This window comes from Ostrea edulis, chromosome 8 (assembly GCF_947568905.1).
Source record: "Ostrea edulis chromosome 8, xbOstEdul1.1, whole genome shotgun sequence".
In the NCBI taxonomy this organism is placed as follows: domain Eukaryota; kingdom Metazoa; phylum Mollusca; class Bivalvia; order Ostreida; family Ostreidae; genus Ostrea; species Ostrea edulis.
The window spans coordinates 27,721,371-27,793,459 of NC_079171.1; the positions used below are offsets into that span (position 1 = coordinate 27,721,371).

Here is a 72,089-nt window from a genome sequence, read left to right on the forward strand (position 1 = left end):
TCATTGCCATAGCATACATCATTTGCTGCAGCCGGTTTTTTGGTGTGTTTTTTTTTTGTTGGCCAGCATGCAATGGGTATGCTAATGTTTGAAAAATTCGAAACACAAATGGAAAAGTTTTGAAATTCAAGTAGACATTTGTGCAAAATATCCTCTGATTTTAAAGAGGATGGATGCTGCAATGTTCTGAGCACAGAAGGACCAGGTGGAATTGCTATTTGGTTTCTACTCTTTCGCTTTAATACAACCTCTGCAGTATAAATTCACATATGTCAATTAAAATTTCTTATTCCTGAGGCTTTTAAAAAATATATATTACAAATAAATGTTTCATGGCAGCCAAAAATGAAAACGTTAATGATGAGCAATAAGAAATCTTTAAACCATTAGTCTTAGCCAGAGTAGCCTATTCTCTTGAGAAGTCATGAATTGATGTTAAATTCTTCATGCTCTTCTCGAACATATACATGTAAAACTTGTACGGTACCAATATTGATGCACCAGATGTTCATTTCGACAAATTATGTCTCTTCAGTGATGCTCAACCGAAATGTTTGAAATCCGAAATAACAATGGCGTTTTAGAGCTATTATAGGCAAAACAGTGTGCCTAAAAAGTGGAGTCAAATTCGCTCAAGGATAAGAGCTATGCGTGAGGGAGATAATCCTTAATTTTGAAATGAATTTCTAAATTTTATAACAGCAATTAAATATACATCCGTATTTTCAAGCTAGTAATAGATTTTTCCCGCGTTTCGTAGAATAGCGGGAAAATATTGTATGATAGAAACGTATCAATGCGCCAAAAAGTAGGCGGGGCCATAGGAAGGCCAATAGAATTGTAGTGAATTCGAGTAATAGTCTCGTGTTTGGTCATTCTAAGTCAACGCTTCACACGAGGCGCTCGAGCTTTATTTTTGGAGCAGCAAAATGGAGTCCCAACAAATGGATATATTGTTATCTAGAGTCTCAGACGTTATAGATTCCAAATTGGCTTCTTTGGAGGTGAAAATCTCGAAGCAACAAAAACAACAACACGAACAACAAATGTGCAAAAATTCAAGCGGCTTCCGAGAAGACTTTCGTTTTTAAAAGAGAAGGCAACGAGGCACAGTTCAAGTTTAACAACACCGTGAGAGATAAAATGGTACAGGCCAACACCCACATCAACGAAGGTGAAGCCGAGGCCGCTTTCCAAAGCATTACGGAAGGTATAGACGATAGACAAAAGCTAGTAAAACTTGCTGACTCGTCAAAAAATGGTTGGAGAACCGTACAAGAATATACTCAACACGAGCTCGCATCGGAAGAGGAAGACGAGAAAAGAATATTGAAAGCAGAGATGCGCGCGGAAAAGAAATTGAAGGAAGAACGAGCTCAAAAAGCCAGATTTCAACGCAGATTCGCACCTTATACAACTCCTGACAAATCAACATCTGAGAAGTCAAACCAAAGTGACAGCAACAAGAAGCCAGGGACCTGTTTCAAGTGCGGCTTCCCGGGGCATTGGGCACGGGACTGTAACAAGGAAACGCTAGTAAATATAAGTACTAGTATTATAGATGAAAATGCTAAAGTTCATTACAATAGCAATTCTGTTAAAGCTGATACAAGTAGTCAGTTTATAGTTTCTGAAAATGTTCACGATACTGAAAATGTCAGTCCATATTTACGTTTGAAAATGCATTTGTCGAAATGGAAGGGCATTTGTACGGACAATTATGTCTTGAGTATTATAGAGCATGGTTACAAAATTCCATTTAAGCACGTTCCATCAAGTGAGGTTTTTAACAACAACAAATCTGCCAGAGACAATGTGAGTATTGTTTACCAAGAAATTTAAAAGCTTCTTCAGAAAGTTTGCATAACACAGGTAACTCACATTCCCTGTGTGGTCAATCCATTGACCGTGGCTTTCAATAAATCAGGTAAACCACGCTTAGTCTAAGATTGCAGACACATCAATAAGTTCATTCATGATTTTGTATTTCGGATGGAAGATACTAGAACTGCTCGGGAACTTTTTGATACAGGATATTTTTTGTTTAGTTTCGACCTTAAGTCTGCATATCATCATAAATTATAGAAATTTTTGAAGAACACAGAAAATATTTGGGTTTTCATTGGGAGCATGATGGTCAGAAAAAGTATTACGTGTTTAATGTTTTACCTTTTGGCATTTCCTCGGCAGCCTTTATTTTTACAAAAGTTTTGAGAAAAGTTGTTCAGTATTGGAGGAGTTTAGGATTACAAGTGATCATGTATTTGGATGATGGTTTGGCAGGATCTAATAGTTTTTCAGAAGCAGAGTCTATTACTAGACTTGTAAGAAAGGATCTTTCTGAATTGGGTTTTGTGATTGCTGAATCTAAGTGTGAATGGCATCCAAAACAAAAAGTTGTTTGGTTGGGTTTAGAGTGGAATACAGAGACAGGTAATTTAAAAGTTACTTTTGAGCGAATTGAGAACGTAATGAATTGTATAAAAAATGTTTTAAAACTAAAAAGTAGGCGGGGCCATAGGAAGGCCAATAGAATTGTAGTGAATTCGAGTAATAGTCTCGTGTTTGGTCATTCGAAGTCAACGCTTCACACGAGGCGCTCGAGCTTTATTTTTTAAATATCAAATTTTGAAAGATTACCTCATATTACTATCATTTTTCAATGTTTATTACTACAGTACTGCTTAAATGCTCGTCCGGCATTGCCCCAGAGACGTTATTTACACTTGTGCGGACACAGGTTTCCATAGTTAACCATCTATGGTTTTTCCTGGGCGGTTTTTAACGTCAGTGATGGGGGTTTAAAATTTTAAACAAAGCAGTACTTCATGTTTTCGTTTCACAATACCGTACAAGTTAGTGTCGTTTATAAAATATAGCATTGTATGTATATATGTGCATTTGTATGGCGTTACATAATAAACGCCGCCTGCTCCAACAAGCTCGCCTGGCTTACGGCTTTATGGTAGTTATTTTGTGTAGATTAAAAGTGCGGGTTGTAATGAGTAAAGATTATACCATATATTTCATTATCTCTTCGATCTGGGAACCGCCGCGGTGGCCGATGATGAGCGTTTAGCGAAGGAACGGTCACTGCCCGTTTTATCGACTTGGGTCTATCGTGGCCGGGATTCGAACCTCGGCCTTCCGCATGCGGGGGAACGGACTGATTTCGTGTGACATAGACGGGCACAAGCCCACTGTAGTTGTGCATAATCTATAATCAAGATCATTATATTAATCTAACAAACCAATTTTCGTATCATATTCCATTATTTGTTCCTACGGAATAAACTCCATGTAGATCTCAGCCTTCCTGACGCAGTGTTTCTTAAGATTTTATCTATATATTTGTATGTAAAAGTTTGATCCCCTATTGTAGCCCCACACTACCCTACCCCCCCCCCCCCCCCCCCCCAAGAGGTCATGAATTTAACAAACTTGAATACCCACTCTGTCAGGAAGCTTTCATGTAAATTTCAGCGCTTTGACCACACCCTAATACCAAAACCCTTATATACCCCTGGGGTCATCAAATTTTCAATTTTTGGTAATGGACCACTTGCTCTTTCAAAATATTCATTTAGTATCAATCGTACTAAACATGTTATTTAAGTATTTTACACATAAACACTATATAACAAGTGTAACATGTGTAAAGCTTATTAGTTTTGTCAATGAAAATCGTATTTCTGAATTTACCTCGCGTTCGTACCTAGATACAGGTACCAATAAACATGTAACCACATACAGGTACCAATATGCATTTACCAATATACTGGTACCCAAGCAGTAGTACTGCATTCATGTACCCACATACAAGTAACAATATTGAGGTATCAACATTTTAGTACCTACATACATGTACCGACATACAGGTACCCACATAAAAGTACCCACATACAGGTACCTAAATACTAGTACCTACATACTTGTACCCACTTACAGGTACCCACATACTAGTACCTACATACATGTAAGGTTGGCAGTGAAATTGGCAACTTGATTTCAATAAAATATATTTTTCTTCAGAACTATCATGGCCCGCAGAGAAACACCCGACGCAAAGGCCATTCAGGTGGTGAGGAGTGGAGACGATCCTGAGGGGTTCAAGATCAAATGGATCGACGAGTTGAAAGGTATGGTATGAACCACCATTATTTTCTATAGGAAAATAGTCAGAAACATGAATTCTATTCAATTTCTAATATCCCATTCACAATTTTTCCAGGAAGAGGTGTGTTTGCTGTAAGGGAATTCAGAAAAGGGGACTTTCTCCTTGAGTACAAGGGAAAGCTGTGCCGTAGTGCCCCTGGCTACGGCACATATATGTTTGAGTTCCAATTGAATGGGAAAGATTATTGGCACAATAGTGTGTTTGGATCACCTGGGTCTCATGGCTATATTGGATCTGTAATACAGTAATCCAAAGTGTCATTCGGGACTTAATAGTCAAATTGGTCTACCCCCTGGGGTTAGCATTTATAGTAGAGATACTGAAATAGTTTTTCTACTGTAGGTACTTTGGACTATGTAGACCACAATAGTGTGTTTGGAGCACCATATACAGGTACCTACATACTGGTACCCATATACAGATACCCACATGTATGTGGGTAATTGTATGTGAATACCTGTATGTGGGTGTTTTTGCGAGTGTACCTGGATATTGGTACATGTATGTGGGTACCTATATATGGGTACATTTGTTTTTGTTCTATTCTTTGAATTTAGCGGATGTATGATTATTTAGTTTTAAAATCCTTAGCTCAAACTTTTATTTCAATCTTACATGTATGACTCAATTCAGGGGTGTTGCATTAAAAGACTGGATAAAAGTTTTCTTATAATAGTATAAGTTCACCGGGACAGGATATGTAAAACCCAACCAGTTTTATAATTACATTGATGGAAACAAAGGTCAGGCGAGTTGCTAAAACTGGGGAGTCACAGCGATTAAAACACCAAACTGTGGAATGAGCTGTCAAATTTAATTACTCACAGGTGATTGATAAACTCCATATGCAGAGCAAGTGAGAAGATAGTGTAAACTTTTTGATTATTGAACTGTTACATGCAGCTACTTCTTTAAAGAGCTGTAAGTATGAATATATTTATAATTATCTTTAATATATTTAAAATTTACTGTATAAATTGTTCCCATTCTTATCATGTTTATGCTCATTGGCACTTGGAAATTAATGTAATTAAGTAACTCCCCTCCCAATGCTAGGTGCCTTTATTATTTGGTTGTTGCTCTGCTGTTTTCAATTGTTTTGTACATTTATAATAAATACCGCTTTTACATTTAATATTTTGTACATGTATCTAACGGTCTTTTCAGTTAACTAATATAAATATACTTTTGTGATTTTTTGTTAATGATTTCATAGTTTATTACTCATATTAATACAATTAGTACCATCAGTAGTACAATAGCACAGGTACAATGCATTACATTGCAGAAAAGATATAGATACAAATTACAATAGTTTTATGAAAATTTCAATAGCATTTGTTTTCAATGCATAATTACTATACTTTATAACTTTACACCACAAAACTGTACACTTCTTGACATGATTTGATATGCTATATTCAGTTTCTTCAAGATTACTTAATCTACAAAACATTTTATATTTGTATATCTTCAAACCAATGAAGGAAATAAAGTTATTAAACAGGCGTGTGTTTTGATTACATTCAAAATAAAAACCAATACCAATACTTTTCCATTGAATATTGACTGCGCACGCCAAAGACACCATATTCCAAACCAATGAAACATTTTTACACTCATATATAAGATGTCTCATATCTTCTGTTTCTAGACACATAGAACATTTGTCAGAAGATTCTTTTTTCCATTTAAACAGGTATTTTTACAGGAAAGCAAATTATGCATCAGTTTATAATTAAATTAAGCAATATTTCTATCTAAAGTTAACTTGACTTTTTGTTGATAAATGTGTTTCCACATTTCTTTACTGACATTATATTCTTTGTGATATAAATTATGGTGCTAAGGTGATATTATATGGGTACCTGTATAGGGGTACATTTAGGTGGGTACCTGTATATGGGAAGATATATATAGATACCTGTATAGGGGTACATTTATGTTGGTAACTGTTTAAGGGTACATTTACGTGGGTACATGTATAGGGGTACATTTATGTAGGTAAATGTATATTGATACATTCTGAAGGATTTTCTTCTTGTATGTAGATGCCTGTATGTAGGTACGTGTATGTGAGTGCTTGTGCGGGTAAATATTTAGGGGTACCTTAATGTGGGTAAATATTTAGGGGTACCTTAAAGTGGGTACATATATATTGGTACAAGTATGTTGGTACCTGTATGCGGATACCTGTGTGGTTTCCTTGATCTAGGTACCTCTATGTAGATACCTCGGTGTAGGTAACCCTAACCCTGTGAAGCTAAAATTTTAACTACTGAGCTACTGCAACTTGTATAACATTTTCAGTGTAGGATTTCATGTTTAAAAAAAGCGGAATTGTTTTAGAAAATGGACGTGTACGACTTCGTGAGCTCAGACGAAGAAATGCCAGAAGGTTGGCTTCGATTAGAGGTAAATATTCTTCATTATATTGATTAACAGTATAGTATGTATTTGTACGATGTCATATAACATTGAATACTGCGTATGACGGGATGAAATAGAAAATGTGTCTGTTAAAGGTTTCTGATGAGGAGGAGGTAAGAGTGGAAGAGGATAAGGAGGGGGAGAAGGCTGTGGCCCCAACCCAGCTTCAGGAGGCCACTCCAACAACAACATTTAGGGTCAAACCCATCCGGATGAAAGGCAAACCGACCCCAGGAGAGGTATACTTTAGCTTAATGGAGGTACTAGAAGTGGTACATAATTTGTATTATATTGAATGCTGTTCAACAGCATCGCATGTGTGTGCACTATATCATATAACATTGAAGACTGCAATTGACAGTAGCAGATAGAGATTATGTCTGTTAAAGGAGGAGGGACATGGGAAGCAGGGGGCGGCGAAGGAGGAGGTGACGCCCAGGGCCCATGGAAGGAGGGCCTTTTCCCCAGCAGAGGCCTCCACCATCCAGATACTCTGTTGCTAGTTGATTTGTAAGATATACTATTTGAATAGCTTATGAAAAGTTGAAAGCAACAGAAAATAACTAGAAATGTTGAAATATTTGCAAGTTGTAGTAGTCGATTTTTGTAGATTCAGACCATGCCATCTGTGAGGCGGACGTGGTCCTATGTCTGAGCAGGGACCCTGAGGGCCGTAAAGTGATGACTCGCCTGAGAAGAGACAAGCCAGAGGAGTGGAGGGAAAAGTTGGCAGACCGGGTCAGGACGGCCAGAAAGAATGTAGTTTCTTAATAAAAAAAAACAAACAAAAAACCAAAAACTACCTAATAACGTTTTTGAGTTATTCATATAAGTATCACCAGTATACCGCAAATCTGGATATTTTTGCGTTGATTTCTTTTTGCGAATTTGACTAAATAGCCTATATATTTATTTCTGTGTTTCTTATTTTCGCGAATTTATGTGAAAACAAAAACATAAAAAAAATTGTGAAACCATTATTTTTGAGCAAAATATGTTTGCGAATCCAACTAACTCGCAAAAACGCTAAAAATTGGTCGACAGCAAAAATAACCAGATTTACGGTATGGTGTTTATATATCTCAACTGATTCGATATACAAGAGGTTGATCTCCACATGATAAGATTTTAAGTCGAGGCAGGCTACAAATAAACAAGTTGATGTTGCAGGGTTTCTACAGTCTCTCAGTCAGGGTTTGGCGCAAGTTCTACGGTCGTTATAACGATCTAGTTTTCAATTACAAACTTGTATTAGGCAAATCCTGTCTGATGAGTTTCACACCGATTGTTAGACCGTTCTTGGTACACTGGTTTTGAATGCGGATTATTCCGTTCACCTGATCAAGAATAAGGGCTCTGAGCGGTGGATATGGAATACGCAGTCCTCCTAGATACATGATTACACCTCTGGCCTATCTCTCCGATTTCTAATTTCTATAGAAATTCAAAAAAGAAATGATTAGACCAATACTATATATTTATGATATAATATCAAATCAAGTTTTACAGTTTTGGAAACGTCTTTGTTACGTCAAAAATACTTGTTCCCATAGTTGTTGGTCAATGTCGATGGAGATTGTCAAAATTATCCCCATTATAAAAAGTATCCGTACTCTAAATGCTAACCCAGAGGTTAGACCATTCTGACAATAAGTCATTTTATACAGTTTTGACAAATTGACGTTCATTTGGTTACAGTTATTAAGGTATCAACACGCAGGAAAGCTTGCATACATACATTCATACACACTTACTTATATACATACAAACTTACACACACACACACACACACATAAATGTATTACAATGCTATATTTTCTTAGATACCATGTACAGCCAAAGGGTGAAGCCAATGGTTATGGCAATTAAAACCTGCCGGGAAGGGATTGGAAGAGAAATGGATAAGTCATGTGAAAGGTGTGCATTGAATCGCAATTTTTTAAACAAGAAAATAGCCAGAAATATAAATAAATTTATGAGTTCTGACAGTCCAATCATTATTCTTCTAGGCAGAGGTGTGTTCGCTGTGGGTCCCTTTCAGGCAGGAGACTTCCTCCTAGAATATAGGGGGAAGTTGACTGAAAGGGATCCAGGAGATGGGAGATTCGTATTCGAATTTGACCTCAATGGCAAAACATACTGGTACGTCTCAATTACCAACTGATACTTACACTTACGATTTTGAACTATAAGAAGAAGTCCATATGTTTCTTTATGACGTTTTTCCTTTATAAGCATATCAATGTTTCAGGTTAGATGCGACTGCCGAAGACGGTAGCCTTGGCCGCCTCATCAATGATGAGAAGAAGTGTGCCAACGCCACAACAAAAGCTGTGTTGGTGGATGGGCGGCCAAGGCTATTGTTTTTTTGCTATACGTGACATCCCTGCAGGGAGGTAGGTCACTTATAGTTACAATAAGGGGACTCCATGTTCCTATCCCTGGAGGGTTAAGGTAAGTACCAAGGAAATTATTGCAGTATACACACCAACATCTCCAGTAAGAACGGCAAAGAGACACTTTTGGAAATCGAAATAAAGAAACCAAGAAATGCATTAAGACTTGTTTGTTGTATTCATGAAAAGTATCACATCTTAACGTGCCGTACAGATACCCACAAACCGGTACTTAAATAAAGGTATCTACATACAGGTTCCCATGTAAAGGTACCCACATTAAGGTATCCATTTATTTAAATGTTCTTACATACAGGTGCCTAAATACTGGTACCCACTAACAGGTACCAAGAAAACGTACCTAAAGACAGGTAGACACATACAGATATCCAAAGATAGGTATCCACAAGTACCCACTTAAAGGTACCTTCATACAGGTACTAAGATACTGGTGCCCCATATATAATGTTAGGTATGTAATATTGGATGTGTAGATATGTATATAGATATCCATATGTATCAATATATATCAGTATTCAATCATGCTTTTATATTTCAAAGATGTCGGACACACCAGTTTCGAAGACGTTGAGGGGCCTGCAGGGAGGTGGGACGACAGAGCTCTGGCCAGTTTCACCAGAACTGTTTAGGGAAGAGGTAAATATCAAGGATATGGTGTTCTCCTTAACCCTTTCTCTACCGGCACATTTTAGAGGTTTTTAAAGACTAAATGACAGTATTTTTAAATCGATTTAAATCTGCATGGATCACGATTTGGGGTAGGCATATGACATGTAATTTTGTTAGGAATTGGACAGGGAACAATTTCTTATAAAATTTGTCAATGTATCCCATGACCTCAAATAGGTCTACGGGGTCAAAGGTCATATAAGTGCACATTTTTGCAATCTTTTTTCTCTGAAATATATATATTACGACCCCTCTCACTAGATTAGAGTCAAAAATAAGAAATTCTAAATGTTTGAGCTAATGTGCCTTTTAATATACTACAAAAAGAACAAAATCAAACTAATCAATTTTATTGACAAACAATTATTTTTGGTTGCTAAGTAACAACACTCATAGTACAATTTTGACCATAATTTGCCTTTCTGCATCCATTCGACACAATTTAAACGTAATTACAATCCATGATGACTAGTAAATGTCACATTATTTTAAAAATATAATCTTTAAATAGATCTTAATCATTTTAAAAGGTTTTTAACAAAAAATATGATGAAGAGAATTAAGGTCAAAGGTCATCAAATGGAAACTTCGTACTTTATATACTTGTCCATCATTTTCTAATAATATGACGTTTTGCCATTATGTTCCATTAAATAGAATAAGTATTGCAACATTAAAACAAAGATCTTTCAATTATTGTTAATCTAAAAATAATCTATTTTTTTATTCAATTATATTTGGTTGCTAAGCAACAACACCTTATCAAATGTTATCAAAAAGTACTAACCATTTTTCCTCTCCAAGTTCAACATATACGAATGTTCAAGTACTTACTTTCAATCACTATATTTAAATGTACTTGCATCATATTTAACAAAAATGTTCTTATATTCAACCTCTTGAAACCTATTTCTAGACATAATTCTTGATAATGAGTTGTTCCGACATGGGCATGCGTTGACCAATATCTGTCTATCGACTGGAACTTCACAGCAGGCGTGTATAAGATAATGCACAAAAATCTGGAAAAAAAGTATTTCTTAATACTTAGTCCTAAATACTAATGTATTGTCAAAGCTTTTGAATACTCAATTGGCTCTGTAAATGTTTTTGATAATCAAGGCCCTCTGAAAAGTATGCATTTAATTACTTATGAAATTTTATCAGAGGTAATTGTAGTACACATTTAATAAATGAGTTACATCCACAGCCAGATTAATTTTGGTAAAGGTAATCTTTTTACTATGCATTTTATTATTCTTTTTAAACTGGAAATCACTGCCACAATATCGGTTTTTAAAACTTGTAATACCTGTACAGTTCCTCTTCAGTGAGAGGCTGCAAACTTCCTTGGGAAGTATATGGCAACCCTTCCACCTAGATATGACCATCTCAGCATAATGGTTGGTGGCAACACAGATGGAGAAAACCAAATCTTCTGTCAAAGACAGCTTCATAAAATCTGCAGTTCTCCGAATAATAGGGTCCCATATCTGAAAGAAAATTGCAAATAAAATCAGTATTGGCCACCATACCTTAAAACGTGTCATACCTTATAATTAGAAACTAATTAGAAATTGTTTTGTCTCATTTTGTATGTATACGATCCCTAGTTATGCAACAACAACAAAAAAAAAAAAACACAAACAAAAAAACAGTAAAATGGTACACACATATCAGTGTACCATAATGCCATGATTCCAATTGTGAATGTATGATCTGGATTTATTTGAATGTTAATCAAATTTATACTGATTTAACCCTATATTCAACCTCAAAGAGTCATACCAACTGAAAGCCAGGTTGTCACCCCGAATGAAATGCCACAGTTCTGGGATCAGGTGTTCCTGTGTCCTCCACATCAGCATCCTTCCAATGCATGTCTGGATTTGCCAGTAGACTGTCGCTAGCGGATGATACCTGGGAACTTCTCACTAAATATTGGGGTGTCAATACCCTTTTTAAAGAAGAACATTACGAATTGTTGGTTTATGTTTAAAAAGCAAAATCTAAGTTTCACGGTAGCATGGAACAGTTTCGCACTTAAATTTATTTACTCAAATTTATTTAAAGATAAGGTAAGGGATTGCATACATGCGTTAGAAATGAATCGAATATTTTATTATACATTGCGAGAGTAGCAGAGTGGGTAATGAAAAGAAAAAAAATATGTATTATGTAGGTATCTGCATTATGCCTAGCATATATTATACACGAGGGCAAATACTGAAGAAATTCAGGTTAAAACCTACAGGGTCCAGCGAAAATACTGAAACTCTGAGGGAAAGTGAATGAACCCAGATATAAAAGTTGAATTGAATTGCTTCTTAATGGCACCCAGTGTCTAAATCCCCTTGCATGGTACTCTGATGGGCTGTGGATTTAGTCGAAATTAGAGAAAATCTAGGCAAGAAGGGGATTGATTGATTGATGTTTACTGCTAAACTCAACAATTTTTCAGTTATCTGGTGGCACCCAGTTTTTTTTATTGGTGGAAGAGAGAACCCAGATACCTAGGGAGAGACCACCGATCTTTCGAAAGTAAATTGGGAAAACTTTCTCACTTACCGGCGCGAACGGGATTCGAACCCGCGCCGACAGAGGTGAGAGGCCGTGTGATTTTGAGCGCAATGCTCTAACCACTCGGCCACGGAGGAGGCCGGCAAGAAGGGGTCACGTGCCCATCAGCTCATAGCATACAAGTACCAGCATGCATGGATCACATGTAATTTATGGTCATAAAGCTATTAAGTGTATATAAAATACATGCATTTGGATAAAAGAGAAATCAATATGATTTTTCATTAGCCTGTCATAATTAGACTTTGATTGATGTTAATCCACCCCCATTTTGGCCCAAACACACATTTTTTTTATATTTCTGTTACAGAATAAAGAAAATAATTCAAATTTTGATAATAAATTCTAACATTACAATAATGCAAAGTGTGTTTTCCTAACAGATAGTGTTTTCTTTTCATAGAAAGATAATTTCTTTTATAAACATGGAAAAACCTTGGAAAATAGCCTTCTCACCAGCGGTCGTGAATGCCCAGACTGATTAAAACCACCCCATCCCATTATACACTAAATACACCCCCTTCTTACACTCGCGCGTCAGGTAAGGAGATAATTCTGTGGAAAAGGGGGGGGGGGGTGGATGTTAATCAAACTGCCGGACCCGGACAGGGTGTTATTCACTTGGTTTAGGTATCATAAAATATAAATATTTTCTTTCATGAAACGACAAATCATGGCATCAAATCGCGGTTAGTTAATCGTGAATTTTTCATAACATGACAAAACCGCAATTTTTTTTCCTTTTTAGTCGGCCTATGTGGCTACATCAACTTACATGTACGTATTTATACTGAATGCATGATCGTTTGAGTCATCCTGCATCAGGAGATCCAGGGCATCTTCTTCTTCTGACATCAGGTCGTTTTAAAGATGTAAAATACAAGCGTTCGCTGTGACAGTCACGGTGAAGCTGTGTTGTTTTCGTTGAAACGGAAACACGTGTGTTCTCCGTGCACATTTTCAGAAAATCCCGCGAGGCCCGCGATCCGGATCACGGAAAAATAAAAGTATACAGGCTATATATAGGCGAACTTCTTTTTTGTTTTCTTTCTTTGGCAGAGAAAAAAATTATTACTATTCCGAACAAATATAACGTTTATATCTGAATTTGAAGTACTTTATATATCTTTTTTTAAATTCAATCTGCCGATGTAACATTCTCAATAGGTGTTTTATGAAGTTGCATATAGGTTGTGCAACTGTTATAAACCAATATTGGTTTTATGCTTTTTAAAAAAAGCAGAGATACCTGGCTGATTATTTCATACATGTATGTATGTTGTTTTAGTGTATCAACAGGTACTGAATTTACTAAAAGAGGGCAATACAAATAGTTTTCACTACTTATTGTGCGACGCACGTCGATTGCTGAACTAGCGACGTCGATTTGTCGCTAATTTTTAAGAAAACCGCGCAGCATGTCCCAATTTCATTTTATCGTAATATAAAAACTACCGAGAATTATAATATGAGTAAGGGTCCATCAAAGAGAACATTTCCTCTACTTTTACAGGATGTATTTACTTTTCCCTATTTCCATATATAAATATAGATAAAACGCCGATCTGTTTAAACATTGAGAAATAAAATCGTAAAACAACGTATATGTGCAAAACATTGCTATTTTCTTATAACTTTGCCAGGCATTAAAAATAATTTTTATATGTACTGAAAGCAGGGAATATATGCTTTTCAAAAATATAAAAAATATTGCATTCATAGGGAAAATAAAAAAATCATAGCGAGGGGGGAAATGGCCTTGCGACAAAGCGTTGCGTCATATTTAGACGAAGTCATCTTTCATTTTAAATGCTTTTTTTAATTTAATGGCTTTATTTATTCAATTGATTTTTGCATAGTTAAAAAATATAGAAAATTTCCAAAAATATGATATATAAAACATATATATTACGTCCGTAGTTTCAAAGATTTATAGACACTCCTTTTGCGTAGCCCTGTTTTTACGCGTTATCGGTCATATTGACCGATACGGTAGAGAGAGGGTTAAATGATATCTGACATACTTTGATGAATATTCATATATGCCCCTACATGCAAGGACATATAAAGGTACCTACAATTTGGTACCCACATCAAGGTACCTACATACAGGTACCCACATACAGCTACTTTCATAGAGGTTCCTAAAACAGGCATACACATACATGTACCCAAATACTAGTACCTGCATACATGTACCCACATACAGATACCTATCTTCAGTAACCATTGAATTTATTTCATATGTTGCAGGATGATGAAAGAGCAGATCAGGGTGGGAAGGAGGAGAAGATGGAGGAGGAGCGGGAGAAGGAGGTCCGGGAGGAGAAGAGCAGGGGGAAGGAGGAGAGGGAAGGGGAGATGGAGAGGGAGGAGGAGGATGAAGAAACAATGGTAAATATCAATGATACAGTGGTCTCTTTAAATCCCCTCCGAGATACTTTAATGAATATTCATATAGAGACCTACTTGCAAGGACATCTAAAGGTACCTACATAGAGGTATCCACATACAGCTACGTTCATACAGGTGTCTACACACAGGTACCCACATACGGATACCTGTTTGCAATAACCCTTAAAATAATTTCAGAATGCACGTCTAAACGAGGAGGAAGAGGCAGTTGTGAGTGAGGCGGTAGAGCGGATCCGTTCACACCTGACGGTTAATCCTTAGTTCGAGGTAACATTATTTCAACAATTTAGCTGTTGAGGAGGCCAACTGTGTTATCTATCTATCTATCTGTTCATCTATTTATTTATCTCTAATATTCAGTTTCCAGTATTGGAGGGATGGGAACTGAATCCTGAAAATCCAAACCTCTACAGGATGAAGCCCAAGGCGTACCAAATCACCAAACGACACCTACCAGATCATATCCGAAGGGTCAGGGTAAGGAAGATAACATTTTATCCTTCACATGCTCAATTATTTAATTTGAATTTCTCATAGAAGTTTTGAGATTGACCTCTGTTTACAAACTTATTTCTTTCAGAGAAGTGGAGTCTCCATTGAGAAACATTTTAGCGGCCTGATGATACATACAAATGGAATATTTAAATAGTATGAAGAAGTTTTCCTGAAATTTAGTTGATGGAACTCTAATTTCTCTACATTCATTATTTGGTTCATGGTTGGCTGCTTTCTTTGGTGAAATTGAATGAGGCATCCAGTCTAGAAATCAACACATCCGACAAATCTACACTAACTGCTTTGACGACTTCTGGTAAAATCTCCAACACATTAAGAGACGTACTACACCAAGAAAGTTTACTAAGGTTATCAACGGTTCAAATGATACATGACTTCGTGAATTGGATATCCAATCCGTGAAACATCTCATCAGAGAAAGAAATGCAGATCCTCAGATGCAAGAGGTTAATTGAAGAAAAATCCTGCATTCAAACATGTCCCAGTACATTTAATGTATATAACTTTTATGTGTTTTACAACAATTTACAGATGCCCTGGACTACCCCTCCAACTTCGCCACACAGAGTACTTGGCCTAAGATTCTGTAATGCATGATTCAAGAAATGAAGGGATAGTAGAAATAGTGTGAGGTTTGTGTTGTTTTGTTCTTGTTGTGTAATCTATAATTGTTATGTTTGGGATATTTGTGAATGCTGCGGATCAAACAACAAAAACAAGAGGTACTGTGAGCAATGCTCACTAAGAATACCCCCCGCTTACCCCAATCTCCCAAAGGGTGTTGGTAATAGGTATAAACTACCTCTTTTTCTGAGTGTAAAAAACAAATGGCATGACAAACCGAACCATATTGCTACTTCGATGTCCAGTGCGCGTGACCTTTGACCTTTTGACCCCAAAATCAATAGGGAACATCTTCATCCCATTGGTAGTCCATATGTATGATATGGTGACTGTAGGTGGAAAGGATAACGCTTTAGAGCCCGGAAACCATATTGCTACTTTGATGTCCAGTGTGCTTGACCTTAAACCTTTTGACCCCAAAATCGATAGGGAACATCTTCATCCCATGGGTAGTCCATATGTATGATATGGTGATTGTAGGTGGAAAGGATAACGCTTTAGAGCCCGACTTCGATGTCCAGTGTGCGTGACCTTTGGACCCCAAAATCGATAGGGAACATCTTCATCCCATGGGTAGTCCATATGTATGATATGGTGATTGTAGGTAGAAAGGATAACGCTTTAGAGCCCGGAAACCATATTGCTACTTCGATGTCCAGTGTGCGTGACCTTTGGACCCCAAAATCGATAGGGAACATCTTCATCCCATGGGTAGTCCATTAGCTGCAATAATGTAGCCCTATCCAATTTTTTTTTTATTCTGACGTTTTCGGGATAGGGCTACAATTCCATAGGATCTCCGTAATGGTGCAAAATAATTTTATGAATAACCGATAATAAACTCTGTGTATTAGTCCCAAATGTTGTTTACACCAAAAGGAGTACCAACTTTGTGCTCAGGCATGTCTAATAAAGGTGTTTTTCATTAAATATAATGTACAGCGCAAAATTCTTCATCTGCTCCGCCATGCTTGTTATCGCGAGATCTCGTAGGTGGATCTAATGAAAAGCCTAAACATTGACAATCAGCGCGAAAATGTAGTTACCCGAGCCACTTCGACAAAGAAAGGAAAATCATATTGTTGCAGAAAGAATTTACACTCTGCTGTTCGGTTTTTAACTTGATATTAAATTCAAACCTTTTCAATACCGACGAAATAGCTTTCGCCTCCATACTTGTCCATTGATGTAAATACTACCTTATATGGCATATGCAAATGACTTGACAACCGGAAGTTGAAACTTCAGTACATCAAACATGGCGCACAAATATGAATCGAGAAATTGGAATTTATCGAAATTGTTGAAAACGGTAGAATAGAGCCTCACAAATCTAAAGTTGCAGGTTGTAAATTTATATATTGACTAAGAAACATAGAATATCATTTTATTTACGTAAAGAAAGTCAGGAAATGTTTAGAATGAGCGCAAATGTTGCGGGAGTGAATCACTCCCGCATTTGCACCATTACGGAGATCCTAAGGAGTTGTAGCCCTCTCCCAAAAAAAAAAAAAAAAAAAAAAAAATCAGAGAGGGCTACATTATTGCAGCTAGTAGTCCATATGTATGATATGGTGATTGTAGGTAGAAAGGATAACGCTTTAGAGCCCGGAAACCATATTGCTACTTCGATGTCCAGTGCGCTTGACCTTTGACCCCAAAATCGATAGGGAACATCTTCATCCCATGGGTAGTCCATATGTATGATATGGTGACTGTAGGTGGAAAGAATAACGCTTTAGAGCCCAGAAACCATATTGCTACTTCGATGTCCAGTGCGCTTGACCTTTGACCTTTTGACCCCAAAATCGATAGGGAACATCTTCATCCCATGGGTAGTCCATGGGTAGTCCATATGTATGATATGGTGACTGTAGGTGGAAAGGGTAACGCTTTAGAGCCCGGAAACCATATTGCTACTTCGATGTCCAGTGCGCTTGACCTTTGACCCCAAAATCGATAGGGAACATCTTCATCCCATGGGTAGTCCATATGTATGATATGGTGACTGTAGGTGGAAAGAATAACGCTTTAGAGCCCAGAAACCATATTGCTACTTCGATGTCCAGTGCGCTTGACCTTTGACCTTTTGACCCCAAAATCGATAGGGAACATCTTCATCCCATGGGTAGTCCATGGGTAGTCCATATGTATGATATGGTGACTGTAGGTGGAAAGGGTAACGCTTTAGAGCCCGGAAACCATATTGCTACTTCGATGTCCAGTGCGCTTGACCTTTGACCCCAAAATCGATAGGGAACATCTTCATCCCATGGGTAGTCCATATGTTTGATATGGTGACGGTAGGTGAAAAGGGTAATGCTTTAGAGCCCGGAAACCATTACGTCTACAGACGGACGGACAGACAGAAGGACAACCCGATTCCAGTATACCCCCCCCCCCCCCCCACAACTTGTTGCGGGGGGGTATAATAATTCCGTTATGAAATGATTGGAGGTCGATGGGAATCATCATCTTGCTCTTTTATCTACAAGGAAGATTTGTAATGGCGAGGAAATATGTTATGACTATGGAGAGGAAAACCTGACATGGAGAAGAAAGCTGAATTTAAAGAAATATTATTACCCCACCGGCCCCACCCAAAATCTCTACCCCAGGAATCTTAAAATTTACAATTTTTGTAGAGGTCTTCTTACAATACACTATGCATTTGGTATTACTTAAAGATGTGCGATTGTGGAGGACATTTTTGAAAAATCGTCAATTTAAGACAGTTGTTGCTCAGGTCCCAGGGGATGCAGGAGTCCGACATTTAAAACTGATGCCCATTTACCCCAAAGATGCTTCATACCAAATTTGAAAGGAATTGAAATAGTCCTTATCAAGACGTTAAAAATGTTCTATTGTTCGCACATTTATTAACTGACCAATTTTGCCCCTCGTTGATACCAAGACCCCTTTCCCTGGGATCAACAAATTTACAGTTTTTGTAAAGGACTATCTGTTCTTTCTAAATATCCATTTAGATTCAATTCAATAGCACAAAAGAACATGTTCTTAAAGTATTTTACACATAAACGCTATACACCAATTTTGTCAGAACCTTTACCCATTGCATCCTAACATTTACAATTTTGGTAAAGAGATTCCTACTCTACATCGCTGCATTTATCTTTTTCTTACACATGCGCTGTTGTAGATATGAAAATCGTTGAAAATTGATGATTTTTGGAAATTTTACCCCGCCTTAAGACCCCAGGGGTACAAAAGAACTGAAATCTACAACTTATCAATTTATGCCCCTTTGTCTCAAATATGCTTCATACCAAAACTGAAAAGAGTTGGGATTGCAGTTAAAAATGTTCATTTGTGAACGGACGACAACCAATTCGAATTTTTCACCGGAGTTTCCTCAGCAAAGTCCGCTTTTAGTCTTAACACACATTATAATAAACTTTTCACAACAGGATTTTAGCCTATATGGATAAAAGAGTTCAGTGTCAGATAACAATGTATAATAAACTTAGAAGTATACTAGCAATATTGGACTGTAATGAAAAGATTGATAGACCGACAACATCAGTAAATACTTTAGCGTGTACACAAACTCCGTGTTACAAAGCTACAGTGCGAGTATTAAAACGTTTGCTTTTGTTGATGAGTTGTGGGTAAAACTTGACAGGAACGTATACAATCCTTGTCAACAAATCCCTCAACATATTGGAAGACGTTGAATACAGTTTAGACAGTGACAATGGTGACAGAAGTAATTGTTTTAGTGTAAATATGGTTTATTTCATAAGTACTGTTAATTATTCATTTTATAAATTTGATTGAAACAATGGTTGGATCTTCACTTTTCCTTGTCAATGATACACAGTGTTGTACAGGGTTGCTGTGCTGGCTTTTCTGTTACTCGCCTGCTCTATACAAACAGCTGAGTTAATACCTGTTGATAGATTCTGATAACAAACCAATTAAATTATGTTTAAAATAAGCAGTGACGGTCATTCAGTAACTGCATGAAATTCCTTCGAATTTGGGGCTTTAAGGAACGAGATCAAAACCTTTGTTTCAAGAACTCAAAGACAATGGCACACAACCACATGTGCCTACATTTCCACCTAAGTCACAATATTACACAAGTACATAAATCATCTTCCGCCTACAGAAGTATTCAGATTACTACTCGCCGACATACATGTTGTTAATCATCTCAAGTAAATCAAGAAAAAAAGGTAATAGAGCAAACCAGACGGTTCTGTGTACGGTGCATGGAAACGAACAGCAGACCTCTATTATACTGTGGAACTTCGTGTCTCCAGATTATTTGCCGATGTACAAGTTGTTTTTCATCTCATAATTAAATTCAGAAGAATAAAGGTTATGTGTACGATGTATGGAAACAATTTTATTCTTATACTGTGTAACTTTGTCTCAATACGTTGATTCAGTATTCGTTGCTTCATATTTATACGTGATCCTCACAATGTGTGATAAGTGATTTACAAAATCAAAATAGCTCACACTAAATATTTGTCGATGTAACAGAGAAGTTGTAATTCGCCGACATGCATTGTACTGTTTCACTCAATCCGCTAACCTGTCCATTATACAATTTGAGGAATTCGGTTACTGCCATGAAATATCGAGAGAGACTGCTACAAGAACCCAGAGTAGTACAAGTGGCGGGAATGTGCACGTCTCTTATATAACCTTCAGCGGTCATTACAAGATTACATTGACATCGCCCTCGTGTAAAATGTACAGAGCTGAATTAAATAGGCATTAAATCCTACTTACTCACACACTAATATAACATCCAAATAATACCGACTCGCAAAATTCCCCACATTCATTTCCTCTTAAAATGTATGCCTTAGTATATCGCTTAAAGAAAAATATCCCCCAATAATGCAGAGAGTTTTTCTCCCTCATCATTAGACCCTCTCGCAGAATAATATTGCTTGTATCAGCATCGGCTGGTATCGTATTTCAGGCTGCCAGACTGGCATTCTGACAGAAGGTTCCCTGAGGGGGATCAATCAGTCAAAATTATGTTTCCGTGTTAAGTTAACATTTGAAAATGTAAGGTTTTACCTAAGCTGGTAAATACAATTTACAATGTGCAATTAAATTTTTATTTCGAGCGCACAAAGTCGAGGAATAGGCGTAAAGCGGAAATTTCAATTCCATTCGGATAAATTTCAATTTACACAAAAGTGAAACGTACTATTCATATGTACATTGTCAAATTCGTATTTTTTGTTACATAGAGTGTCTGCGCACATCTTTGCAGACAAGTAGTGTATAAGTATTACAAACGCATTTTAATTCTTCCTATCGTGATTAGTCAAGCCTCAGGCTGAATAACTGGTAATGATAGTGAACGCCCAGTCCACGAATATGACCTTGTACGACCCTATATCTTTGTTTGTTAGGAATATTAGTTCGTGCGAAGGGTTACAATATGACAAGGGCGGTTAATTCCCTTGGAATTATCATGATTTCTAATAAATTCCGCGGTGAAATATGCACCTCTAGGTACAGTGTTTAAAATTATAAAACTTTGCAGGAATTTAAGATATTCGCATAAAAATGGTTTCATTAGTAAGGAAAGAATAGCTAATTATAATTTTTTTAATGTGTGTTACTGTGAAAGGTGCAGCTTTGGAAATTGTTGTCCAATGCCAACAACAACAGAATGTGTTTGCTGTCAAGAAATTGAAAAAGTGAAATATCTCTTCAGCAATGAATATGATGAAGGAGGTACATGCATTAAATGCATAACTGAGCAGCCGGGATTTAGTCCTGCATGCCTAAATGTCTATGTTCTGCAGATTGCCTATTTCCAATATAAACAGTAGTACAGAGAAGAAATTCCAGATACTTCTCAGTAAGTTTCTACAGCTACACATTAATAAAATAATACTTTTTAGACTTGCATGTTAGTGACACTTTTTGACTTAATGTATGTGTTGTAACTTTCAGGATGTACAGATATGTTGCTTACAGACAACTAGCACGGTGGGATTGGGGCTATTTGGGACAGAAAGTGAGAGTAGTGTTACCTTCCTGTGCTGTGAACTGTATAAGAAACACTTTTCCTAGTGACTCTGGATCTTATACAGGATTCAAACCTAAAAAATTATGTGTGTAAATAGCTTTTACACTAGATTATGTCTTTAACATATGAATAAAATGTCTATGTCAGATATATGTACCTGATCATCTTCATTTTGAGCATGATAATTTAATCCAGTACTATAACTATAAAATGTCTTAAAATTCTCATTCTCATGCATTGGAGCAGGATGGCTCATCAACACTGTCATATAAATCTGATTCAATGACGTTGGCATATCTCGAAATCGTTTCCTGTATTGCCACTTGTTTCTCTGGCTTTTCATATGCACTTGCAAGGGGTGGTGGTACATCTTCAAGGTCCAGGACACTTGAATGCATGGGTTTTTCCTCTGCTAAGGTGACAGCTACATCCATTAATTGACCAATGTATTCTGTAACAAAATATCAGCATTCTTATAGTAATAAAAATATCAAAATTTTAAATGAACAATCAAATTTGAAATTAAAATTTACCATAGGTGCAGTCAACTTTAATTTTTCGGACGGAATATTCTCCTTTCTTGTATTTAGGGAATACAACATCAAAATACAACATCAAATCGCTTTGTTCCGTCCTTAGTGGTGGCCTGCCTGATCACGCATTACATTTTCATTAAAGTGCAATGCCGCGAGTACTATACTGCAATAAAAATATTTACAGATAATAATGATATGAATACTAGATCTGGTCTTTAGAAGAAGAAAAAACCCAACTTAAAATGATTTCACAGATTTTTCATATCGCTAACCGTGAGTACATTCCATGAAATGAGAAGCCAATCATTTTGGGGGCAAAATGATTGATAACAGAATGAAAGCCCTCAAGGGAGGCAGTTTGTGACCCTGGTGACAGTTTTGGAACATCTTTTTTCATTTGTTTGGATGTGACAATATCTGCTAAACGTTCTGCCACTTTACTCCCTGTTAAAAAAAGTAACCATAATTTGTTACAAGTAATATAAACAGATATTTTTTTTCAGTAATGTCATATGTTATGGCATGTAGTCACATTATATATGGTTTGTATATTTACCTGGCTGCAGTCACTTCTTTTTGCGCGCACTCTCTTCCAATGGGCCATGGGCACACTGTATAAATGTCACCATCATGTTCATGGATGTTTTGAACATGGTTGATCACAGATTCCCATTTCTCCAGCATAAGTTGCCCATTCCCACTTGGTGTTGAAGCTTCTGACCAGTACATGTGGTTACATAGACTTTTTATCCACGCCATGAGTCTCTCACATTCCTTCTCCTTGGAAAGGGCAAGAAGTTTCTTCTTCAGGCCTAACATGGATTAAATTACAGGGATCAAAATCCAGATACATTTAATGAAAACAATATTGTCAATACATCTGTGTCAAAATTATGTAGCTTTTACTATGGGTACAACTCAATGATTTACAACATACCTTTTACAACATGCCACACATCAAAGTGGTGTACTGAATTTGGCATTTCTTCTCTCACATACTTCACAATCTGTACGTGACGATCAGTAACAATCTCTTTGATTTTTAATTCTTGGCTTTTGATAAAGTTAACTGATCGAACCAAACCTTCCTTCTCCATATGGTAACTGCTTTTAACTTCGTTACTCTGAATATAAAGTTTTCAAAGAGTAGATACAACCATAAAAATACAAAATCATATTTCTAAATTAAATGTAATATTTAATACTGACCTGTACTAATTCAACATGAACAATGTTGGACTTGGATCTTGTCCAAGTCCAACATGACGTAGCTACCATATTTTCCTGAATGGCCCGGTGTGTCAGCTCTACCATCACCGACCAAGACTAGAGATTTATCCTTTTCCTTCATTCTTTGAAAGTATTTCTCCTGGAAGGTTTTCCACACAGAACAAATGGAAGGATGAAGATAGTATTTCTGGGGTTGAAAGAAAGTGTTGGTGCTTATAGTAATATCATTCATTTGCTCCATGAATCGAATTGTCTTCGATGGAAGTAAACCTTTATTGATAAAAAATATTGATTAAAACCTCAAAGTTAAGGGATGTTTTTTTCATTCAACTGGTTGTAATATCATATTCATGAATTAACCTTACCAGTGAAAAGCAATGCAGCAGAAAAAATAAGATTCTCTGCTGGGATGGAACCTATCATTGGCTGACTGTCCCAGATCCTGTGAAAATTACATACTTCACACGTCTGTTCAATTTTGATCATGGAGCCAAATACTTATTTTATTTCGAACAAGGTCCCTGATGAACAGGATGGGCAGAATTGGAAAAGTGCTAATAAATGTGACTCAAAAACAATACATTTTCTTTCTATCCATGGATGTGTCCTGTGAAAATGATAAAGAGAAAAACATTATTCATATGACTTTATCGATGATTAAGACACATAGCCATTCACTGTCAAAAATTTATCGTGTATAAAACCTGCCTTTCGTTTATAGAGGATATATCTGATATACAGTCATCTTCAGAATTTGGATTGAAGTCGGGATCTGTCTCTGAAGATGGTTCAAAGAAACGAGTTGGTTCAGGATCACACATGGGTACTTGGTGAATATCATCCCCAGTTGTGAAGACTTTCCCTTTACCAACTCATATTTCTTTATTCTTATATGACCCTCTTCAATGTCTCTGTTGCACTGTACTCCGAATGATGTCATTTTCGGCGCTTTCCTTATTTCAACTTGAATCACTGCAATTGAGTGAAAACGATAATTCATTGGTCAACACTAATACAGAAACAAATCGAAAAATGTATATGATTGATGTACAGTGCATAAAATGTTGATTGAAATACCTTTGTCTGCTGTTTTCAGCTTTGTTTGGCATATCTTCGATCTTTTCTGCACACTTTTGCCAGAAAATTGAATACCAACACTTCGTAACTAAAATGAAATACATAGATCAATGTCATATGTTATGACTTGGCATCTGGGCTGTATGTAGGTGTTTTTTTTTAATGATGATGATTCTTCATTTATAAAAAGTAGATTGTGATTATGTTTGAGAAACCAATATTATTTAATAACATTACACAACATATACCACTGCTTCGGTACACGTATCATTCAATGAATTATCACATGTGTCTACATCTGTAGACTTCACCGCAGACGGTGCATTATCGTCGACAGGTTGGTGATGTGATTTCACAACCTACAAGTAAAATAAAGACATGAAAACAATGAACAATGACACAATTATCGCTTTACAATATATTGTGTTTACGTGTATGAACTATTTTGAAATCTTTAATTTCTGACATTAAAGCACTGAGCATGTAAGAAGTTATAAGGTCTTCTAGCAATTTTGAAATTTAGAGCTAGGGTTGATAATATTAATTATGAGATTTTATTTCATATCACATATTGAGAATACGTTTCAATATGTAGTGTTGCATAAGCACTAATGCGTAATTTTGCCAGGATTGATCTCTCAGACTACTATGTAAATCGTTTACTATAAAAGTTTAATTTTTAAAAATCTGATTTGAATTAGCTTTCATTTAATATTGCTCAAAACAACTGTGACTGAAAGACAATTTATATACATACCCTTGTGCATTCCCTTTTACGATATGCTGATCGCATTTTCTTTGGTTGCGAGGGACGCGCTAAACTGTCTGATGACTGGGATGCAGATCTTTTGCACCCTGTGAATTTTTCCACACTCCCAACCAAATGAATTGTCGGTACAGCGTCAGGTAAGAGTGACTTCTTTTTCACAACAATACCCATGATCTTCTTAATAGAGTATTCTACGGGGTAACAGTCCGGGGTGAAATGTTTTTCACACAATACAGAATGCGCCGAGGGATTAGTAAAGTCCTTTCGCTTTGTTTTTACAAAATTTATCCATTGTCGCCGAATATCAGACCCGACCGTCCTTAGGGAATTCGTGCAATGACATAAAATCTTTGTGCGTTGCAGTACAACCCGCGGCAACTCAAAATTTTCCCGTTCTTTTCCTTGACATATTTACTAGAACTTATAACACGTGGAATAAGGTCTCACACAACTGACGTCACATCCGGTATTTTGTTATTTTTATCGAGCGAGCACAGGTGTGTATTTATCTATTTTAGCGGTATCTTCGCACTGCGACCGTGTTATGTAGAAAGTTGCATATTATTTTACTCGGGTTACTAAGGCTTTTAATTTGATTAAAGACAATTTTTCTCCCAAGTCTGTCTTTAAACTCAAGAGTTAGCTACCATCTGTGGCTAATTTATCCGCCGTGTAACATTTAAATCATGAAAGTGCAAATGTTAAAGCTATATGTGCCATATTACTTGAATATTTTTTAACGAAAATATGTATGCATTTTTTATTCAAGCTATAAAAGTTATATGCTTTCTGCAAATTATACAATTTATCTCGATCGGACTAAGAAGTAATCAAGATAATTTCCAATTAATTTATTTATTCTCCGAGTCGGATGATCAACGCCTCCATTTGAAATATTCATGATCACGTGACACCGCGTGGGCTGCATTAGAATGTAGATTTAAACAACTATGGCGACGCGAGAACGTGGACGACCAGTTGGCAGAGGATTAACGCATTCAGCTATTAAAGAAAGAAAGAGACAATCAGACAGGAAAAGGAGTAGAGAGAAGATATTTATTGGCGACCACTTTGAGAGATGGACTCGTGTGAAGGAGGAGCTGAATTTCACATTTAACTATGAGCTTGCCGGCTACTTGCTCGACAGGTTTGTGAAGACTGAAGTTTGAAAGTTGTCTATCTCTCTCTTTCTGTTTCAATACCTTATTTAGAATATATCTATAAGAAATATAATGTTTGGTATTATCGTACCTGTATCCATTGTCTTTTTAGCTCTTCTGAGCCAAAGGCTCAAAGAGCTAATGCTATGGCCATTTGTGCGGTGTGCGTAAACTTTTTAGAAAAAGGGCTATAACTCAAGAACCCCTTGGCCAATTTTTTTCAAATTTGTTATAGGGTATCATTGGCCCAAGGGCTTACATACATACTAAATAGAGGGATGTGACCCTTTAACAAGGGGAGATAATCAGGAAAATACAAACAAAAGTAGTGGTTGCTAAAAAATCTTCTTCTCAAGAACCACAGGGCAGATTATCACCAAACTTACACATAAGGATGAGGATATGTTGTAGATTAAAAATTGTTCAAGGCATTACCCTGGGGGCAAAGGGCGTGGTCTCAAGGTCACTTCAAAGTTGACCTAAATTTAAATTTTTTTTAAATTCCTTAAATCTTAGATATTTTAGTCATTATAAGGACTAGGATCATCAAATTTTGACAGTTGATGCATCTTAGGACCTTGTGTCAAGTTGTCCCAAAAGTAGGTCACGGTGACCTACTTTTTGAATTTTGCAGGTATTTATTTTAAAATTAATTTTGATGCATATCTTGGACACTTTGAAGCCTATGATCATCAAAACTTGTCAATTGGTGGATCATGGGACCTTGAAATGCGTCAACTAAAAAATAGGTCACCGTGACCTACTTTCTGAATTTTATGGCTTATCATTTATAGATATATTTTAAGTTGTTATTTCAAATACCGAGAGGTTTAGAATCATCAAATCTTGTAAGTTGATGCATCTTGAGGCCTTAAAACATTTTTATAAAAAAGTAGGTCACAGTGACCTACTTTTTGAATTTTGCAGATATTCAAATTTCACATTTTCAATTTTAGATGCATATTTTGGGCACTGTAAAACCTAGGATTATCAAACTTTGTCAGTTGATGCGTCTTCAGTCTTCGGTTTGTGTCGACCAAAAAGTAGGTCACCGTGACCTACTTTTGGTATTTGACAGCTAAATTACTATATTTCAGACACTATTTGACCTACAATCATCAAACTTTGTCAGTTGATGCATCTTGAGTCTTCGGAGTGTATTGACCAAAAAGTAGGTCACTGTGACCTACTTTTGGCATTTGACAGTTATATTTATATATTTCAGTCACTAATTGACCTACAATCATTAAACTTTGAGAGTTGATGCATCTCGAGTCAACGGAGTGTGTCGACCAAAAAGTAGGTCACCTTGACCTACTTTTGGAATTTGACGGCTATATTTATATATTTCAAATACTATTTGACCTACAGTCATCAAACTTTGTCAGTTGATGGGTCTTGCATGTTCGAAGGGTTTCGACCAAAAAGTAGGTCTACTTGACCTACTTTTGGAATTGGACACCTATATTTATATATTTCAGATACTATTTGACCTACAGTCATCAAACTTTGTCAGTTGATGGGTCTTGCATGTTCGGAGTTCGCTGACCAAAAAGTAGGTCACCATGACCTACAATTGGAATTTGACAGCTATATTTCAATATTCAGATACTAATTGGCTTAAAATCATCAAACTTTGTCAGTTGATATTTCTTGGGTTCTCAAAATGTGTAAACCAAAAAGTAGGTCACATTGACCTACTTTTTTTGAACTCTTAGGATTTAACTAAAGATTTAGAATACTAAGAGGCTAAGAATAGAAATGGTGGGGTTGTACAATTTATCAGAAGAGCGATTCTAGGCCCTTGGGCCTCTTGTTGATATTTTATATATCCATCACTGCTTTCAATATATATTAAATCCCATAATCGTGGGGCCCCCAAAGGGGAAATATTATGTATGCATTTTCTTAGAACCTAATCGTAGATTCTGACTAAACATTTAAATATGTAGAGTTCTTGTAATGACTGTTATGATTTTCGAAATAGGTTATGAACGTAATTTTGTAGTAATTTAATTACTACTGTACATTTCATACCGGGTTAGAACGCTCTCCATTGTTTTTAGGCATTGACATAGATCTAGTGATAAATATTCATGTTTTCCCTCTTTCACTGTGACACAAATATCATAAAATTCATAGCCGATTTCTGATGTAATATGACTTGTAGCCCCGTATTTTTTCTCTCTATAAAGCTATAGGCCTATAATTAAAGACCCATCTCATGACCATACGGTCAGTGAAAATGTAGGCGGAGCCTAATCTAAACAGATGTTATTTACCTGGAGTGGCCAGGGTCTACCAAGGTGTTAATTGCTATATCCCATGGCACTCAAAGAAATACACAGAGGCAGAACATGGTAGAAATCTACCTGGCCATGCTTTTTTTTTTTATATATATAGTTTTGATATACACAGGACCTGTCTCAGGGACCTCTGCAGAGTTTCTGTGGTCATAGTGTTTGAATAATGGTTGTATTCCTAAGGGTAGCTGACACACATTTTACACCCACCCCTCTTTCTCTCTGTCATTGACTCAATGAATAATATCTGTTATAAATATAGAGGTATCATAAATTGATGACATAAATTATTTCAATAGGTTACAAGTTTTAGAAATAATTGTGCAAATTATTGTTTGATTTCTGATTGTGTAATTTATAATACATATACAGGTATATAGAGGAGGAAAATTACAATTATATTGAAATTGCATTGTTCAGGGGCCTTTTTAAAAACAATTGAATTACAAGAAAATAACAGTTGTGGACAGGTCATTGCTATCAAAACTCAGGTAGACTGGGCTTCCTCAAGATCTAAAGAATGTCTGTAGATATTGGATGTTATTGTTATCAAAACACCTCTCTGGGGTAGCCCCAGACCACAGTGTCTGCAGATGTCACTCCACCTGAGATCTATTGTTAAATGTTTGATTGACAGGCAGCGTACAATTTGGGGGTGTCAACTTAAAATTGGGTCTTTAAATGACATTTTTACCCTCTACAACTATGTAATTTTTAAAATCTGTAATTTATAGATTATGCTTGGTAATATAGACCATGTAGAACTACCCTAAGTTATCTTTTAAAAGAAACACAATTGGATGTCATTGATTGTATCTGAAATGTCATGGAAAATTATATATCATTGAAAAATGTTTTGGATGACTTTATCCATTGTTTTAAAATCAGGTATGAACATGGTGTTCCATTGCAAAAGAAAACCCAGCAAGTATCATCTACCCCATTGCATGGCAAACCTTTTCAGATGCAGATGATGGAGCCAGTATCTGACATTTCGTCCGCAGAATCTGGAAAACATGCTGAATTGTATGTTGATGATTTAAATCCGATTTCTATGTAAAATGTAGTTTGTATTATTCTCTTTAATATTGTTTGTAGATGGTTTACGAATTTTAATTAGTTGTTTACAATACTGATTGGACTCGTGTATATAAAACATATCACACAATTGATCATGTATAAAATTGTTACTAAAAAATCATTTTGCTAACTTTTTTTTAGATCAATGTCAGGTGTGGAAGAATTGGATGCTGGACCATCCAGTAGGTATGTGAAATGTCTTACTTTATTTAAAGGAAAGCCTTACATGTATATGTATAAACATACATATTCTTGTTCTATCAATAAATACATGTATTATTTCTTTCAGTAAAAGGGCTAAAGGAACAAAGCACTCATCATTTCTGGATCCTTTTGAGTCAGTATTTTAGTATATGAGGTTTTAAGTTATTCTGTACGGGGAATATGTGTACTTAAATGTAAGTGGTATAAAGGAATCACCTTGACAGATTTTGTCATTTGTCTGTCTGTGTGATGGTACTCATACCACAATTTCACTGGTGATGGAGGAACTTTAAATGTTCATCTATTTATCAAAACTTGCTTAAGACGAACATTTATCTAAATCCTTTGAGCAACTTAAAAGTCATTCGTAGAAAAAATAAAGATTATTTCAATTTTTGTGATGTGGACACGTTTAGAGTATATGTATCAATATTTTTTTCAATATGCTCTAAAGGGTTTTAGTTATACACTATATCCATTTATGATTCTGTGTAAATTTTATATCTTTTTCAAAGTAATTAATGGAAAACGACCAACCCCCACACACTCATAGTAACACAGTATACATGGTTTAATTTTGGAATGATATGATATTACCAAAAAAGGTATAATTATATATTTCAAAATTTGTTTCAATAATCAATATCAATTTCAAATGTATTTTCAGGTTGAGTATAGAAATATCTACAGAAGATTCAGAGTATTCTGAGGCTAGTGATGATGAAACATATTATCCAAGCTTCAACATATCTATTGGGTAAAAGCAGAATTAGTTAATTAATAATCTTCATTCATATTCACAAAATTCATAAATATTTACAAGAGGGCCATTGGTCATTTGATTATTCATATGTTCTGGTCTGTAGAGTTACTTGTGTTTTCATCTTCTCCATTTGTGGATAGTAAGTTGTATCTATTTGTCAGTCCTTCTATCATTCAGTCTGTCACACATTTGCTTCCATACTGTATCTATAAGAGTCCTTCACACTAGTACAATACAATTTCATACAAAAATTCTCTATGACTTGAAGGAGGCCCCAATTCATTCGGGGATCAAAAATTCAAAGCTGAGGTTCAGAAAATCAAATATTGCATAAAAAATATTTTTCATATTTTAAGACCAGACACCCCATCCCCACCCCCAACCCACCCCACCCCCATTTCTTGCAGTCATTGATGAAGTGTTTATTTTTAGAGCACAAGGGTTTATGTTTACATGTCCCAGAATTTGGAGAGTTGGGGGATGTGTAGTTTTTGTTCTGTTTGTCTGGCTGCAAAAGCTTTATCCTTGACCATAACATTTGAATAGATGTGTATAGGGATTTCATGTTTCAGAAGTGCATATCTTGTGACAATACCTTTCTTTTTGTAAATTTTATGTGCAAACATTTTGCCTTTTTTGATTTACCAAAGTAAATAAGATTTTTTAAGATATAATACATTTTTAATATATGACTAACTTCAGTGAAACCAGGGGCCATAAATGTTATTGATATAGGGCTCATTGCCTTTTACAATCATGCTAATAGTTTACTGCATGATCATCAAGAGTAAAGTAGGAGATTTTTAAGATAAAACTAATTTACATATCTTTGGCTGCACCCCTAATTCTTCATTGAGACAGGGTTCATGAAATTAACTATTTCATTAGAATTGACCCATAAATGTTATATACCAAATTAGGTTGAAATTTTTGTTCATTTGCTCCAGAGAAGAGAAGGAGTTGAAAATGCTCAAAAGTTTGACTGACATACAGGAACTTAGATAGTAATATGTCTTTTGAATAACTCTTTGTCCTTAATCTATATAGACTTTTATGCTAAATGGTTAGAATATTGCACTGCATATTTTCATTGAATAATTGTGTCATGTTTTACGTTTACTTGCAGTCCCAAGAATGTTGCTGGCATAAAAGACTGTCCAGGAGTGGAATCTGTATTTCCCCAAGAAGAAGAAGAGGAAGAAGAGGGGGAGGAGGAAGAAGAAGAAATTGGACCTTCAGTTTTAAAACTCAACTCCCCAGATGACATTCATCATGTTCTGGAGAAAAAAACTGCCTTGGTATACGTAGACCAGTTGCTAGCTTTAGCTCACAAACCTGTGCACACTACATGCAAAGTAAAAGGATGTGGCAAGGCTTTACAATGCACTTCAAGGAACATTGGTTCTGCCTTGTACCTGAAATGGGTAATTTTTTCATTTCATTTGTAAATACCAAGTACAATGAAAAGTCTGTTCACAAGAAATTATTTTTATTTTTCGTTTTTAATAATACTTTATTAAAAAGTATTAAAGCCTTTCAATTGTGTCTTAAGGTATGTCCAAACTCCCACACTGCAGACAAATGGTGCTCCCAACCTGTTTTAAATCTAGGGTTGCATGCTGGGGTTCTTATGATAGCGTCAGCAATTTTGTTTTCCGGGAACAACTTCAGCAAAATTGAGCTGTTCTCACAGTTTTTAAATCTTGGATTTCTGAGTGCATCGTCATTTACCAGACTACAGAGAAACTACTTAGTTCCCTCCGTCGACGACCTATGGTCAGAAAAGAAAAGAAATATGGTGCAGGAATTTAGAAATAACAACCTGGTTCTCCTGGGTAATAGCAGTTATGATATTTATGCATTAGCCAAGTATGTCATTAACATTTTGTAAATTGAAATGCTGTAGTATTTTACATGCACATTGTAGGTGATGGGAGAATGGACAGTCCGGGACACTGTGCACAATATTGCACGTACACCTTTATGGAGAACAGCACTAAAAAGATCCTCTCCATAACAACACTTGATAAGCGAGAGACGGAAAAGAAGAGTACAAATCTGGAGAAGGCAGGATTTCTTAAAGGAATGAGGGAAGTGAAAGACAATGGCCTCATCATTAATGAAGTAGTGACAGATGCTCACCTCCAAATTGGTGCAATGATGAGTAAGTAAATCTTCTGTATTTTATGATTAAAATGTCTGTATAATTGATGATTATCTTCAATGTATATGTGCATTTATCTTACTTTTACAGAAAAGAATCATGCAGAAATAAAGCACAGTCATGATATCTGGCATGCTGCAAAAAATCTGGGCAAGAAATTGATTTCAGTAAGCAATTCTCTACATGTTATTTCTATGCTTCTTGATAGCTACATACTTTCACTTCATTTCCCTGTAACTTTCTTACTGAAACCTCTTAAACTTCCTACTGATATGTCCAGAGTCTCTTCACACAGGCATGTTCTTCATTGTTCACCCCCCCCCCCCCCCCCAAGCAATACCTTATTCAAAGAAAAAAAAAGATATTAAAAAAAAATCACTTTATTTCCATTTCATAGATGTCCTGTTTGCAGTATTTATAATATCTTGAAGGAAATTAAGATATTTTGAATTTATAAACTGTTCTTTGTGTTCAAGGCTGGGCAGGAGAAAAATTGCAAAGATTTACTGAAATGGTCCAAAGATATAGTGAATCATTTCTGGTACACTTCACAAACTGCAAACACAGTGGATGAATTCATGGTATGTAAAATAAAAACTTCCCTAGGAAATGCAATGGTTTAGGGGCAAATATACCATTTTTAAAAGTTTTTTCAAATACCATGTTCATAAGCTCCCTGAAAAATTTCAGGGGAGCATAAATCAACCATATATCCTGAAGTTTTCATCAGAATTTGAATCCCGTAGGGATTCGGATTAGAATAGGTCCTAGGTATCCCCTTGCTTGTCGTAAGAGGCGACTAAATGGGGCGGTCCTTCGGATGAGATCGCAAAAACCAAGGTCCTGTGTCACAGCAGGTGTGGTACGATAAAGATCCCTACCTGTTCAATGGCCATAAGCGCCAAGCATAGGCCTGAATTTTGCAGCCCTTCGCCGGTAGTGGTGACGTGACGTCTCCATATGAGTGAAATATTCTCGAGAGGGATGTTAAACAATAACCAATCAATCAGAATATGATCACTAATATTCCTTGGGTCAGAGGACTTTTTTCACCAAGGTCATGTTTCAATACTTATTAATCTTTTAGACCAAGGTCTTCAAAGGTCATTTATAAAAGGTCATGGTCACTTGGATCATGTAAATCGTCTTGAGGAAAGTGTTTTATTTCTATAGTTTTTGAACAGGTATTGATTATATATCACAAAAATAAGTAATAGGCAAATGACTTTCAGACAAAGTACAGTCAAGGTAATTCTATAAAGGTCATGGTCACTCCACACATATTTACAAGAAATGAACCCTTCATTTCAATAGTTATTGATCATTGTGAAAGTTATTTGTCATATGAAATAGTTCATTGCCTTCATGCAGTTTAGTTAGCATCCCTTAGTTTTACTGATATTCTTATTTAATTATAGGGAATGTGGGTTGGTGTGTTGCACCATGTTGTAGGAGAGCATGAGTGGCTATTACCCTATAGCGAAGGCGGAGTTCCAGCTTGTTTCCATGGTCCACTAACAGGAGAGGATAGAGGAGAAAAAGAGTACTTGGTTAAAGGCAGTCAAGCTCATGAAGCCTTACGAAAAGTGGTTTTGGACAAAAGATTTTTGAATAAAATCCATTATTATTTGAATTTCAGGTAGGCTTCAAAACATCCTTTGGTTATTGTTTAAATATAATTAATTACATTCATCTGTATTTCCAAACAAAAAAGTATGTCAGCTACATGTACTTTTATGCCCCATGACTAAAGTCAGAGGGCATATTGTTTTTACCCGGTCTGTCTGTTTGAAGCCTTTGATCTTGCTCATAACATATGAATGACAAGTGATAAGGTGCTCATATTGCATTTCCTGTGACAAGCCCTTCCTTTTGGTATCTACATTTTGAACATTGTTTATTGTTATTTTGTTATGCACTCGTCAAAGACAGGACATATGGTATAGTGTCATCCGTCTGTTTGTCTGGACCTTGTACGCAAAATGCAAATTGAACCGTAAGCTCCAGGATGTTACAAATTCGTAAATTTGATCACTATGATGAGAGGATGATGTCAATTATTTTTCAAGCTCTAAGTTGTAGTATCAGTTAATAGGAAAATCTTGTAGACAGAATACAGACCAAACTATTGGGACTAGGACTGTCAAACTTGGTTCACATGCTCCTCATACCAAGTAGAGGATGCCTATTGTTTATCGAGGTCAAAGTTGTATCACTTAGTAGAAAAATCTTGTTTTTGTTATACATATTTGCCCAAGAGATCGAAGATATTGTTTTTGTCTTGTCTATCATTCTGTAATTCTGTCTAAAACTAACCTTGCTAATAACTTTTGAACAGTAAGTGATAGAGCTTTGATATTTCACATGAGTATTCCTTGTGACTAGAACTTTCCATGGGTACTAAACCTTTTGACCTTGACATGGGACCTACTTTTAAAAAAAATTGACATTAGTCACAACTTCTAAATGGTATATATTAGAGCTTTCATATTGCACATGAGCTTTTCTTGTGACAAGATCTTTCTACTGGTACCAAGATATTTGTCCTTGTGACCTTGGCCATGTTTGGAATTGGCCATTATTGGGGGCATATGTGTTTCACAAACACTTGTTTTTCGTGTTATGAATTTGAAATTTTGTCATAACCTTTCTCTCACAGAAATACATGATCAATTCACATTTCAACTTGATTGGTGTACTTTGACCTACTTTAGGGCTAAAAGTAGATCAAATAGTTTTCTGTACTTTTTTCTTATCATGTATAGCTATTGAACTAAATGTATAACAGGTGTATATTGTACCATTTGAGGTGTTATTGTAGCTGTTGGGGGCTTAGTGTTTCATAATGGTATCTTTTTATGTTATGATTTTATCTTCTTTATGGGTTACTTATGAATTGCATTTTTGAATTTTCAGAAGCACAGCAGAGTTAGAAAGCTTTCATAACCACCTGTTGATGTACTCATCGAAACGATATGCATATACACCACCTGTGTACAGAGCAAGGAGCATCTTGGCTGCCTAGGACTACAATGGAAACATTGACAGGGCACCGATTAAGAATAGAGATGGAAGCTTGAGGTATATTTAATCAATTTTACTTTTCATGCGATAGCATTGCACTGATATCCTGCTTCCAAGCAAAGAATTCATTGAGAAGTGATTATTAATAACTAATTGTTTTGAAGGTTGCAGCGGACTTACAATAAGAAATCGGGAAGGTGGAGCGTTTATCCCGTGAAGGAGAAGAAGAAGTATGACCATGTAATTGCTCTCATGGAAAAAGTTCTCCACCGACGCCTTGATGACAGAGTAGGGGTTCATCAACCCATGGGGTTAGAAGCAGGGGACCCAAGAAGGATTTCAAGAACAGTAGCTCCCAAGTTGCCACCACCCACAGCCCAAATAGAACTGGACAAAAAGTCACGTTTTGACAATTGACATTGACATGTATAACATTAATAGATGCATTGAATGCATATGGCATTGACAAAAAGGAGCAGTATATTAATTTATTTGTATACATTGTATATAAATGTCATTTGCTGTATATTTTAAAATATTTTTGGGGAAATGACTACATTTTTATCTTTATTTTATCAGTGACTACAATTTTATTTTTATTTTATCAATGTAAAAGCTTTGATCCTGCTAATTAAAACTGGTCTCATTTTTTGGACATGTTTTTGTGTCAAACATATCACAGGCACTTATATCGCTTGGGGCCTAATTACTATAAATAAGGGTTACAATTGCTTATGTGTCTTATCATTATGTTATATATAAATATAGGGAGCAGTTTTCCCGAGTTTTTGTCTCTTCAAGGAAGAGATCCCTATGGATGTTTTCGCTGCTATTTCTTCAAAATTCATTGCGAGACAGGATACAGCAACAGGACTGTGTGTGGAACACATTTTGTAGATACTCTACAGGTTGCAATGTTTGAGTTATTGAATTGATGCATTTCAAACCTAACGTTGCTGTCAAGGGAGGAATCTTACAAATTTTGGGGTCCATAAGTCAAGGTCACTTCAAGACTTCATAGAAATATATTGTAGACAAGCAACATACCACATTTGTTGCTAGATTCAATACTTCACATGTAGCTTGGTTATCAATAGAAAACTAAATGAATTGGGGATATAAAGGTGAAGGTCAGTACTTCACATTAGAAATTTGTGGATGCTCATTGCGAGGGATATGCTCTGCCTTGCAGACCATTTGTATTTGATATATTCACTCTTCGATAGCAATGCTACAAGTCCTCTGCACAATGATCAGTGCACTACATGTACATTGAATCTACTCTATGTAGGTAGGGATTTTCCTCAGTTCATCTCAACAGTTTTTGAAGATTTTTCACTAGGCAAATATAACCCATTTTCATCAATATTTTGTCAAGATGTGTTATTCATACATAATTATTAATTTTTATGTCCCCTTTCAAAGAAGGGCATATTGGTTTGCACCTGTCAGTCTGTTGGTAGACCACATGTTCTCCGCTCAATATCTTAAGCAGGTATGCTACACCATAGAAATTTGATATGGATGAAAAGTGGGTGATATGTACAACTATATTTTGAAATTAAAAACTTTCAAATTTACTTTATTGAGTCAAAATATAGTTTTAGTTGAAAACAATTTGAGAAAAATTGAAAACTCCTGCTGGATTCGAACATGCGACCTATTTAGCAGTCGACGTGCTGAGCTACTCGGTTAGGTGATATTTTTTTTAAATGCATAGACAAATGTTGCTGATACTCATATTTTCATCCATGTTTTAAAAGGAAGTCAGTCATTATGATGATGTAGAGTACCTCCTTAAAGAAACAATCACTTTTTCGTAATGATATTTCATATGTGGGTTGGTTATGAGTAGAAGAGGACCCCTATTGTTTTTCAGGTCTAAAGGTCAATCTACCCTGGACATGGGAAGACCTTGTCTGATCAATATCTGAAGAACCCTTTGTATAACAGACATCAAACTTGGTACATCCCAAAGAGTAGATGATCCCTATTGATTTTGAGGTCACATGGTCAAACTGGACATAGGAATAATTATATACTGACCATTCAATGTCTAGAAAACCCTTTGCTTGACAGACATAAAAATTGGTACACTGGAACATTTTCAGGAGATGACCCCTATTGATTTTGAGGTCAAACTGAACCTAGGAATATACTGTCCACTCAATATCTTGAGAATCCTTTGCTCTCATTATTTATGAAATCATTGAACCTTCAAAATTTATAATGATTTCTATGCCCCAGTATAAAAAATCAGAGGGCAAATTGTCCCGTCTGTCCAAAACTTCAATTTGCTCTCAACTGTTGAATGCCAAAGGATGGATGATACATGCAATCTCATGCATCAAGAAACAGTCATTATCAACTACTGAGTGTAACTAGCTATTGCTCCCCCCCCCTCTAAATATTTTAAAACACAATTAGAATTTCAAATTTATTGATTCTAAGTTGAAGTTCTTTACACGGTGCAAATAAAATCACCCTAAACGAGAAGGAATAAATCCTACATATTGTCCATACTGGTCTGGAAATTTGTCCCTTATAGTCCATACACAACAGCTAGGAATTACCATGCGGACACCAATCCCAAGTCTTCCATGCTGCCACAATATAAATTGTCTGTAAGCAGCATGCCTCTTGCCTTTGTTATAATCTGCGTCATTTGGCAAAGCCAAAACATCTTGTCGATACATCTGAGCGACGTGAAGTACCAATTCGTCCAATACAAGTAATCTGAAATCCTTTAAAAAATAACATTTTGTATTCATCAGGGTTGTTTCAGGCATGCAGTGAATTATATACACATGTATATAATGTTATTTATTGGGTTTCTAGCTTGTACGTTTGACGACTTACAGGTACTTCTGAGAGGCACTGATTTGGTTGTCTCCCACAACATACCCTCTCCGTCTGTGTGGGCATATCTCTACACTTAAGACAAGAGCACCAGTTTGGTTGCTCCCCACTTGGTCCTGGATGAAACCCTCCTTGGGGGGAGCCCTGAATAAACAAATTTGCAAAAGAAATATTCATGACAATAAATAGATACTATTATGCAATTTTGTGATCCTTTGAGAAAGAAACTGACAAACCTTATCTATCAAGTTCATAAGGAGACTGGGATGTTTTTCTCCAGTCTTCAGCAGAAGTTCCTTTCGCTCGTCATTGCTCATTTCTTCGATTCTCTCCTACAAATGTAAGACAATACACATGTAATATATGTAATACATATATTGTTGCTACATCCATTACATACCAGTAAGATGTGTTGGAATAAACTTCATGTACATTCAAGTTCATACATGTACTTTACTTTTTATTACAAGCTTATGTACCCACCTGAAGACTTTCCTCTCTTTCTGTTAATGCAGCAGCAGCTACTTCTCCTCTGTGGTCTCCTCTTTGTTTTCCACCTCTCCCGCGGCCACGCCCTCTAGCTGCTGCTTTCCCTCGTCCCCTTTTTGATGTTGCTCCTCGTACTGGGCTTGAGGAGGTAGTACTGGAATCGCTCTCCCAGACCCGCTGCCTTTTTGGTCGTAACCCTGTACGTCTTCCTTCTCTACTACTTATCTAAATTAAATGTTCTTCAATTAAAATGTGGTTAAACCAAGTCAAAATATTGCAATATAATTCCTAACCCTTTACATCACTAGGTTGACACGCTGCAACATAATTTTTTTGGGGGGGGGGGGGGGGGGGGATTATTGACTTGCTTGAAGTCTAGAGTAGAAGTTCGCCGTTGTCCTATGGCGTACAGATCATCGTACCAAACATTAAAATACATGTATCAAAATTACTAATAGCCTTATTTATAATAATCACTACACCGGAACATATTTGTTCCAAAGTAAAAAGTTATCCAGATATACGTTTCCAATAAATTTTGCTCAGTCTAACGGTAATATTATATCTTCCCCTTGGAGGGCCCCTCACTCGAAGTACATCAAACAAATAACTGAATGCATCATTATTTACTTACGTTCTTAAATAATTTACATTCAAGATATGTCAAAATCTTTTGACGACCTTTGTTTATTTCTTTGTAATGTGAAACCAGTCTTATAATGTGACAACACATCGTAAACAATTTGTTATGTTACCTTGTCATCCATGCTCACAATGCTGCTTCTCGTAACGCTTTTCCCGCGCACATGCGCATATCCACCATGAACGTCACTCCTTCATAAATATGTTTAAGAAAACCGTCCTTTTTCGCGTAGATTAAAAAGGCTAATACTTCGTTAATACGGATTAATTTTTTGTCTAATTTGTCAGAAGTTTGTTATTTCTATAGTTTAACATACTGACAAAACTTGAGTCTGGTTTTCCACATCGAGAAAATATTGTTCATTACGGCACATATAGCTTTAATTAGTTGAATCATGTAAATTTTAACATGAAACAAGAAAATTTATCACTGTTCGTTATCTCCACCTTTCAGTTTTGTAAATATATTGGGGACCATTTTATATAGCCATTTCATTTCATCCTTTACAGATATGCAAATAAATATTTGTAATTTACTAGAATGTGTGCTTGCGTACAGTGACTGAAAATTGTGCTCTGTAGTTAGTGATAGGAAAAGTCATTATGGATGAGACATGAGAAATAAAAAAAAAAAGATATAAAAAAATCTTACTTATTCAAGATAACATTCCATGTTCTTAACAACAAGTCAATTACATGTACATGAAATATGAACCTTGGACAATGTGTCAAAACAATGCCAGAATGCGTAAATATTGTGTTGCGAGGCGAACTCGTCAACACATATTTCAATACATCTTCGTTAGCCAAAGGTGACGCTCCACAGTCTGTCTCTTTTCAAAGAGAAACGCCGTGGAGCGTCACCCTTGGCTAGCGAAGTTGATTTCAATAGGAAACGTGGTTTATAAGCAAAGATTATTTGATATTTTATTTTATAACACAATAATTCCACTGTATGTAAATCCAGATGTATATTTGAATTAAAATTTTAAACACCAGTGTAAAACAATATACCTCAATTTTCCTTTACTAAATAAAAACCATTAGATTCTAATCTACAATTTATTTACATATTAATGATAATTAAAACAATAGATGAGAAAGAATTAAAATAAGAACAATAAATTCCCAACTTCCTTTACTCCCTAATGTAATAGTATTTCACTTGCTTACCAATATCTCCCCAATGATAAGAGAATGAACCTAATAATAAATGAATTTATTTATAACCAAGAATTGGTTTTCACCAAACATCCGAACTCACACCTTGGTAAATATTTCGGTGGAGTTCGGTGTTTAATTCACCAAATTACAGCACAATTTGAATAGTTGGTTGTAAATTAGTGCTAAGTCCCCAAAATAACCAATATGATGGGTTTGGGTGTGCATCTTTTTTTTTTTAAATAATTTAGCTAACAGTATATAACTTCACCGAAACCTACTGGTGTTCAATAAGTTTACTAGAGATTTCGGTGTAGTAATGGGTGTCACATGGGAAATCCTTATGAAATCAAAACCAATTAATTAATTACCAAATCTCCACGCGCACGTCTCAAATGTTCCTCCGACATCTTCAAAATCAACAACTCTACCAGTCATAGAGACACATTGAACCCCTTTTATATTAGAGCATCCCCACAATGACAGGTATAAATGTGAGATTAGTAGACTGGCTAGCTAGAAAGCTTCCCCTCCCAGACGGTACCTGCTGTGAATCTCAAGAAGTTGGGAAGAACACAATTATAACAATCAAACATCAAGCAATTATTTACACAGTAATTCACTACTGTTTCATTTAAATAGATAAAGTCCTATCATAATACATAAAAATATATTAACAGTTAAATCATAGAAGTTATGTATTGAAATTTTGTAACATAACCCCCCCCCCCTTTCAGAAGTTTAGTCCTTAAACTAAGATAATCTTAAACGATACCAGTAGTGAATTACTGTACACGATCTATGTGGAGTACAACAATAAAGTTCAATACAAAGTCTTTCAGATGTTTGTTGAACATCTGCACGAACTTAAAAGATTCTCGATTAATTTACTAAGTCAGTTAAACCGTAGGATCTGCTTTCCACCAAAATTCCTGTAAAAGCACTCCTCTCTTCTGGAAAAGTCCTAGGGTCCACTGTACTGTAAATCAAATCTAAAATTACATGTCTGTCAGTTTTATCAACGCAATCATCGACAAGCTTTTGTTTGGTATTTTGATAGAGATGCCTTTTACAAAGCATATGTTGTGAATTTGGAAATGCTGTCGTGATTGCGTTGACTAACGCCTTTTCTTCGTCGGAACCAAATACAAGTCTAGATGTGTCAGTGTCGGAAAGTTTGGTTTTGAGGTTTTTTACCAGTCGGTCCCTGTAATTCGTCATATTTTGATGTCAGTTTGTTGTATACGTCCATGGGTCGTTTACTGGTCAAGAGGTCAGACATTTCCTGCATTACAGTAGCAGGTGTACGCATGTACTCAGTTGTTTCTTTTGAATTACCGTGTGGAGCAAGGCCCAGGTAAGTCCCTAAATACTCCACCACTGCAATTTGTTCCCCTTCCTTAAGCCACGAGACCCTTTTTTATATGATGAGTCTTGTTTAAGGATCGTGTAATGGCGGAATAACTCGATCACGGCCGAGTTTTCCGGTTGAGGGTCAAGGGGAACATACGTGCGCTTACCTTTGACCTTTTTCTGTGTGCAGTAAACCCCATTTTTAAAAAAGACATTATTTAGCTCCCCACTGTCTGTCCGTATAAAACAAGTCTTTGGGGTACTGCTTTTAGAGGAGTTCCACACTCCACAATCATCTGAGAAAGAGCTCCTTTGACCTTTTGACCGTTTACTTTGATTTTGATTATTCTGCACAACAAAGAACACATTGGTTTTTAACCCAGTGGGAATTGAAACATGCGAATCAGTATGTGAATAAGTCTGTAACAATGTCACCAGGTCATTGACACCTAAAAATGTTTTTCTCCAAACAACCATTTGCTAAATCATGAACAGATTCATTCATCACAAATTCTGCAGTTTCTCTCTCCTCTTGCTCGTGTTGTATACTTATGTCACACGCATTCTCTCTTATGCTTTCAGAATCGCCTTCAATCTCACATTCACTCTTAATGTCATAAGTCTCCCTCACACATTCGCTAGTACTTTCATTCATGCTCACATCGCAACATACAACCTCCTCTCTTGCTGCCTCTCTTATGTTTTCAGAATCGCCCTCAATCTCACATTCACTCTTAATGTCATAAGTCTCCCTCACACATTCGCTAGTACTTTCATTCATGCTCACATCGCAACATCCAACCTCCTCTCTTGTTGTATCTATCTTGATAAGTGGAACAAAGTGGTTTGGAAAAAATGGCACATTGGGTGAAATGAACTGCATTTGAGTCCACATGATGGTAATGGTGGGGGACTCTGATATCTTTACACCCCTGCCTACAACTTTCCTTGAGTATGGTTCTGAAACAAACTCAGCTGAAAGTTGTGGAGGGTAATACGACCTTATCGGTTGACCTAAAGCTGCACTTGGAGCCAAAATGTGAGTCATACAAGAAAAGGCATTTAAAGTTCCATCATCTTTTAAAAGCTGTGAATAAAAACCAGATACGATCCTGTTGTCTTTGATTACATCTACAAATTTTCTGTGTTCAGAGTCGTAGTGTTTATTATTTTGAAGAATTTCTAATACAGTCAACAATCTCAGGTGTACATGATGCGACTCCGACCCTGTCATGGCACGAGATACCCCGCGGTACTAACAGTTTCCGTCGCCAACAGTCTGGGCTGGGAACACTGCTGAAAGAATCGCTGGGTGAAACAGTGCTAAAATGTTTTTAGATACTGGATCCACGGGTTGATTGTTCGGATTGCTTAGTTCTGGGAGTTTTACATCGTTTGTCTCTAGGAGGAGGGTTTCCGATGAAACTGTCATCTTTAACTCCTTTGTCGTGGAATGAAGAGCACTGGAAATCCTGAAATCGTGATAATGCATCTGTTTAAAAAAATCGGTTATTGTTGAGGTGCGTTTCTTTCATTTTTCTCCGTTAAATACAAGGAATAATGCTTTCAATTCCTGTACGTAATTATCCTAAACATTTCGCAAATCCTTCAAAATGATACCATGATTATAAATACCCCACCATCCATTTACTAGATTTGAAATATGACCGTTATACATATATTGAATATCTTAATTAATCTTAATTGTCGCCGAAGGGGTATACTATATTTCTCATTTGTAAAACCTCATATGACCACACTGATGTGCACTTAATGTTCATTTTTATGTTCCCCAAACAAAGTTTATTCTGTTTATTATTTTGAAGAATTTCTGCGTGTGCGTGCATCGTTTTTCGAATGTTCATTTTTTAAACGACGATAACGTTGTTTTTCATCAAATTATATTGATATTGAGGTTTTATATGACCATAGTAAACATACTACATGTAAGTAAGGGCTAAAATAAAATGACTATTTGCTACTGATTTACAATGACATATCTTTTTATGTAACGGTCCCCGTTAAATTGCGTTAAAGCAAATTTGCTTTTTTTCTTCTTTTTTTTTTGGGTGTCATTTCATGGACACCATTTCTTTGAGTTTCTGCTATAATTCATGTTATTTACCAAATGTAAATTACTTTCAATTTATACCATCATGTGATAGGGATTTGTACATGTTCAAAGTCCAAATGATCCTTCTCTTACTTTGTGCACTTGTGCTGCACGTGCCGCGAAACAGTGTAGAAACGATTGGTGGAAATAACTCAGGTGTTTGTGTACATGATGTTGAGAATCTGTGTGTTTCATAAAAAGGTGTAAATTTAACTAATGAATAATGATAATTCATTGACACGTGATTATTGGTCACTGTGAATAGTGATCAATTGATGATTATCACCGGGCGTCAATCAGTTGAGCATCGGTCAAATTGAATCGTGATCATTTATAATTAACACCTAGCGTCAATTATAACTTGAATATTGTGCTCAATGTATAATTTAAACCAAGCGACAATTCATATAAATATGCGATAAATTCTCCTTATGTCCACAGTTCTGAACAGTCATGGCAAAGGTAGCATTGATTGGTTCAAGTTACATCACCCGACTCGAAAAATTTTGTAAAGGCGACTTGAAGATACCTGGTATTTCTAAGTTCTTTGGTGTGCCTGGTTTGCGGGCAGACAATATACCTTGTTAAAAAGTATTGGAAGTTAGACAATTCAGACCTGATATTGTTATTATTTTAGTTGGTGAAAATGACATTAGTGACAATTCCTCTCCGTGCGAAATATTTCAGAACATTGCGAACTTAGTTGTGTTCAAGGAAGAAGTGCGATTTATATATGTATGTGAAGTTCTCACAAGAGGAAAATTCAAACATTCGAAGGAACTAACAAGGGACCGATATGAAGCCCAAATGAAGAAAATCAACAAGAGATTGAAGTGTTTGAAATCCGTGTCAGTGATATCGACAAGAAAGATAAAATTTAATCAGGATTATTCCAGTGACTCCGTACATCTTAATGACAGTGGACAAAAAACCCTCTTTTTCTGTGTAAGAACTGCTGTATTGTCAACAAAGTTTACTTAATGCATTATTGTCCCATTATCATCGACCGAACACTTTGAGATCTGTGACACGATCCCCCTTTAATCGCTAAATCAATTGTTTTATTAATCAACATAATATGATATAGTTTTATACTTCATTTATCCTATTGATGATCAATTCCGTTTCTTTTCGTCTGACGGTTTTAGTCTAATTTGAATGAGGAAATATCACGCTTATGTGAAGATCGGTGTTCTTTATTCATAGGTAATGAATGATTTAAATATTCCTTACCTTGCAAGGGCTTTTGAGAAGTCATACTCATTGTCTGTGAAGCAGCATTCTTGGCAAAGGAAGCTGAGAATGGGCTGGGACCACATTTTCAGTTGTGACGAAGAAATGGATACACACTGTATATGTACCCAACTGTTACAGTTACAACACTGAATCGTGTCATTTTGACAATCTTTTTGACACTTGATGCAAGGGTAGCATCCAGCCATGTTGAGTGCAAAGTATGATTTGATAAATACAATTTTGTTTTAATTATGAGATGGAGAATGATGAGAACATAATTATGAGAATACAATGGGGAGAATAAAATAAGGACAATAAAATCATGAGCATGAAATGATGATAACAAAAGGGAGAAGGTACATAAGTTTAGAAAAACTTTTACAAGTTTGTTTTGATTATCGATAATGTTGAGATCATAATTAGGAGAATACAATGGGGAGGATAAAATCATGAGCATGAAATGATGGGAAACATTGCGTAATTGAATTGACAATTTAACAGTATCTTGTTGTTTTAGGACGCACGTGCCACACACGTGTCTACTGTTAGACATTATTAATTATTCGATGCTAAGAAAAAATGTTTATACTTTATTACACTTGATACGATGTTTATTTTTTATTTGAACTAGCGTCTATTCTCACTAAAATTTAACCAATGAAAATTTTATTTCATTTCAATCGACTTAAAACATATCTTATATCTTATATTTCATAATTCAAACAAGTATTATATGCGGGGAAAATACGAGAATTAGAGGGACAAAAACTTCGGTGATAGCTCCTCAGACAGACGCCACAGGAGTTAGCTAGAGTGATAGCTCCTCAAATAACGATAACTCTAGCTAACTCCTGTGGCAGGAGTTAGCTAGAGTTATCGTTCTTTGAAACATCACTAATGCGAGAATATAACACAATTTTCTATATTTACAACCATAATTTGGCATTTTCTTATCGAAATTGAACATATATAAACTAAATATGCTTTAATTCATACGTTGGAAGGGGCATTTCGGTAGTTTTATGGGGCATTTCGGTAATGTCTGGGGGCATTTCGGTAAATCACGGGTAATTCGGGGTACCGGTCGAACTCTGGCCGAAATCAAGCATTTGTCACCAAAGGTAACGTGGCTTACATCTTTAACCCATTCGCATACCATTTGATTGTAAGCTTCTAGTGATTTATAGGGTTTCATATCTTTTAATGTGTAAGCGCTAGTTGTATATATTAGATAATTAACAATGTCAGGATATTGAATGTTCGGAAAACCATTTTCGTCGGTTGACCATTCTCTTTTCGGAATTGTGTACGGGTCTTTGTTGTCAATAAGCTTTAATTTTTCCAGATATCGGGCTTTCGAAATGACATCTAATGTGTCCTGATAGGTTGCCTTTGTTGGTTGTTTTGTCAGCTTGTCACTCATGGTTAAAATTACAAGTAAATCTTCTAAAAAATCGATACACAGGTGATGTTTACAACATACATGCTTCGATAGCTTAACCTACAAGATGGCGGATGTAAGGTGATTCCCCAAAATATGTGACGTCAGTGAAAACTATGTATTGCATTCATATTTATTTCTTAAGTACCTGTACTGTACTTCTTGTAATCTGTGTTTATTTTACTATTATATGTATGTATGTTATATGTAGGACCATATTGAAAACTAGCGTTATCACTAAATGTGTATTCCTGGATAAAAAAAAACCCAACAGGCTTTATTATTATTATACATCATATTTTGCGTCAACTGAACCATTAGTTCTAAGGAATAATTTTCTATAGGCCGAAACGCGCGGCCATTTTGTGATAACAGAAAGTAGGAGGCGCTTTAAACTGGTGGGCAGAAAGAAACAATGTAGACAAGCGTGGGTTGTAAAACAGGTGACAATGAGATCGCATATTATATCTAAGATCAATCGCGAGAGGCCAGACTACGGTATAAACAGATACTTAAGAATGCAAGGTGAAGATAACGAACAGTGATCAATCTCATAATTCCTACAAGCAATACAAAATAGATAGTTGGGCAAACACGGACCCCTGGACACACCAGAAGTGGGATCAGGTGCCTAGGAGGAGTAAGCATCCCCTGTCGACCGGTCACACCCGCCGTGAGCCCTATATACAGTGAAGCTTTACAGGGGCATGGACACGATTTGAGCTGAAAGTTTTCAAATTTCATTCTTCCATTTTTTTTAACTATATATATATTTTATTTGGAAGCATACAATTTTGGTTGGGATAAAATATCCTAGGATATTCCCACTTCTTCCTCACCTATGGTGCCAGGAGCCCATTGTATTCGATGAAATTCTTTTTTAATTACATACGTATATACACACACACACACACACACACATACATATACATATATATACGGAATGATTTCAGCTTCTCCATCGTCAACTTCCCACATTTATGTAGCAATATTCCATTATCATATGCATATGGTGTTTATATATCTCAACTGATTCGATATGCAAGACCTTGTTCTGGGTATAGTCAGTTTTTTAAATCGAGGTAAGCTACTGACAAACAAGTTGATGGTACAGGGATTTCAACAGTCTCGATTGAAGTCAGCATTTCGCAAATTCTATGGTCGTTATAACGATCTAGTTCGTCAATACAACCTCGCATTGGGTCAAATGCTGTCTGACGTGTTTCATACCGATTGTTAAACCGTTCTTGGCACACTGATTTGACTGCGCATACCTCCGTTTACCTGATCAGGATATGGGGCTCACGGCGGGTGTGACCGGTCAATAGGGGATGCTTACTCCTCCTAGGCACCTGATCCCACCTCTGGGGTGTCCAGGGGCCCGTGTTTGCCCAACTATCTATTTTGTATTGCTTGTAGGAGTTATGAGATTGATCACTGTTCGTTATCTTAACCTTGCACACACACACACACACACACACACATACACACACACACACACACACACACACACACATATATATATATTTAAACTACAAGTAAATCATATAAAATTAAGTTAATTAAGAAAAACTATGAAATATATGCATGATTCAATGTAAATTTAAGTTAGTAATTAACTTGCTGAAAGAGTGTACTGCATTAAAGATTACAAAACTAGTGTGGTTGGATGTAAATAAAAGATAAACAGTTTCATAATGTTTATTTGTAGCATAGTATTAAACCATAGTCTCATTCTTACTCCAAATTGAGGATTTAGAGATTAATAAATCATTACTGACCTAACAAATTCCATAATTATTTCAATCTTATGAGATTCATAATCATTCATAATCTAATCATAACAACAAAAAATATGCCAAAAATATAATCATAATAAGCAATGCAACACCATGCTCTTTTGAAGAGAATTTCTACCTTCCGCTAATATCAGGATACAAAAAAGAATTTCTTTTTTTCTTCTGAAATAACGTTTGAATTACTTCACATATTAATAGGACTTGAATTTTATTTTCCTATTGTAATCCAGAAGAAACTTGCATTTATTTTCTTCTGCAAAACAAGTTAATATATCAATTTATCACACAACAGTACCTTCCCGGGTTCATAACATGGGTTCGGAAAAACGATATGAACTCGTAGAACAGGTTCATAACTATGCAAAGTAGGTAAGTCAATCATTCGTTCGCTACGTAAAGAAAACAGCATATCATTCTTTGAAACTGTTAACATTGACGGTAAAAGACATTGTGTTGTCACCAAGGTTGTTCTAAAAGGATTTTGTGTCTTCTATGAAGTGAAATAAGTGTAACAGAAATATGAAGTTTTTTCAAACCGTGACTTTGCAGATGATGTCACAATTGAATTCACGACGTCAAACAATGACAAAGTTAAACATTCCGGGTTGTAAAGTAGAAAGTAAGTTAAAATATGCGTTTAATAATAGTTGTGTGATAAATTTAATCTTATACTCGTGCTTATGGCATATAAAATTTATGAAATTCATTACCGGATTTGAATATTATAAGCACTCGTTCAAGATCCCCTACAACTAATATGTACTTGATGATACTAGAACTGTCCTAATGGGACTAATACCCCCCGCGGGGCATATAAGATGATGGGAAATATTTAATGCAAGCACATCGGATATTTTCACAATATCTACAGGGCAATCAATGTGAATGCAGAAGTGTATATTCTACAGTATATGAAATATTAAACATATGCTTAATAGAAACAATGAATACTATTTGGCACATTTTAGGCTGTATGATTGCAAATCCCTGGTCAACTCTTCTACTCTTTAGTTTATATTCACTTTGTTAAATATCATTATGTTATGCCAACTTTACTTTGTCATTGATTTTGTCAGTAAATAAATGACATTAGTATATATAGAACATGTGCATAAAGTTTGAATGAAATATGTCCAGCGGTATTAGAAATAAAATTCGTACAAATTGCGTCTACGGACGGACAGACGGGTGAGAAGAAATGTAGTTGAACTTCATTGTTGAACTTCTTTCCACTTCATCAATTCCTGATTGACTTATGAGCGTAAAACGGTATTAGAAATAAACTCTAGACAAATTGTGTCTATTACTACAAGTACAACCAAACCAGAAAATGTCCGTAACTTCATAACTGTTAAAATATTTCAATGAAAATAGAAGATGCACAACTACATTAGATGAGAATAAAGTTCGAATCAAATCTGTTTAACGGTATTAGAATTAAACTCTGGACAAAGTGCGCAACCCCCAAAATGAAATGTGCGTAATTTCTATAACTGTTAAAATATTTCAATGAAAATAGGAGATGCACAACTACATAATATATAGAAGATATGCATAAAGTTTGAATGAAATATGTCCAGCGGTATTAGAAATAAACTTCGGACAAATTTCGTCTACGGACGGACGGACAAAGTGATTCCAGTATACCCTCCCCCCCCCCCAAACTTCGTTTGCGGGAGTATAAATATTGAGATAAAAACCAAGTTTAACAATTGGAGACCAACACCTTTAAGTTAAAGTATGGTGGATTCTACGAGTGGATACCATGCGGTATTCAATAGCGTCTGCAACCAAAGAAAAGCTTAAATTCATAAAACAGATCACAAACACATCGTAGAATGCTGCTGTAAATTTATTTGGTTGACCGGTTTCGACCTTAGACGGTCATCATCAGAACAAGTTGTGTGGATAAATTCACTACTGAAGTAAAAAATGTGGCTCACGTTACTATAAATACATATAGAATCCGCAGAGCGTTGCTATAAACAAAGTGATAATGGCGACTTAAAATAATATTGAGAGTAATAGTTTCAACATATTAGTGTATTATGCATCAGCTAATATAGAACAAGTGTTTGTATGAGCATGTGTTTTTACAAAGTTTCAAGATCTATAGAGTCTGTACAATACCTTTCTTGGATGTTTTCTTAGGACATATGAGGGATTAAAGGAAACCTTGGACACAAGAAAGTTATGATTTACGTTTAAGTAACATTTAGTGTCAGTTTGAAATTTTGTAGATTTCATCAAGATTTTGACACATATTTATTAAACAGGGAAAATAATACTGACTCTTTAAGTAAATTTTAAATAATTTATTATCAATTTTGTATGCATGTTTCAATTGGGCTAATGTAGAATTCAATTCGTGCTTATGTATTTTGATATGTTTATAGCTGTACCTGAATTACTTTGGTATCTTATATATTCACAGATTCCAATTCTGCCTCAGTATCCCCCTTCTACAAAAATTGGTACACAATAATTAAAACACAAAATTGGTACACAATAACTAACACACACACATACTTTAATACTTTACATCAGCCTGAATTAAGAGGTCCTGACTTAATCCAGCCTTTGGAGTACCACATGATAAAATATCAGCAATCAACTTTCATATCATGATATTCATCCCTTGATCTAATGAGAAATGGCTTAAAAATCATAGAACTTCCAGTTTGTTCACATACAGAGCATATGTTTTACAACTTTAAGAGATCATTGAATGTCACATTCTGAGTACCAGAACGGTACTCATAATGTTACACCCAGAACGGTACTCATAATGTTACATTAAGTCACATTGTGTAAAGTTCAAGATCCGCAGGAAAAACATAGGGAGATTCAGTTACCGTAGTCAGTAGAAGTCATCGTTCAAGCCTTTAAAAATTATTAAGCCTTTGCGTTTTCATGAGACAAAACGAGAAGCTGTCACTTACCCAACCGACAAAAAATGAGCAAATTTTGAAGAGGTCCTTACCCAACTTTTGTCACACTACTGGACGGAAAAAGTACTGAGTATGTCATTTTTTACTGACAATTTCTGATAATTACTGCCATTTACTGTCGTTTTTACTGTGGGTACTGCGAATTACTGTCGTTTTTACTGTGGGTACTGCGAATTACTGTCAGTAATTCGCAGTACCCACAGTAAAAACGACAGTAAATGGCAGTAATTCGCAGTAACCACAGTACGATTGCAGTAATTATATCAGAAATTGTCAGTAAAAAATGACATCCGTCCAGTAGTGTCATATAATGGGTGAGTCGTTTCATATTTGTGCAATAAATTTCAACATTTGTGACAGATCACAATTAAATGAATAACGTTTTTACTCAATATCTCAACATTCGAGTCTTTATTCTCTGAAAAGAATTTTTAGCAACAGCCAACTGTTGTCGCCATTTTTTTTAATCTGTGCGGTACGAAATAAGGATTCTCTAATTAAGGAATCTTGGAACACATGACTGGCAATAGCTCCCCGTACGAACCATTCCAACGATTAACCTAGAGACATACCATACGAACAACCTAGTACTGGATACTATTTGAACGAATAGCTGTAATACCGTATTAGTAACGGAAATATAAGGGAGGATAAAGATTATTACCATTAAGTAATAAACAATTATTTGTAATGGGATTATAAAGAAGAGCTGTGTGCAATTAAACAAAAACCTTTTGAAAATCTCCTAAACTGTCAGTCTAAACGCGCTAAGAACACAGAATGACCACCACATGTGCTTGAGAACAGGACCCCCCCCCCCCCCCCCTCCCCCGAGCCTCTTGTGATTAATTTGGGTCAATCTTTCTTTTATGACACATTTCTGGTCCATTCTATGTCATAAATCTGAAAATTAAACGCAATAACCTTTCATTTAAAATCCCCGCATCTATATCCATTTAGTAGATTAAACATGAAGTTGGTATCCAACTGATTTTAAAATATATTGTTCATTATATCTCATCATGTGAATGCTGCTTACCAAATTCGAAATCACTGGGTACAGTAAGTAATGGAAACTAATTGTGGATGGAAGGACACGAATAAGTGGACAAATCCAGTATATCCCCTGATCTTTGAGCGGGACATAACATATGTCAAAGAAATTTACACTTGAATCCATATGTCCCTGCAAAATTAATGGGCAAGTCATAGAAAATACAATAGCAAATGCTTCTTTTACTTTATTATTCGTTCGGGGGTGGGGGGGGGTATATAGGAATCACCCTGTCCGTCTGTCTCCAGATTCGTGTCCGGGCCATAATTTCTTTGTTCTTTGACATAGGCATACCATATTTGGCACACAGGTGGATCACCATGAGACGATGTGTCGGGTACCTTCATGACCTATATCTTAAGATCAAAATTAATTATAGGGTTTTGACATAGTCATTCCTCAAGACATGGGTGTATCACCATGAGACTATGTGTCATGTACATTCATGACCTAAAGCTGAAGAAGCAGAATCAAGATTTGCTAAACCTCTTCCAGAAGAAGAAACAAAACAGAATTTTTAGACCGAATTGCCAAGAAAACCAGGTCTAACAACAAATGGACAGTTTGCCTGTGGAATGATTGGGTAAATTACCGATTATCACGCGCGGAAACTTACATCGAGCCCTATCCGTTACCACTCGATTTAAAAACAGTGGATTCACCTATACTTAATTTTTGGATGAGCAAATTTATTGTAGAAATTAGAAGGAAGGATTCGACGCCGTATCCCCCGAACACTTTAACACAGATTGCAGCCGGGATTCAGCGATTTTTACGGGACGAAGTAGGACGCCCATTCCAGGACGGTTGTTAAAACTGTCAACATTTATAAATATAATGTTAATAAAAGCACATTTTACAAATGAAAGCCCGGCTTGAAATAAAAAAACAAACATGACGAACAAGTGAAGAATGCTCTTGCAAAACCAAAGACCTCAGAGACAGAGCTTTTGCATTGATGAAGAAAGAGGGTATTTTCATAGGGAATTGCTAAAATCTGGAGATTTTGATATGACAAAGTTGAATAGAGAGAGAACCTAAGGTAAGCAGATCTGAAAATGTGTTCAATTTGTAAGGGATTTTTCAAAGCCTCCGTGATTTACAAGCATAAAGAAACTTGTTTGGCAGCTGAAGGATCAACAGACATGCCGGTGTCTTTATCTATTAGAAACTTAGTTCTTGATGGCAGTAATTTTTAAGAAGAATATAGAATGGAAATTTTGGAATGCTTCAGAGAATCAATGGCAACTTGAGAATTTGAAAGGCAACTGCAAGAAAGTGGGGGAAAAAGATTGTCCTTAAATTCAAAATTAAGAAGACTGGCACATCTCTTTATTCAATTCAAAAAAAGTGTTGGAAGAAAACAGATTTGTACAGAAAAATTGCAGCGATATGTTTCATATGGATCATTACGAAGAATTAAAACTAGCAATCGGAAACATGACAAGGGATGAAGAAACTGGCAAAATAAAAAATGGATTAAAATTGACTCTGAACTATTTGGTTAAAGATGTGTGCGATTCCATGCATGTTTTCTACCTGAAGAAAAAAGCAAACCAAAAGGCAGCTGATATTGGAAACTATATGTTCGTCGCAAGTCTTGGTCATCTTTTTTTTAAAAAAAATGCTGAGGAATCAGTTATTACAAAAAGGCTAACAGAACTTAGGACACCCGTCAGACTCACTAGTCAATCGGTTATCATCAGAATTAGAGACTACACCAAGAATATTACTCATCGGGGGATGGATATTGGTGGTTGGATAATGCAGATTTGTGCAAGTTAAGGGCTGCACAATGACTCAATAATTATAGCGTGCCCAACACCAGCTTGAATGTTCTTGTACAGACCAGCTTGAATGTTCTTGTACAGACTGTCAGCAACAATTATTCAAAAGAACCCGCAAGTGATTACAGCGTGCCCAGCGCCAGCTTGAATGTTCCTGTACGGACTGTCAGCAACAACAACTCAATAGAACCCACCAGTAATTACAGCGTGTCCGACACCAGCTTATCTCTCAGTCCCTGAAGAGCTTCGTTATGTATGCTTGGAAAATCCCTGGGGCACCTGGGAGTCCAAAGGAGTCACACACGATGTGTACTTCCGACATTCCTCCTTCACAAACCCTTGATGGTAGGCTTTACTTTGACGAGGAGCGAAAACCACTGACTTCCTCCTAGGGAACCAAGAGCATCTTGGACTCGTGGAATTGGGTGCTGGTTCTGTACAGGTTTTGCATTCAACTTTCGAAAGTCGACACATAAACGGAGCGATCTATCTTTCTTTCTCACGCAAGCAATTGGGCTAGAGTATGGTGAAGTTGATCGTCGAATTATATTTTGTATTAAGTTGGAAATATAATCATTGACTTCCTGATAAAGAGGTCTAGGGACAGTCATGTAAGAACTATGTACTGGTTCTTTATCCAACAGCTCTAGTCCTAACTGTAAATCAATAGCACAACCAATATCGTCATCATCATGTGTAAATGCTTTACATTCCTCCCTTAATAAACTCTTCACCTTCATTCTCTGTTCTGGGATGAGAGAGGAATTTGTAAGGTCCACAGGTGGATCCCACTTCTCATTGATTTCAGTACTCACTTTACTCACGACAGCCTGAACACCATCTGGTCCTGGAGTTCCAAAGTGAATCGACGAACAAATTCTTTCAACACACCCTAACAATGAACCTTTAGGCAAGACAGAGTCAGTATTGGATTGATTGCACAACAACACTTTTACATGTCCAGAGCGATTTGGTTTCACATCAATGAGCATCTCGGGTGATGTTATTCCTGATGGATCCAAATCATTAGATGGAATGTAGATAGCATGTGTAAACTGCTGAAGTTGTCTGCTCTTGAATGGTACTTTGACGATTACCGATGACTGTTTTGGCACAAGAACACTCCTACGTCCCACATTGACCACTCCAAATGCCCCATCTTCAGGGTTTTTCAGCTATGCCTCATCAGCTGAAGGGATAGTACATCTTAACAATTCAACTGCATCACTACTATAAACAGTTTCTAACAAGTGTTGAATAACATTATACCCACTACATTTGTGACAAGGAAAGGCACCTGCACTGCATTACACCTTTCTGACAATTTCAAAGTAACAGAACACCTTCAATAGGTATATCTGACCCAGAAGCAAATGCTAAAGAAAAATCCTTTGACTGTAAACATTCTTCAAAATTCTTTATATTGGCATACAATTCTGGAAAATGATTCACGATCCATGACTTATTCAAAAGGGAAACCTGGGCCCCTGTATCCCATAATGCTTTTACAGTTTTCTCATTCAAAAATATACAAACATTACATGGCTTCCTAACAAGTTTCATTTGATTTGGCCCAACATTATGTACTTCACCTTTGATTTCATTCACAAAAAATTTTGAATTTTTTTTAGTTTGACAAGGATAAAAAAAATTTGAGCTCATGTATTGGACAGCATTACAAAATTCTACGGCTGAGGAAACAAACCTCGGATGTTAGAATTCTCGCCACTTTCTCGTTCAACCCTATATTTAGATCGGTAAGACGTACGAAAATTCGCTCCAGAAAATACCCTCTGAAATCCACATATATGCTGCTAATGTGTTTGATTTTGTCTAAGTGGGAATGAAACCCCCCAAATGGATTGCAATATTTCTCTTTGACTTCAGAAATGACCTTTCATTAAAAGTGTTTTATAGATGTGTAAAATGGAAATTGAAAGAAAAAAATAACACTGAAAGAGGTTAGTTATGTGCTATATATAAATGCTTAGTGCACCAACGTCACTTCCGGAGTAAACACAGCTGTTTACAGTTTCTATGGCAGACTTCTCCCCCTTGTCAATCATAGTAAATTCAAATCTAAAACAAGGTCTGCTTTAATTTTTTTTAATGGTAAATACTCTGTAAAAACAGTTTGTATGTAATCAAGCTGGGTACCAAAATCATTCTGAAATGGGGGGCTACTTCTACACCAAGTTACTCAGGGCACAGAGACCTGGGTTTCAAGATATTTCAAAATTTGCCTCTTAGCCCTGTAAGGTGTCAATTTTAAAGAAGCTATTGAATTTCCCATTGGCTCCCTTATATACCCAATGCCTGGCCTTTAAAAATTCTACTACGTTTCTCTCTCCCTCTCTCTGATTTAGACGGTAACTTCGTGAGGCGAACAACCTGTGAATCCGCCACTGACTTCATATTAAGTTTTACTGCACGTGCTCGCGTGATAAATTTCCCGCCAAATCCATTTCCACCATTGTACCCAAGAACAACAGACGTGAAGAATGCTGCGGGTGAAAATGTACGTTATTTCAGAAGGGGTTCTTAGAAAGAGTGATAGCGGATCATTTCTAACGACCCTTGCATACACTGAAGACAAAAAGATTAAACAGATCCAATATCCGCCTGAGGGTTTCAGGATAGAGAAAGCCAAATTCTACCTCTGCACAGGTGCGATTACATGAGGAACTGGAGAGAATACCGGTACGCTTAACAGCGTCATCAAACTTAAGTGCATCATGTCATTGTGACTGTTAAATAAAATATCATTTCATTCTATTTCCTTGAATTACTTTAACAATACAGTCGCGGATCTAGAAGGGGGTTACATGAGTCGTAACCCTTCCACCTTTTCCCAGGGATAGACATAGGTGTTTTTTTTTTTTTTATCTCACTTGCCCTTCGGGCAAGTCAACTCAACATTTCACTTGTCCGAATGGAAAACTTTATTGTCCGAACTGTTTACTCCAATACATTTATCAATTCGTAATTTTTATTATCGCTCTCTAGATAGAATATTCTATCGTTTAAGTGTCCCGAGGCACACTTGAATTAGCCTTATTCTAACCAGGATCAGCCCGACGTCAAACAGTGAATAGCTTCACCTAACATCATCACATCCTCTCGCTACATTTATCTAGTACATTCAGTATCGCAATTCACAATAGTAATTTATTGGGAGCCAGCATAAAATACGGGCACGCGATAGTAAATGACAACGCAACTCCAAAAGTTTCAACCATACAGTTTTGAAACTTTGCACAGAGATAACCTGCAGTAAGAGGAAAAAGCCTTTAAATTCTGGGTTCCTTGACCTTGGTGTTTGAGCTACTTTTCCTAACGTTTAACCTTTAAAGGTAAATATAACGTTTGTCATATTTAATTCTTTTTTAAAGGATGTTTTAATCGGTAACTAACTTGTAATACTGCAAGCATATGATAAAATAATAAGTACACTGTACAAACCACACCATGGTATCAACAACAGTCAACAGATCCTCTAGTTCATCCTCTTGAAAAATCTATATCCGCGCCTGATATTATGGTCGAGATCAATCAAACACATTTCAACACTTCTGTTTATCTTTTTTCTTTCTTTTTATTATTACTAATTTCTTTCTTCTTTCTTTGTTACTACAATGACATTTTTTAAAACAAACAGTACAGCAAAAACAATATGCGCATTTATTTCAGGCAATATCGAACTTGTGATTACATTTAAATATATTACTATATTTCTTTTACTAAACTTTAGTTTATCTTATGTATTGCAGATGCTGTGTTGACTGGAAATAGATAATATACGGAGTCCAAATTCAATGATGACCTTGCTAAATTCCTAAAGTACGCCCCAGAGCGAGTTGGAGGGGGGGGGGGGGGGGACGAAAGGAGAGGGAATGATATTATTCTTTGAAAAAAATAAAGTGAATTTTGATATGTAAAAAGGTGTCAAGTAAAACGTCAAATTATGCCAGCTACTAGTGAAAAATCATTTTGTATGTTGTACTAGGAACTATGGTAGAAAAAGGGCAAAAACATTAAGGGTAATATTATGCAAGGAGGAAGATGCCAACGAACTTTCAACCAAAATTCAAGTAAATTAAAACATTGAAATAAACGTCGATAGCTCACTACACTAAAGCTTCTAATCTGTGTGACACTACGTCACAAGATGGGAATATAAATGTTGTGTGAAAGTTAATGTATCAATCGATTTGTTTGTCTATCATCGTAGCTCAGTGGTGCATAGGGCTGGTGAACCGCAGATCTCGAGTTCAAAACCCTAGAGTATTTTATTCATATGTGTTGAAATAAATTATGTATGAAAATGATGTTTTTATCTAAACTTGTATATTTTTTTTCCAGATTTGGCATATATACTTATTGTATATCATCATATCTTTTATAATCAAATTAATTCGTACTGATTTGAGAAACTATTTTTGGGTGCAGTGAGCCACGGAATCTCTAGACAACTGCAGCGGTTTTATTACATTAACATGAGAAAAAGGACCTATTAAATGAATGTACTCCACAGGTATTTAAAAACAAGGTCGAAACGACTAAAGCCGAAGCAATTGAGTTGACTAATGCAAAATATATTTTCTCATAGATACCACTCATTGAATACTTATTACGTATAGTAAATGATATTTGTTTAGCCAGGTAAGGGTTTCAGGAAATCTGTTGCGTGTAAGTATAAGTTAGAGTATATTAAGTGAAATCTTAATGGATAAGAAGGGGCGGAGCGAACGTTAGTGAGCGAGCCCCTTCTTATCCAATAAGATTTCACTTAATATACTCTAACTGGCTTAGAATGTAACATAGTTTTTCATTGGCTGGGAACGATAGGCGCAATTTGACGTCATATAACGTGTATCAGAAGTACGTTACAATGGCCGGAACATTCAGTGTTGGTCTGGAAGATTTCCTCAGCGATGAGAAAGAAAACATTACTTTGTCTCAGTTGTTGGACATTCCTACACAACAGCTCGTTGTAGAAGAAGTTAAGCCGCCCGCAAATAATCGATTTGCAACGCCTGTGACAGGAAATGAAATTAAAGTACAGCAAGAGCAGGCTATTCCAAAGAAAACGCGGGAGGCCAACCACTGGTCGTATGGTGTATGGACTGCATGGGTTAGATACCGTAATACAAGACCAGAGACAACTTTAGAATCCGGTGGCTCTAATATTCCGGAGGACATATGTCAGTTGAGTAATGAAAGTTTGAATTTTTGGCTTCAGCGTTTCGTCGTTGAAATTCGCAGACAGGATGGGACTAATTACCCCCCTAATACGCTTACTCAGATTCTATCTGGATTACAGAGATATTTGCGCAACAATTGTACAGGTAGGATTATTAATTTTTTCAAAGATAATGACTTGGATTTTGTCGAACTGAGAAGAACATTAGATGGCCGAATGAAGTATTTAACAAGTCAAGGAATAGGGATTGAAAAGAAACGTTGTGATCCGGTCACTGTAAAAGACGAAATCAAAATGTGGGATACCGGTGTGTTTTCGCTCGATACCGCTTCAGGACTGAGTAATGCCGTATTTTTCTACAATGGTAAGACTTTTGGATTTCGCGGGATGGAACAACGCAAAAGCTGTGCTGCCGAGCAGTTTGAAATTGGATTTGACCATGAGAACGATCGTAAGTACGTTAAATACACCCCGCGTGTGACCAAAAACGTTCAAGGAGGTTTAAAGCATCGAAAAATTGAGATAAAACCTATCATTCAATATGATGATCCAGAAAATCCACGCTGCCTTGTAAAGATTTACGAGAAGTATCTATCTTTGATTCCTCGAACAGGACACCTCTACCGGAAGCCGTTAGAAACTGTATCTTCATATGGTCCAAAATTTGGTGCTAATGCTATACCGATCAACCAGATGTCTCAAATGTTTAAACGGTTCTATGCAGAAGCAGGTATTGACACTGCCGGAAGAAATATTTCGAACCATTCGGGACGTGTAACCTGTTGTACTCGACTTTACAACGAAGGATTTTCCGACAAAGCTGTGACAAGTCGTAGTAGTCATCGCAGTAATGCCGTACATACTTATCAGAGGGAGCAGTTTAAGATTCTCAATGACATAAGTAACACTCTAGGAGCTCCGGCTCCTATTTCGACTCCTACTACGACTTCTACTACTGTGAAGTGCGAATCAAACATGGAAAAAGGTGCTATTATTAACCCACCCGCGGTTAATTGTGAAACCTCGAAACAAGTTGGAATCCAGGCTTCGACAGGAATCTTGAAAATAGAAGTGCCAGAAAATGTCGGTAAAATCATCATAGTTAAAGGTGAAAAGAAGTTGGATTTGGAAATTTAAATACTGACAATTTTTCCTCTTTTTTATGTTTTTTAAGAGAAGAGGGGGGGGGGGAGGTGTCAGACTGTTCTCTCATTTAATCGATGTCTAAATAAGCCATTTTGTTGTAATTTTTTTTTTTTTTTTGTCAATGTAATAAAGTTGTCTGAAACATTTACAATGTCATAAAATTTATTTTCAAATAGCCAATCACAGTCAGTCACGTGATATCTCTCTGTTGGGAATTCTTAATGAATAAGTGAGCCACTTAATGAACAACTTCTTGAAATCTGATTGGTCGACAAACTAGGTTATATTCTAAATAACGTATCCGCAAGTTTGTCCCTCTTATTCACGAAATATTATACGATCGATGTAATTCGCCCACTTCTTGTGGTAAAATGATAGTTCGTACGTAATATTGTCGATGGTCCAAGATTTAGTATGAAGAGTGTAATGGTTTTACAATATTTCTCATAATATATCTTATGATACAGGACATTAGAATCTGAATCGCTAAGCACACTAATACACCTTACGATAGTAATATATACGCCATGATAGGAGGTATATTGACCTTCCACAATGGTAAGATGTTCTCTGCACGTGACCAGGTATTGACGGCAATATACATTGTAACTACGAGTAACAGGAGACTGATGGTACAATGTTTCTTGTCATACAAACCTGAACGTGGAGTACGCGGAGTCTGCTCTGACGTGTGTGAATTACCCCGTCATGATGAATTACAAAGGCTCATAGCGGTAAAAGAGACAGTGATTATGATAAGACCAAAGAACTAAATGTTGTGTATTTACTGTACATCTATATTATATGCCAAATACACTTCCTTCAAATACATGAAGCAATATTAAGGAAACCCGGGAAAATGTCACATTTCTAGCTATTCTCTACCAGAGGTCTGTGCGCTACTCGCACTACATCTCTGTGAACAGCTTTTTACGAAAATCTTGTAAAAGTTTCTAGTATCCAACATTTATATGTAGGACTAAATGTTTAGTCATATTATGAAATACTCTTGGTGTAATTAAATGGATGCCTACTGTATATTGCTAAAATCCTTCAGAGTGAATACCAGTATTTGATCATGACCCTAGATCAACAAACGTTAAGAGGATTGATTCAAATGAAACACTGAAGAACAAGGCGTAACATGATGTATTTCGTTCATCTTCTACGTTGTTGGAAAGTATGTGAGAATAGTCGCACATCCGAAAGACTACGTTACATGACGGTTGATTATGAAGAACACGGAAAGTTATTAACCATCAAAACTGTGTAACTTTATCGACCATCAAAAAGTGTTTGGGGGAAAATAAAAGTGCAACTGGTGTTAGTTTTTGTACGTTTCTCAATCATTGTGATAAACAGCATCTTTTCAAAAGATGTGGAGGGCCCTTAAAAGGGCCGGGGCTATTAAAGCCCTCACACTGTCTGGCTTGGGATTGTTTACCCCCTTACTGCCTGGTTAGTAGTATAACCCGGCTCGATGTGTGGTTCAACTGAGTGCACTTTTGAGGTCAAAAGGTCAAGTTTTAGGACGCACTGGAGAGCGGCCGAGGTAGGGCGTTGCTAAGGCGGGGCGTGCCTAGCGCGTGCTGTGCAGGGCTAGGTTGGTATGAACTAGAGCGGAGATAGGAGCGGGTGTTATGACGCAACAATGGGTCGATAGTGCTATGACGCAACAATGGGTCGATAGTGGTATGACGCAACAATGGGGTAGAATCGACAACACTAAAGTCGAGATCGCTATGACGACGAGGTCTGAGCCGTGTGTGTGAATCCTTTAAAATCCACAATGAATAATAAACGCATGATGTGAAGTTTACACATTTATTAAATAAACAATTTAATTAATTTAGAGTGTTATTGGCGTTGTGGAAAAACCTGCTTTTCTATGACGTCACAATAAGTATATAAACGCAATACACAATTCGCGTTGTCACTTTCATCACCATGTCTGAGCGAATACCCAACGACTTACGGAATAGCAGAAATGGGCTCCCAACCAATTATATTGAACAGCGATTGAGATTTTTAGAGGAACAACTACACATACAGCGAGAGCGTGAATTAGAACTCCGCAGAGAAAACTGGCAACGAGTGAGATTTTTACAGCGGGGAGGGGGATAGCCAGAGAAAAACGCCAGTTAGTGTCGGAATATTATCGAATCAAGCTCGACAGAGGCCGCCATTCCAGGAAATTTAAAGTGAAACAAAATGTGTACAACGTTACTTTCAAAGAGCTTCCAGATTCTTCCTTTATTCGGCGATTATTCAAAAATATGCTCAAAAATGTGAAACGGGAAATGCAGTGTAACCCCAATGATTATGTACGGCTCAACATTCGACACCCGTCTTTGGATTCCGAGATTTGGGTTGAATTTACCCAGTCTAAAAACCTCAACGAGGAGAAAATTTTAAACAAAATAGAAGCCGTACAGCAATCTAAAAAAGAGTTCCTGATGACAGACGGAGCCACACAGTTAGATTTTTTTCATGTCAAATATCCTCAAGGGAGTGGCGGCGGTATGAAGAAAAAGCATCTACAAGTCGATAAAAAGAAATTTAAGATCTCCAAGAGAGCTATCGTTCGTATTAACAACCCCGAGGATTTCCTGTGTCTACCCCGAGCTATTGCCGTGGCACAGTTACACAGTCAAAAACCTGAGGTTCCGGACCCCGAATGGGAGAAAAAATGGTTAAAGATGAGAAAAGGGGATACACAAGCTCTCGACCAGAAACGACAGGCCTTAGCGCTCATGGAACTCGCCGGGTGTGCAAACGACCAACCGTGTGGGCCTCAGGAATGGGAGAAATTACATCAGGTCTTGGCTCCCGAGTATCGCTTGAAAATATTTAATTTTAAGACAAACACGCAGCGATTACGATTAGACCCCATCTACAGAGGTCAGGGGAGGGAGAAATGTTTGAACATCCTGATGGATAACGAACATTACGATACCATAACATCGATGCCGGGAGTGACGGAAAACACATATTATTGTGATTACTGTGATGTTGGATATAGCCACATCGAAGAGCACCGTACCGTCTGCCCTCACCGCTGTTCGTTTTGTTTAGCCGATTCTCCCTGTACCCCGGACGGCACCCGCACGGAATGTGCTCATTGTAAGGGATTTTTTTAGAAATGCTGCGTGTTACCAGACCCACTTGAAACCTTACAGTAGCAATACCGCGACAACCGTGTGTAATTTAATGGGACGTTGCGACCAGTGTCAGAAATGGATGTCTAAGCAATTATTAAAGGGACACGCGTGCGGGGGAAAAACACAATGCCGCATCTGCAAGAAACTCGTCACCACCCCACATCTCTGCTTCGTTCAACAGAAACCCAAGCCCAAACGCAAGAAGGATTTGAAAATGTACATTTATTTCGATTTTGAATGTACCCAGGAAAACGGAATTCACACCCCTAATCTCTGTGTGGCCGAACGCGTGTGTCAACATTGCGACAGTTTAGACATTGACACGCGCTGTGATCAGTGTCATGCGTTTGGATCGCAACGCCGCTTCGTATTTCAAGGCCCCGACACCTTAAAACAGTTTATGGACTGGCTGTTACAATCCGAGACGGACGAGAAGGGTAATGTGAGCTTCAAACACGATGAAACGACCGTCATTGCGCACAATTTCAAGGGATACGATGGGCAGTTCATCTTGAACTATCTAGTGCATACGGCCTGTATCAAACCCGCAGTCATCCTCAACGGCAGTAAAATCTTGTGCATGGGAGTGTTCGGCTTGAGATTCATCGATTCATACAATTTCCTCCCCTTTGCCCTCGCCAAGATGCCCTCTGCGTTTGGATTAACAGAACTGAAAAAAGGTTATTTCCCCCACTTTTTTAACACGGAACAGAACCAGAATTACGTGGGGCCTTATCCCGATGCTCACTACTACAATCCTGACGACATGTCGATCGCTAATCGTGCAGCCTTCTATACCTGGTACACTCAACAGGCCGGGAAAGTGTTCGATTTCCAGAAGGAATTCCTGGCTTACTGTATCTCGGATGTGGATATTTTACGCCGTTGTTGTGCGCAATTTAAGGCGACACTCTACGGACTCGTCCGCGTCGACCCGTTTCAGTAATCCATCACTTTTGCTAGCACGGCTAATTTAGCGTATCGCCGAGGATTCATGGCACAGGACACCATAGCCATCATCCCCAATATGGGATATCAACCGTCGCGCCGCTACTCGGCCAAGGCCTGTCGCTGGCTCACCTCCCTGAACCGCAACATACGTCATGCTAAGAACGGGGGCGAAATTACCATAGGACCCTATTCGGTGGACGGCTACGAGGAGGAATCCCGCACCGTGTACGAATTTTACGGCTGCTACTGGCACGGGTGTCCCACCTGTTATCCGAATCTGTTGACGGAAACCCACCCCCATCGAGTCCAGCAGACGTATCAAACCCTATACGAGCAAACCTTGAAACGCGCCGCCGCCTTAGAGCAACAAGGATATACCGTCGTGAGCATCTGGGAACACGAGTTTGATCGACAAGTGAAAAACAATCCAGAGTTACAAACATTACTACGAGACCTCGATATTCAGGACCCCTTAAATCCCCGCGATGCCTTATACGGAGGTCGTACCAATGCTACTCGCCTGTATTGCGAGGAGGGAGACATGCGATACGTTGATGTGTGTTCTCTGTATCCTTACGTGTTGAAATACAGAACGTTTCCCATCGATCATCCTCAAGTCATCACCAGCGATTTCAAGAATGTGAGAGAGTACTTTGGTCTCATTCGTTGTCGTGTCTTACCCTATAAGACGGGAGGAAAATTACTTTTCCCCTTATGCCGAACCTGCGCCGAACATCGCAACTTAGGACCCGACGATCGATGCAGTCACAGCGATTCAGAACGCAGTCTGACTGGCACCTGGGTGACCGTAGAAGTACACAAAGCTCTAGATCTCGGTTATCGGCTCGACCGCATCTATGAAGTCTGGCATTTTGAAAAGACCAGTCAGGACTTGTTTCGATCTTACATCGATACTTTTTTAAAAATTAAACAAGAAGCTTCCGGATTCCCCGATGAATGTCAAACGAGCGAACAAAAACAAGACTACATCGATGAGATCCGGCGCCGGGAAGGCATCTTCATGAATCTAATAGACATCGAGAAAAACCCCGTACGTAGAACCATTGCTAAACTCTTTTTAAATTGTCTCTGGGGAAAATTTGCACAACGATTACAACTACCACAAACACAGTATTTAACCGAAGAAGAAGAATTACAGAAAAAATTACAAGATGCCACTCTAGAAATCAAAGGAGTCGAGCTGCTGGAAAATCGAGATCATCCGGAAACTGACATGATGCTGATCAATTATCAGGAGAAAGAAGAATTCCTAGAAGACTGTCCTTTTGGAAACGTAGTGCTGGCTTGTTTTACCACCGCGCATGCTCGTTTACATCTCTACGAGACGTTAGAACCTTTGGGGGAACGCGTCCTCTATTTTGATACGGATAGTATTATCTATCAACATGACGAGACCCAATTTAACCCTACCATTGTCAACAGTTTAGGCGGCTGGACCGATGAATTGAGTGGAGATCGTATCATCAAGTACATGTCGGGAGGCCCTAAAAATTATGCATACGAGACCCAGGGGGGAAAATCAATGTGCAAAGTTAAAGGACTGACGCTCAATTATCGCGCTTCTAAGATCGTCTCACTCGCTACCTTAGAAAAAATGTTAAAAGGAGAAGAAGAAGAAGTCAATGTGCGTTATCCTCACTACATTCAGAGAACGCGCCAGCACGATGTTCGCACCATCCCCTTAGTAAAGAAATACCGCGTAGTGTACGACAAGCGACAGCGGGTTCACCATTACAACACGCTTCCTTATGGATATTAGGTATAAAAAAGGAAACGCGTCTTGAGAAAAACATCAGTCTGCAAAATGAGTAAATACGGATCACTACAGAATCCTTCAGTGCCTTCCTATGGTGAATTATCGGCTCGTCTAGCGTCATTTCATACAGCCCCCGATATTCTGTTGAACTTATTACCTAACATTGCAGAAGCCGGATTCTTTTACAAAGAAATGGATGATCATGTGCGTTGTTTTCATTGCACATTGTCTCTCAAACATTGGGAACCCGGGGACGATCCTTGGATAGAACATGCCTATTGGAGCCCTCATTGTGCTTACGTGTTGTGCAATAAAAGTGTCAAATGGGTACGACAAGCCTTCAATGCCTATGCCCGCGCTAAAGACAGTGATCGCGATTGGGGAGACTTACCCTTAGACGGGGCAGGGAATCCAATGTGTACCCAGAAATGTCACATTTGTTTAGAACGAGACTTGAGAATTGCTTTTTTACCTTGTGGTCATTTATGTATGTGTGCTTCAGGACTTAGAACATGTCCTATTTGTAGAGATTCTTTTGTAGAAACGGTTCGTATTTTTACTTGTTAATAAATATGTATGATCCCATGAACTTGTGTCATTTATCAAGATGTATGCCTACGAGACACTGGCCCCGTTTCAATTGAAACATGAATTTACTATGGTGGTGGCGGGTCCCTCTAAATCGGGCAAAACGGAATTTGTGAAGCAACTGGTACAAAATACGCAGTGGATATCACCACCCCCAGAAAAAATAGTCTGGTGTTATCGAGAATGGCAACCGGCTTACGAATCATTACAAAAAGCTGTAACATTCGTTCACAACATTCCTCAAGACGATGAGAAATTAGTCGCCGATCTCACTACTCGCCATTTACTCATTTTTGATATGATGGGCGGTAAAGCCATAGAATCTATTGTAGATTGGTTTACGCGCAAAGCGCATCATCGTAATACCAGTGTTATATATATCACGCAAAATCTATTTGATCGCGCCGTGCAACATCGTACTATCAGTCTGAATGCCCACTATCTCGTGTTGTTTAAAAATCCTAGAAATAAATCTCAGATTGGGGTATTAAGTCGTCAATTACAAATGCCTCATTTATTACCCGCGTATGATGAAGCCACCAGTATTCCTCACGGGTATTTACTAGTCGATTTAAGTCCTCAGACCCCCGAGGATTTAAGATTAAGAAGTCAACTCTTTTCTACCTTAGCGGTGCACATGCCACCGAGAGTATAAATATCATTATGAATGACTATTCATTTCATTTCACAAACAACTTTCATCATGGGTAGACCTACAGCCAAGAGTAAATTAGTGAAAACGTTACGACGTTTACAGCGGGAACGGGATCCCATTCAACGAGCCCATCTCATTGAATTAGGCCGTAAAGCTTTACTCAACTGGTTTGCCATGGGCGCTAAAAATTTATTACGAGGAGTCTTACCCGTGAATAAACTCACGGGACGTTTCATTCAAGCACATCGTCACGACTTGAATGTCATTGCCAATAAGAATGCGAATGAAGAAGATCGTAAAAAAGCCATTTTGAAACGGGGTGGAGCCGGATTCTTAGGAGGGACCATCATTCGTCATTTGTTCAAATGGGAAATGGGGCAAAAACGTAAAAGACCCCCGTAGTGTGGCGAGAGTCGTGAAGCAAAAGAAAACACGTGTGTTACCCCTTTCCCTCTTAGCCTTAGCTAAGAAAAGAAAAAAGAAAGTTCCGAAACTCATCATTCACCGGAAGACCCACGATCCTAAAACCAGTGTCCTGGCTCCTTATCTCTTACGCATGGCTAAATTTCCTAAGAAGAAGAAGACCCCTAAACTCATCGTGAAAATCCCTTTTTCGAAATATACGACACCTCAAAATACCCCACCCAGGAAAACGAAGACTTTAGCAGAACTGAAACAAGGATTAGCTGAAAAGAAAATGGAACGAGCCATGCGAGGACCCATAGGAACTTCCAGAACCACCGATACAGCCTTACCCAGTTTTGGTCAAGCCTTTGGGGGTATGACACATTTTACTCCCTTAACCACATCGACCCCTAAGCAGAAATACAAATGTCGATATTGTCCTCTGCAATACAATTTGAAAAGTAGCCGCGATCGTCATGAGGAGACCGTTCATCACGGGCGTTTCAATCCCCAGCACCCGAGCGCGTAACACTATAAAAAGCAGGGGGAATGTGCACAGACCTTCATTATTACACTATGGCTGATACGAAGAAGTGTGAATCCCGATTAAGACCTCATTTACCCCTCTTGCAAACCTTAGCGGCTCCTCATTATTCCTCCAAATTAAAGAGAGAGATCATCAAATATTGTTCCAATGACTGCATTCTAAAGATTTGTGAGATCGTGTACAATATATTAAAAGGGGTGATTCCTCTCACTCCCGCTCAGAAGCGACAACTTGGTCCGAAGAAGCACATCTTAAGACGCATGGTGCAGCCGCAACCCGTGAAAAAACGACGAGCGTTACTCAATCAGAAAAGGGGCTTGGCTTCATTCGTTTGTGGAATTAACAAAATTTGCAAATATCCCAATAGAAGATGAGTCGTAAAATGGTATTAGTACCCGAAGCCATGCTGAATGAGTTGAAGGGAAAATTACCCAAACCTCCCGAATTTCAATCGACCGTGGGGTTACGCAGTGAATTAGATGACATCGAACATCGAGATGATTTAACCGAGGGGGAAAAAGTAGCTTTGTATGGCCATCAACTTCATCGATATCGACAATATTTACAACAAGCACGACAACAGACTCCGTCTAAACCTTTACCACCGACACCACCTGTGGGAATACCAACGCCTGGAGGTGCCACAGCCGCAGATACCAATGCATTAGAAGATCAGATTATCAAAAATGTCAGTAAACCGAGTCAAAAGAAAGCGGGTTTATTACTCGATCATCTCAAGAAATCCAAAGTCTTAACTTGGAGTAAAGAAGGAGAAATCAGTTATAGAGGACATAAGGTCCCCGATTCCAATATCGTGGATTTAATCACCGAGTCCCAGAGACAAAAACCTTTAAAACATCGTGAACCCCCTGCAGGGTTACAGCAATTTGCCCAAGCTTTAAAAGAAACGAATGCCCCTAAAGGATATGTGACCAATCGTGATGTTATAAAAGCGATGGACAAGCCCGGAAAAATCAGTACTCCTAAACCTATAGATGAAGATGAGAGCGGATTTCAAGAAATCTCGGGTTTTGACCGATCTTTCTATGAAACTCCCAGACGAATGATGACCCCTAAAAATATCAGGGAGGCTGGTAAAAAGACATCACGTGAAATTGGAAAATGGTTAACGCTACCATGAAAAAATCTAGGAATCAGATCTTACAGCGACTTTATTACGACCCTAAGACAGGGTATGGAGGAGTACAGGCTTTATACCGTCAAGTGCGTAAATTAGGTCATAAGATTACTCTTGCTCAAATTCGAGAATGGTTCAAAGAACAGGATACGTATACCCTACATAAGCCCATACGTCGGAAATTTAAAAGACAACAGACGCGAGTGACGGATATAGATGAACAATGGCATTTAGATTTAGCCGACGTCTCGAACTTGAAGAAATACAATGATGGGTATACGTTTTTATTGTGTGCGATTGACGTGTTGTCGAAATATGCGTGGGTGGTGCCTTTAAAACAGAAAACGGGAAAAGAAATGATACGAGGCCTCAAATGGATATTTCGAGACGGACGTCGCCCCGTTCGCATTCAATCGGATCAAGGGAGAGAATTCACAAATAAAGAATTTCTGCAAGCCTTCAAATCCATTCATTTCTTTACGACGCGTAATGCCGAAACCAAAGCCAGTATCGTGGAGCGTTTTCAACGCACCCTGAAAGCACGTATGTGGCGATATTTTACACGTCATAAAACACGACGGTATGTGGATGTTTTACCCGATCTGGTACACGGTTACAATCACACGTATCATCGTAGTATTCAGAGAGCTCCTGCTCAAGTCAATGCCAAGAACGTCTTGAAAGTATGGAAAATCTTGTACGGAAAACAGAGACTATCATCGACCTCTTCATTACAAGCGGGAGATCGTGTACGGATCAGTAAAGCGAAACGTACATTTGAAAAAGGCTATTTACCGAATTGGACGACAGAATTGTTTACCATTTCCAGAAAAGTTCCAGGACGCAACGTATATCGAATTAAAGACGACCATGGAGAAGAATTAGAAGGAACGTTTTACGATAAAGAATTACAAGCAGTAATTAAAAAAGACGATGTCTACGAAGTGGAGGAGATCTTAGGGTATAAAAAGCGCCGCGTGGGAAAAAAAGTCATTTCAGAAGTCAAAGTGCGTTGGAAAGGATATCCCCCTAGTTTTGACTCATGGATTCCGCAAGCGGATCTCATTCTGCCATGACCGTCCAATGGAAATTCTTGGGTGAAAAAGTCCCTCGAGCAGAAATTGTGTATTTTGCACAATTATTCCTGTGTTTAACAATCATTATTACGTCGGTCGTAATGTTAGCCTTAGGCGATTCCAATCGTGATTTTTGGATGGTCACATTAAGTTCTAGCCTAGTCCACAAATGACGTTAGCGAGCCCGAGTATAAAACAGGAACGATCTTCTTCAGATTCACCAGTTCACCATGGCTAACACACAGTACGCATGGAAACAAGAGGGAAAGAAAACGGCATGGTTTGCGGATAAGAAGATGTGTTTGAGACATTGTAAACAACACAAAGTGTTAGATCAACCGGTGTACTTGTACAAACGTATACTGATACCTCACGGATGGTCAGCCTTTAT

The 72,089-nt window shown here is 37.2% G+C and overlaps 4 protein-coding genes, 2 long non-coding RNA genes and 1 pseudogene across 7 annotated transcripts; 4 read left to right on the forward strand and 3 right to left on the reverse strand.

Moving 5' to 3' along the window:
- Positions 1–10,027: 10,027 nt before the first annotated feature.
- Positions 10,028–11,468, reverse strand: LOC130049516 (uncharacterized). The gene is made up of 2 exons (XR_008798058.1): positions 11,006–11,468; positions 10,028–10,715 (listed from the first exon to the last, which is right to left on the reverse strand). It is a non-coding gene; the product is annotated as an uncharacterized LOC130049516 (long non-coding RNA).
- A 9,753-nt stretch (positions 11,469–21,221) lies between these two features.
- Positions 21,222–22,006, forward strand: LOC130049515 (uncharacterized). The gene is made up of 3 exons (XR_008798057.1): positions 21,222–21,333; positions 21,452–21,685; positions 21,781–22,006. It is a non-coding gene; the product is annotated as an uncharacterized LOC130049515 (long non-coding RNA).
- Positions 22,007–22,086: 80 nt separating this feature from the next.
- On the reverse strand, positions 22,087–23,606 carry LOC130049657 (uncharacterized). The gene is made up of 3 exons (XM_056147540.1): positions 23,330–23,606; positions 23,019–23,204; positions 22,087–22,307 (listed from the first exon to the last, which is right to left on the reverse strand). Exons 1-3 carry the CDS (start codon positions 23,487–23,489, stop codon positions 22,087–22,089), a joined length of 567 nt encoding a protein of 188 aa, XP_056003515.1. The 5' UTR covers positions 23,490–23,606.
- A 2,812-nt stretch (positions 23,607–26,418) lies between these two features.
- Positions 26,419–37,431, forward strand: LOC125664072 (uncharacterized; annotated as a pseudogene).
- Positions 37,432–38,595: 1,164 nt separating this feature from the next.
- LOC125661438 (P2X purinoceptor 7-like) lies at positions 38,596–40,859 on the reverse strand. Of its 2 annotated transcripts, none has more exons than XM_056147285.1 (4): positions 39,509–40,859; positions 39,262–39,357; positions 39,071–39,169; positions 38,596–38,910 (listed from the first exon to the last, which is right to left on the reverse strand). In XM_056147285.1, exons 2-4 carry the CDS (start codon positions 39,340–39,342, stop codon positions 38,647–38,649), a joined length of 444 nt encoding a protein of 147 aa, XP_056003260.1. In that variant the 5' UTR covers positions 39,343–39,357; positions 39,509–40,859; the 3' UTR covers positions 38,596–38,646. The 2 variants fall into 2 exon arrangements, with proteins under 2 accessions (XP_056003260.1, XP_056003259.1); XM_056147284.1 differs by having other exon boundaries at positions 39,026–39,169; positions 39,509–40,858.
- A 19,083-nt stretch (positions 40,860–59,942) lies between these two features.
- Positions 59,943–61,391, forward strand: LOC125663327 (uncharacterized). Its single transcript, XM_048895619.2, has one exon. It carries the CDS (start codon positions 59,943–59,945, stop codon positions 61,389–61,391), a length of 1,449 nt encoding a protein of 482 aa, XP_048751576.2.
- A 4,164-nt stretch (positions 61,392–65,555) lies between these two features.
- LOC130049658 (uncharacterized) lies at positions 65,556–67,292 on the forward strand. The gene has a single exon (XM_056147541.1). It carries the CDS (start codon positions 65,556–65,558, stop codon positions 67,290–67,292), a length of 1,737 nt encoding a protein of 578 aa, XP_056003516.1.
- The last annotated feature ends 4,797 nt before the right edge of the window (positions 67,293–72,089 follow it).

Excerpts from the sequence above, each read along its gene's own strand:
- LOC125661438 (XM_056147284.1), bottom strand. The coding sequence starts at position 39,342 with ATGAGCAATGACGAGCGAAAGGAACTTCTGCTGAAGACTGGAGAAAAA. Across the intron at positions 39,170-39,261 it reads TTATGAACTTGATAGATAAG|GGCTCCCCCCAAGGAGGGTT; the intron begins GTTTGTCAGTTT and ends TTGTTTATTCAG. Across the intron at positions 38,911-39,025 it reads AGTGCCTCTCAGAAGTACCT|GATTTCAGATTACTTGTATT; the intron begins GTAAGTCGTCAA and ends TATTTTTTAAAG.
- LOC130049657 (XM_056147540.1), bottom strand. The coding sequence starts at position 23,489 with ATGGAGAAGGAAGGTTTGGTTCGATCAGTTAACTTTATCAAAAGCCAA. Across the intron at positions 23,205-23,329 it reads TGTGTGGCATGTTGTAAAAG|GCCTGAAGAAGAAACTTCTT; the intron begins GTATGTTGTAAA and ends AATCCATGTTAG. Across the intron at positions 22,308-23,018 it reads AAACATCCATGAACATGATG|AATACATTGGTCAATTAATG; the intron begins GTGACATTTATA and ends ATTTTGTTACAG.
- LOC130049658 (XM_056147541.1), top strand. The coding sequence starts at position 65,556 with ATGGCACAGGACACCATAGCCATCATCCCCAATATGGGATATCAACCG.
- LOC125663327 (XM_048895619.2), top strand. The coding sequence starts at position 59,943 with ATGGCCGGAACATTCAGTGTTGGTCTGGAAGATTTCCTCAGCGATGAG.